At 47.0% G+C, this 71,115-nt stretch overlaps 2 protein-coding genes across 5 annotated transcripts in view; both read right to left on the bottom strand.

Annotated features, from left to right (window-relative positions):
* Nucleotides 1–1,525, bottom strand: part of NKX3-2 (NK3 homeobox 2) — a 4,232-nt gene extending 2,707 nt beyond the window's left edge. The window contains exon 1 of the mRNA XM_037045785.1: nt 473–1,525. Coding sequence (XP_036901680.1) covers nt 473–923 — 451 coding nt within the window. The 5' untranslated portion in view covers nt 924–1,525. The remainder of the gene's footprint in view (nt 1–472) is intronic.
* Nucleotides 1,526–15,750: 14,225 nt separating this feature from the next.
* On the bottom strand, nt 15,751–67,546 carry BOD1L1 (biorientation of chromosomes in cell division 1 like 1). 4 transcript variants are annotated; one of them, XM_037045761.1, is made up of 27 exons: nt 67,173–67,546; nt 61,437–61,561; nt 57,323–57,513; nt 56,225–56,836; nt 55,510–55,659; nt 53,421–53,587; nt 52,275–52,386; nt 51,392–51,530; nt 50,360–50,432; nt 43,886–49,171; nt 43,174–43,450; nt 41,391–41,455; nt 39,893–39,977; nt 36,246–36,289; nt 34,564–34,624; nt 32,972–33,042; nt 32,308–32,380; nt 30,261–30,340; nt 28,504–28,588; nt 28,085–28,158; nt 27,024–27,099; nt 26,907–26,941; nt 25,897–25,942; nt 23,194–23,243; nt 23,013–23,097; nt 22,449–22,602; nt 15,752–17,089 (listed from the first exon to the last, which is right to left on the bottom strand). In XM_037045761.1, exons 1-27 carry the CDS (start codon nt 67,407–67,409, stop codon nt 16,972–16,974), a joined length of 8,571 nt encoding a protein of 2,856 aa, XP_036901656.1. In that variant the 5' UTR covers nt 67,410–67,546; the 3' UTR covers nt 15,752–16,971. The 4 variants fall into 4 exon arrangements, with proteins under 4 accessions (XP_036901646.1, XP_036901656.1, XP_036901666.1 ...); XM_037045771.1 differs by having other exon boundaries at nt 43,174–43,447; XM_037045751.1 differs by having other exon boundaries at nt 15,751–17,089; nt 22,476–22,602; nt 43,174–49,171.
* Nucleotides 67,547–71,115: the final 3,569 nt, after the last annotated feature.

Genomic DNA, 71,115 nt, shown 5'->3' with positions numbered 1-71,115 from the left:
CCCTCCCCCGAAAAATTGGACTCAGCAGATCCTCTGCCTGCGGCCCATTGGAAGGTATCCCTAGCTACCTGTCGTTGAGCTCCGGAGCTCAGCTCTGGGACCTCCGGTTCGGAGCGTCTCTGCTCTTTGGGCGAGGGCCAGGGTGCTAGGTCTCTGGGCCCCTCGCTCTCCCATCTTAACTGATTTGGGGGGGTTGGAGACCGACAAAACTGGCCGCAGGCATTGATGATGGACTCAAATCCAGGGTGCAATGTTTCCTCCCAGCCTGGAGGACGTCTCAGACCTCCTCCCAGGACGCAGGGCTCTGAGGACTCTGCACTTCCCTGGGCCCAGTTACCGGAGGGCTAGAGCAGCCCGCGCCAGAGTGCAGAGCTTTGGGTTTGGGTCAGCCCCTGGGCCCCACCTCATTCGACGAGGTTGACCTTGCGCAGTCCCTCAGCCCGGCCCCTTTCCCCGGGAACTCTCAGCGAACCTGAGATGCTGGCGGACATCTCGCTGTCGCTCCGGCCCGCAGCTTCCTCCTCCAGGTCCTTGGCGGCCGGTCGAACGAGGCTCAGGGTCCCTCCGGCACAGCCGGACCGACTGGACCTCGGCTCGTCCGCGCAGCGCCGCGTGCCGTCGTTCTCCTCGCTCTGCGCCGAGTCCGAGTCCCAGCCGCCCGGGCTCTCGGAGGTCCTCCCCGCAGCCGTTCTGGTCCCGGCAGGCGATGCCAGCAAAGAGTCCTCGGCGCCCCCCAGCGCGCCCGCGTCCGTCTCCCCAAAGAGCCGCCAGCAGCAGACAGCGGGCGCTCCAGCCACTGCTACCGATGTGCCCCCGGATACCGGGCGCCCCTCTAGCACTGGCAGCCCCCCGCGCTCCTCTTTCTTGTTGAGGATCGCCTGGATGGAGAAGGGCGTCAAGGCGTTGGCACCGCGCACAGCCATCTGCGCCGCGGGCCGGAGCGGCCGGCCCGCCGGGCGGCTGGGGCGCGGGGCAGCTCCGAGCTGGACGGAGCGCGCGGGCCGCCGCAGCTCCAGTAAGCCCCGCGTGCGCAAGGCCCCTGCAGCCCACTCCTGCGCAGTCCAGGAGCCCGCGCCCCGCTCTGGCTGGGATCGGCGCCGACCCTCACCCCTACTTCGCAGGCTCACCCGGCCCGGAGACCCCCTCCCAACCAGTCCAGCGCCAGACGCTCTCCTTTCGCAGCTCAGCTGAATTATCTCATCGCCTGGCGCCCCTGAGGGGCGGCCGGGGGCTGGCCCCTCGGAGGATGTAGGGGGAGGATCCGCGGGGGCCCCTGCGCGGCTGCAGTCCCCTCCTAAGCGCCTCCGGAGCGCACGACCAGAATCACTTTTTCGTTGCGCCTCTGACTCTTCCCTGCCTGCAGGATTTCGCTCCCGGCTCGTCCTCTCCCTTCCCTGCTAGGCCCGCTCTTCCGGAGCCCACCCCCGGCGGCGGCGGCCGATGGACTCCGACCGGCGCGGGGCACCTTTTTACCCCCTGCCTCGGTTTTATCTGTTTCTTCTCCCTTTCCTTCCCCAGCGTGCCAGCGTACCCCCCTCCCGCCCGGGTGTCATTCCTCACCGCTGAGTGACAGCCGCAGGCCACGCCCCTCCGCTGGGCGGTCCCTGGGCGCTCCCCGCCGCCCATTGGCTGGCTCCGGACGGGAGACGTTCTCTTTAACAGACAGAACTGGGCACGCCGCGCGGAGACGGTCAGGGTCTGACTTAACCCCTTTCCTCCCGAGTCCGGTCCACCGAGCACCCTCCGGTTACAAGAAGGCCCCAAACACGCCGCCCCCGAAACCGCGGCTCTTGCCTTTGCGGATGCATTCACCTATTCCCGCGCTTTTATGGAACGCTACGTTTAGTTGAGCCAGTTTGGGGGAAAATCCAAGGCAACGCAGGTCCAGAAATCACGCGTGTGTTTGTTGTTCTCTGGAAAGGTTCACAGATACGAAGAACAAAATGCTACTTTCTCCCCCTTAGAGTTTCGCGGCTCTTCATTGCTCATTCTTTTCGCTAAAATAACCAGTGAATTTAAATCACTCTATTATTTTTTCTTTCCTCCTTGCATTTTATTTGATTCGATTTCTGTAGAGGAATTGAAAAGAAAAAAAATGGTACGGTTAGAATTAAAGCGAGTGAGAAATTGGGAGGCACCTTTAGAAGAGTTTCTGGACATTGCCTGATTATTCCCTGGCGACACTGGATGTAATTGGAGTTAGTTCAATTTTACACCAGGAAGAAAAGAAAAACCCTTCCAATCTGTTCCTTAAATATTCTGTTACTTGCGATATGAATAAGATTAGGAGATATGTGTTTGTTTAAAAGAATTTCTATGAATCACCATAGCAATCATTCTGAACGGACATTAAATGCTCTTAAAAAAAGTAAGTAGCACATTGTTTTCTGCCAAAGAAGGAACCAAGCTAGGAAACACAAATACTGTGGGTGTATCAAAACATTTGTTACTTATTTATGTTGTTTATTTTAAAATAAATACATGTACTCCACTACCATACTTTACTGTCTTCCATAAATTTTACCAGAGGTTTCACTTAACACCAAATACACAACTGGAACCATTCAGTCAGTTTAAAGAACTGTGATTTTAATTTAGTAAATCGCGGGGACTGGTGTTTTTGGTGTCGCTAAAACAAACACCCTTTCCCCTGGCTGCTTTCTCTCCGGCGGTTCTTGCTCTGCACCGCAGGTTGGGATACACCCACTGTCCGCAGTTTTCAGGCTCCGCGGGGGCTTTTGCACCATCTCCTCTCTCCAGCATCCCAGCCACTGTGTGCAAGATGATGCTTTTCCTCATGGCGCGCACACGGCACTGCAGATCTTGTCGTGTATTTCGTGGGCGTCGGGGGGCTCGTCCTGGAGGAGGGCATTGCTTTTTGTAACTCTTTACGATGACACCAGTTTTTTTGGAGAAAGGTGTTTAAATCTGGAGTCAGTATCCCGCAAGTGGGAGGCACTGGGCGCTCTTCAGGCCGGGAAGGGAACAGAACTGGTTTCACAAGAAAACGGGTCCTTTTGCTTCCTCCCCCCGGCCTTTTTTTATTCTCTAGACCACCCGCACCTTCCCCTCCTAAGCAATTGGTTCTCATTCTCCGGGGTCAAGTCGAGGAGGAGGTTGACCCAGGTCGCTGGGCAGGTGAGAACCGTGTGTCCCGTTGTGCAGTTAGGAATTGGTGTGGACAAGTAATAGTGTGAGTCTGGAAACACGCGCGGGCAGAGATGTCTGGGGATTGAGTAACTGAATATTGGAATAACTTTGGGGGCTATCCAAAGGCTTACTTAGTTGCCCCCCCCCTTTTTAAAGGAACCCCAAATCAAAGTAAGATATAGCCCTCGACGCAGGCTCGGGCAGAGGCGTTCACAGGGCGGAAAGCTGTGGTTCGGGGATTCGGTGTGCACCTGGTGTATCAGGGTGGCGGCGTTCCGCGGCTTCAGGCGCGCGCGGCCGGGGAGGGGTTGCGTCGTCGCCGGCAACTGCGCGGTCGGCCGATCTCCAGGTCTGGTGAACAGCTGCGGGCAGAGCCGGGAGTTGGGTGTCGGTGGAGTGTAAACACAGGGGTCTGGAGGCTGCTCCTAATAAGGGCTTGGGTGGGGACGAAAAGGCTTTGTGGGACTGTGAGCAAAGGTGGTCGGAGGCACCGAGATTTCTCCCGTACGTGCAGAGTAAAGGCCCGCGAGGGAGTGTGTGTGGTGAGGGCTCTGCAGGCCAGCGCATAATACAGAGCCGCAGATCCACAGTGATAGGGAGGCATCCGTGTACGGGCGCACGCGGCCCGGGCTGCCAGCCCACGGAGGGCGATTTGCTCCAGCGTGGCTGCGAGCTAGTGGAACCCGCGGCTGCAGGCCCGCGGTAGGAGTTAGGTGGGAGCTGCGCTCCGGCCTGGGCTGGCCCCGGGAATCTGCAAAGCCGAGGAGGACCCCGGCCGGCCCGCCCATTTTCGAGGAGACACCCGCTCGCTTCGCGCGGTACCTTCCTCCTCGGCCCCTCGCCTGGCTCTTTCCTGGTCCTCTACCCCTTCAATCTTCTTTCTTTCTTCCCCGCCATCTCCTTTTCTTCCTCCGCAGTTTGGTTCCTGCGCACCCTCTCTGTGCCCCTCAGAACAGCCCGGCTTCGAGGCGCTACTGGGCAGTGAGGCTTGCCCCGGCCGCTGGCGGAGTGTGGGATGGGGGCAGAGAAACCCCGGCTCTCCCGCGCGCGCAGCCTTCAAGCTCCGCGCCCCTGCCGCCCTCCACCTGCAGCCTCCACCGTCCTTGGTCTTCCAGGGAGGAGTTGCCATCTGTGCTCCCGGTGCCCCCAGGACGCGCTCCAGGGGCTGCTCCACAATGGGAGGCCACGCGGGACTGGTCTCAGACGCCGATGACCTCGACTGAAGACACTTGCCTTTTCTGAGCCACAGTTTCCAGTCCTTTAAAACGAGGCCTTCTACTGGGTGCGCTCTGAGGCCGCTGCCGAACTGTGGTGCGAGCTGGCCGGCGAGCAGGAGGCTTCGGTCCGGCGCAGGCTCTCCGGAGCCAGGTCCAGGCAGAGGCCGCACCGGGGACTGACCGACTGTCCCCTTGGGCAGGCTCCCATGGGGGCTCCAAGCACCCCAGGTGCCAAGTGAGGAGTCACTTTCCCACCCCACCCCCCGCCCCCTACGCCAGCTCCTAAGTTCCTAGGTCATCGATTTCCAGACGTCAGGGTTTTGCCGCGCACGTGGCCCAGGCGCACACTCACAGAGAAGCACTGCTGTGGGCCGAGGTGGCTTTGTATTGAAAGAGATGCTGTTCACCAGCAGAGTTCCGGAAGCCGAAGCCTATTGCTTTATTTAATCTACATAACCTTGAGGGTGTGGTGAGTAGAAAACATGATTATCCCCACTTTGCAAATGAGGGAACCGAGAGTCACAGTTTGAATGATTTGGCCATCAGTAAGTGGCTACGTCAGGATTCAAATCTGACTTTGTCTAGTGTCAGTCCTGTCGGGTCTTCTATTCTAACCGTCTTCTTCTCATTGAATATTTTTCATCGTCCTCCCGACCCATTTCAGTGGATTCATTCATCAGGAAAAATAAAATAAAATAAAAAGCCAGGGACTTAAGGAAACCAAAGAAGGAATTAGGCAGGCAAATCTAAAGATTTTTTTGTTTCGTGCATTTAAAAACAAAAGACGGCAAGGCCTAGGGATCTGAGCCTGAGGCTTGTTATGTGGGAAGAAAGAAACACCATCACGATTTCAATCGACACACTAAACCCTGTCTAGAGGGGGACAGCCAGGGGATGGAAGTCTGTTAGGGTCTGAGATGTGGGGCCCTCGGCTTTGCTCGAGGCTCTGCGCCGCAGCGATATGACGTCACGGAGGACACTTTCTCGTCGGATGTCTAGTTTTCTTACCTTCACAAAGCCAGGGCTGGAGATCCCATCTCAGGCTTACAAACGGAGGTCCGGTCTGCAGAACCCGCCGGGGTACAGTGGAGGACGAGCGCCACCTAGCGGGCATGCCTGCAGCCTGTGCGGCGTGGCCGTCGAGTGAAGCAACGAAAAGAAAACGTTGACCTCACCAAAGGGAATGTTTTTGCTGTTGGTTGTCCGTCTCCACAGTCTCATGTTATTAGTGATCAGCACTCCCTTAAAGAAAGACTCATGCAGACCCAGTCTGGATCCCCACTGGAGACTCGCCTCGCTCAAGGGCGGGAGGGGAGTGTTGGGGCTGGACAGGACTAAGGAGGCATCCGTTCTAGGGCCCAGGGGACTGCGGAGCCCCGAGGCCTCCAGGCCGGACACATCCCGGATCCCCCTGCGCCGGCTCCCCGGGCGACCTACCTCCTGCGAGCAGGCGACCCAGGCTTCCGCCGGATGCCGATGCCGAGCCGGGCACTTGTAGTCTGTGTGCTCGATGGAGTCACGGGGAGGATTTTCACCAGCTAATTGGGGTATTTCGCCTTAAACCTCAGAAAGCTCGGGCATCGTCAACAAGCCTGTCTGTAGGTCAGTTTCTTTCTCATTTGGGTTGTCTGTTAAACACTGGGTGGGTGATGGTGCTCTTTTTTTCTATCTTTTTCTCTTTTCTCTTTCTTTCTTCTTCTTCTTCTTTTTTTGGGGGGGCGGAGAAGAGGAGAAGGTTTGGGTGGAAGATAAGTATTATGTGCAGTTGCCTGTGTTGAGTTTTGTATAAAATTCAAAGAAAGTCTTCTGAATTTACCACCTTTCTGAGCCTAAGTAACTGTCCTAGGCGCTCTCAAGGCACTGTGCCACATTCTCCTTGCAAGGTTTGCCAACTAATTTCCCTTTCTCTAGTCTCTTCCTTTCATTCCTTTAATATCCAGCCAGTTTCCCTTCAGGTCCTACCATGTCTCAGGTGTGGCTCTAGGCTCTGGGTTCAAGGCTGCCCAAGGGACTAGCCCCCGTAGCTAACATTCCAGGGGTGGAATACCATGAAGAAACAGGCGCTTAAATGCATCGACGGACGAGAGGTCAGCTGGGGGCAGTGCTGTGAGAAGAATGAAAGCACTGTGGCATGGCAGAGGGGACTGGGGTCTGCGGTAGCTGGATTGCGATTCGGAGCAGAAAGAATATAGAGGAAGAGATTTTTTCAGACAGAGGGGAAAAAACTAGGGCGAAGGGCACATGGTGGGGACAGTCACAGCAAGCTCAGGGACCCAACAGGTTGCTCAGGACACTGGAGCGTGGTGGGTTTGGGGCCGAGTTGCAAGAGTTGAGGTCCAAGAGGCAACCAGAGGCCAGACTGTGCAGGGCTTTATAAGCCCCAGTGAGGAGTCCAGACTTTATTCTAAGTTTGACAAGAAGCCACCAGGATATTTGAAGCGAAGAGTTAACTGCGTATGACTTACATCTGAAAAAAATTATTCTGGGTTGTGGGGATGATGAAAGGAGAAGCGTGGAGACCTGCTGGGAGCTACAAGCCAGAGACAGCAGCCGCTTGTCGTAGGTGGTGTTGGGGATGGAGAGAGTGGGCAGGCGTGGCACTGCTTTTGTCATGTTTACCATTTTTAAAAATTGTGGTAAACTATGCATGACGTGAAATTCACCCCTCGAAGCATTTTGAGGATGCTGTTCAGTGGCGTTCAGCGCATTCACATTGGTGGGCACCATCGCCATCCGTCTCCAGAACTTTCCTTGCAAAACCGAAGCTCACCCAACTACCCATGAAACGACAGCACGTGCTGGCCTAGGAGCACGCATGCTCGGGACAGCAGCTCGAAGGAGGAGTGGTCATGGATTTGGGCGCTGAGTCCAGACTTCGGAGGTGCTCCGTGGGGCTGGGTCGAGGTGCCGGCACTGGAGGTGCTCTTCACCTGGCCACTCTCTCCACTTCCCAGCACAGCCAGGTGAGTCTCTGCGGTTCCTGTGGACGCCTCCCCGCTCCCAAACCCTTGGCTCCTGTTTCTCCACCTACATGCCGCCCGCCCTGTTCCTCCTCGGGCAGATCCCACCCACCCATGCATTCTGGCAAAGGACGCAAACAAGAAAATGTGCCATTTTTAAAAGAGACTGTTCTCCACGGCCAGCCTCGGTTCATGTATTCCTTCAGCTCTTCATCTGCCCGGGACTCACGCACTCCCGTGATGTTTCGCTTCAGGAACCCAGGCAACCCGATGGTTTACCCTCCCACCTGCCCGATTTGACCTCTTTGTCTTTAATTAAACCAACTAATCTGGACAAGTTGCCACCTGGCCATGATAAACAAAGGTGCAGAATTCAAGAGTGTGCCTTTCTGAGAGCAGCATTCCCTTAATTACAGTCACCCTGGACCCCTTCTCAGTTTGCCATCTCTGTGTGTCCACCTAGGTCACTTAATACCCCCACGGAGATGGTTATTGTTGGAACTTAGCCGTATCTTCAAATGAACCTTTGTATAAACTACACAAAAGTAATGCAAGTGTATTCATATAGAAACATATAAAAAATACCACATATCATCTTAGCATATATCATCTTAAAAGTCTTTGTCATGTCGACAAAGCAGTGTTAGTGAACTAGCTAGATACAGCAGGACTCTGAGGGCTGGGGCCTGAAGGTGGCTGTCTGTCGTAAAGACAGATGGGCAAGGGCTAGAGAGGTTTCACAGCAAGTGAGTGCCATGCTGGGGCTTTCTGAAATAATCAGAAAAGCTAGAAAAGAACGGACGCAATAGAAATATGGGCATAAATTCACTGAAAGACACACAGGGTCTGTCTGGAAAAAGTCCAGCCATTGTTAATGTCACGAGAATGATTTGCTGATGTCCATGTAAACAGGCAGACAGGAGTGCGCATATGTGAACAATGATGATGTCACTGTACTAGTCAGTGGGGGTGGTAGACACCATTGAGTGAGCATGTGTACTGTGTGGCTGTTGTATTGAAAATAACTGAGTGAATAGAGCAACAAATCTGCATCAGATTTTACATTAAGCTTGAACTTTCCTCCATGGAAACTATTCAGATGGTTCAGAAGCCTGCAGCTCTGGGCAGCTGGTGATTGGCAGCTTCATCGTGACAGTTCGCCTGCTCATGCATCACGTCTTGTGCAGAGTTTTTTTGTAAAACATCAAATCATCCAAGTGACTCAGCCCCCCCCCCCGACAACCCTTATTTGGAACCCTGAGACATCTGCCTTTCCCCAAATCTAAAATCACCTTTGAAAGGGAAGAGATTTCAGACCATTGATGACATTCAGGAAAACATGATGGGGCAGCTGATGGCAACTGGGAGAACTGTGTGAGGTCCCAAGGTGCCTACTTGGAAGGGGACTGAGATGTCATTGTCCTATGTACAATGTTTCTTGTACCTTGGATCTTCTTCAATGAATGTCTCTGATTCTCATATTACATGGCTGAATAACTTCTGGACAGACCTCATGTGCCAGAATGTGCATAGCTTCATTTTCTACTTTCCAAAACCTGGCGCCTACTCAAATGCTCATTAAGAGTAGAATGGACAGCCTTGGCCAGGTGGCTCAGTTGGTTAGAGTGTTGTCCCACCACACCAAGGTTGTGGGTTCGATCCCAGGTCAGGGCACATACAAAAATCCAACAGGGAAAGTGTCAATGAGTGGAATGGCAATCTGACATTTCTCTCTCTTCCTTCTTTCCTCTCTCTCTAAAATCAATACATGAAAATTTAAAAAATATCTGTTAAAGTAGAATGGGTAAATTGTTTACGATCATTCACAGAAAAGGACACTACTTACCACACAGCAGCAAGCATGAACGATCTATAGCTACATGCAGTCACATGGACAAGTTCCACACATGGTGTTTCAATGCCTCAGCATGTGTCTCCTTGGCCTAGAATGAGCCTGGCACGTGGAATGCTCTCAGCAAATACTTATGGAATGGATGGTCTCACTTTATCCTGCACCGCCCTCTAAGGTCCGTGGGACGGGTCCCGGAATTTCTGCTCATGGACGAGGAGCCTGAGATGTAGAAAGGCCACGTGATTTATCCCAGGTCGTGCAGAATGCGACCGACTGCCACACTAGGACGTCTGTCTCCCACATCGCTCTGGAAACCGCGCAGCGCACCACGGACCTCAGGTACACGGCTGTTCCCTTTGTCTTTTAGTACAAATAACATATTTCAGCTTCTTTTGTTGTTGTTAAATCATTTTCTGAGGCCTAACTCGGAGATGTTTATTTCCATTCGGGGACATTTCAGCCTGGGTTCCGAAAGGGAAAAGGGCCAGCAGGCTGTGCGTTCAGAGAACGGGGCTTGGGGGGGAGGGGCAGTGCCGGGGAGGAGCGTACTGGAGAGATTTATGTCCAGGCATTGCAGCGAACTGTCATTCTGCCTGAGTAAGTGTGGCTAGACACAGGAAGGGGAGAACAGGATATCGCGGCAGCTCTCAGGCTTAATGGAATGTCAGGCGGACAGATGGGACCGGGCTGTCCTGGGAACTGTCAAAAGGAGACACTCGAGGAGGCTTCGGAGAAATCTCTGCACAGATGCCGGTGAACTGGGGCTGGGCACATGCTTCCTATCGATTCAAAAAGGGTCCTTGGTGAAATATGAAGAGGAAAAAAAAGGCTCCTTCTGTCCAAATTGTCTTTCTAGATCAACCTATGTTCAGGGCAGAAGGAAGCAGGGGTCGGGGTGGGGTGGGGTGGAGGGTGGACACACTTGTTAAGACATGGATTTCACTTAGGGTTAGATTTACATTTTAATTTTAAGAATCGAAAGTGACCCGTCACACCCTTTGAAACCCCGAGAATGTTTACCCGGAAAGGATCTTTCTGAAGCCCCAGAGGCCCCAAGATGACGGGGATGAAGTTAACAGCAATGTCTGAGGGTAAACGGAGACACACAAGTCAAAAATAGGAAAAGGTAAGTTCTTGTCAAATAGTTCTTTTTGGTTGAAAAAAACAATGAGTTTGCCAATTTCGAGGAAGAGTCGCTGAGGACTGACAGATTGGTTTCTGCAGGTGAAAGCAACCCTGAGCTGTGATGACAAACTCGTGTTGAGAAGAGGACATGGGAGAAAAAGCACAGGCCAGATCTGCAGGTGGTCGCAGGGAGGTGCGTTTTTTAGAAGCTAACGGGCAGACTGGTCCATCAGGAGCTGTGAACTGAATGAACGGGGACACACGATTTCTGCAGAGGATTTGAAAAGTGTCTGTCTGGTTTTTATGTGAGGAAGCGTGACATTCTGGGCATGTGTGAAGGCCCGGCTCCCACAAAAACACTCAGAAGCCAGAAGAACTACACACTCGAACTGCGTACTCAAAATGCATCGCTGAGCTTACGAGGGAGTAAGGGGCATCCGCAGTCCCAGGTGTTCTTGTGCAGACATCTGCGTGCACAGAAGGGTGGGCTGGAGGGATGTGGGTGGGCGGACCTGTGGGTCGTGCCGATAACTAAGCTGCTGTGTCTTCGCTCCACCCAGCCATCTCTGTCCTGCTTCGTGGTGCTGGCCTGGGACCCTGCCAACCCGTTTCTCTGTGGCTGGTTGGCTCTCCAGCTGTGCTCAAGGAGGGCCACTGAAAAGAGACCAGAAGGCTAAAGCTCGGGGAGGAACTTTCTTCCTCTTCCTGGGTCACCCTTCCCCCCACTAGCATCCCCCAGCCAAGCCGGCTCTTCACCTGGCAGGGACAGCTGCTTGCAGGGGCCGTTGGTTCCAGATTCCCTGGTCTCTGAGAACAAGCCGCAGTTTGCTGTCTGAGAAGCCACCAAATGGGCAGCGCCCTTCTGGGTCCCAGCTCTTCGTGGCCTCCCCTCCCGTGGCCTCCCCACCCCAGCCTTCCATTCTGTTTTCCAAGCCCAGGGGTACTGTGACAGCTGCTTTTTGGTTACTCGACGTCACATCCCATCGCCATGTTACTCTTTTGTCCTTCAATAGTTCTCGAAGCCCATCCCCAGTATTAAAGGGCCTGTTAACATAACTGACGTGGTCTCTATCAGCTGACTGCCCCGTGACTACAAGGCCTAGGGTGATTTTCTCTGATGCAGTCGGAGGAAGATGCTGCATCTGGCCTTCAGTCCAACAGTGAGGGACACCCCGGGTACCGCAAGCAACTGACCTGGAGGCCAAAATCCCTGTTCACTCCGGTGTTGGGCCTTCAGAAAAAACAGCTGGATGGGGAGTTGGTAGTTAGTATTTGGGGCGGGGCTTTTGTGGGGGATACCTGGTCTCTCCAGGGTTGCCTGTGGCAACAACACAACACAACACACACACACACACACACCCCTTGGAATCCACTGATTTGGGGGTCGTGGCTCCCTGGGAAGCATCACACAAGCTCTGCAACCACCTGAGATTATCTCTGTAGTGGCTTTTGTCTGTGCGGAGCTGAAGGTCTCCTTTGGAGACTCCATGTGCCAGTCGGGGCCTGTGTGTCCCGATGAGAAAGCCCCAGGCATGCAGGTCGGCTGTCTGGGACTCTGTGTTGCACTTGTGCCTGGCAACTACTTACAACCTTGGATTGATTAGTAAAGCTTGGGGCTGGGTGTGGTCTCTCATTTGCCCGATTCTTAGTCTTAGCCCCGAATGCTACTGGGGCTTCACTGAACTGTAGGAGTGAACAAGCAAGAGGAAGGTGTGGGATGCAGGCCTTAAGGGATCCCAACAGTAAGAGAAGTGAAGGGCACCCCCAGGACAACGGCCAGAGGACGCCGGTCTGACTGGAGAATCAGTTTCAGCAACAGGCGTTCTTGCCTGGGATGGTCTCTTACGGTCCAGTCTTGCCCCGGCCGGGGCTGGCCTAGACTGTTGTGGGCACTTGGCTTCCTGTGGTCACATGCTGATACAGCTCTCGTTGTCTGCTCTGTGCCACAAACACGGGAGGCAAAACGTCAAAGCCTTTAGGAGAATATGTGATCTTAAGCCAAAGCACAAGAACTAACTACAAAATGAAATTTATACTTAACTCCATTAAAATTAAAAACTGTTCACCAAAACGTACCATAAAGAAAGCAAAAAGGTGAAGTCCCCATTGTCCGTATGTGTGTGCAAGTGTGTGTTGGGGGGTATTCACAACACACACACACAAAGGCTTATTATGCTCGAATGCATCGAGGCACATTCCTACCTTAATACACGAACAACTCCTGCAAGTCAGCAAGGAGAACACAAAATGGGCAGAGGACATGGGCAGGCGTGTCGCCCAAGAGGAGAACCAGGATGGGAACGCACACGTGAGAACGTGCTGAGTCATTTCCCTCCACCAGACAGGCAGAACTTCAGGAGTCCTGTCCCACAAAACGTGGAGGAAGAGAGAAGTTCGCTGTCACTTGCGGGAGTCCCCTGCGGTGACAGCATGCGGGAAACCATCTGGCGCTGTCTGGCAAACCTGAAACCACGTCTCCCGTAGGAATGAGCCCTTGCACCCTGGAGCGGAAAGCTGGAGGTTGTGGGGTGGGGGTGGGGCTGAACCAAAGCTGGAGCCTTCACGTGGCCGTGGTCTTGTCCTCTGGTTCGCTGGCTTGTGTCTCCCACGTACCTCAGTGGACGGAGAAATATCGTTTTCTCTACGTACAACAATATCGATAAGTCTGGAAGGGCCTGCCCACAAAATATTTATAGAATAGTCATGGAAGTATTGTTTAACCTGGAAACACCCCCAAGACCAGTAACAGGCAACTAATAGCAGAGTGTATTGTGATATAGCCTTCAAATGGAACACTTATACAGAAGTGAAAATAAACTTGAACTGCTGAACACTAACCATAGATGACTTTCAGAACACAGGTACAAGGAAAAAGCAATTCGATGGTCCCTAAAATAGGACTCTATTTGCATCAAGTGCAGAAACATTCAAAACTGAAAAGTATTTGTTTAGAAATGTATTATTTACATATGCAGTAAAAATGATAAACCTGTAATTAGAAAGGTGGTAACCCTGGGGGCATGCTGGAAGCTTCCAAGGCATTGTGGGTAAACTGGATTTTTAAAAAATCACATATCATAATTATGTATGTACATTAGCTATGTGTACATCAAACAGGTATATATATAATACCTCTGCAGTTTTATTGTAAGAAGTATTCCATAGATAGATAATCTTTTTTCAAAAGGCATGAAAAGGTAGATGTGAAACTTCAGTTTTGCAAAACATCTACTTATTTCATGAGTCCGAAGGCACACTTTCCCCTACACATGTGGTAAGATCTCTGGAATTAGGAAGCATCTGAAGATCGTTACTGAGCCTGTGGCAGGTGCGCTATAGTCGTCAAGGTCATTGACGTGCATGAACTTGTTCATAACCAGTCATATCACACGCGAACCATGTGCACCATCGGCTCCATGCACTTTGATTTCAAACATTATTTAAAATCTCTTTAACAAGATGGCATTATGACTTGATGTCACTGTGTCCTCGTAAAGTCACAAAACCCCACAGCTTAGAAACACATTTTGTATTGGTGAGGCCGAGGCAAATATTCAGTGTTGGAGAAAACCGTGTGATTTTACTGTTTCTTGCAAAGCAATGACTAAGCACCGAGACCGGAGAAAGGAAAATATCCACAAGTTGGTGATCTTCTGTTTTGCTCTGGAGACACAAAGGACTGTCTAATCCATGCCCAGCCACCCAGCTAGAGGTGGAAGAAACCGAGGAACATTTCAAAGCAAGTAGGTATGACAGATTAATTCATTTCTGTGTCATTTTATTTTTCTTAGAGGGGGGAAAAAAGAAAGGATGAGTTGTTATGACCTGTAGCACCTTAGATTTGCTGTAGTTTTTCCATATATGTAAATAAAATAAAGTCCAAAGGAATTATACATCAGAATATAGCTGACTCGTGGGATTTCAAGTGATCAATCCTCTCCACCTTTGATTTTTCTAAAAAGATTTTGTCTGTCTTTAGAGGGGAAGGGAAGGAGAGAGGAAGAGAGAAATATCAATGTATGGTTGCCTCTCGTGTGTCCCCCGCCAGGAACTGGCCTGCAACCCAGGCATGTGTCCTGACTGGGAATCGAACCTCGATCCTTTGGTTTGCAGGCCCGTGCTCAATACACTGAGCTATGCCAGCCAGGGCTTCCACCTTCGATTTAAAAAATATATATATTTATTTTTAGAGAGAGAGAAGTGGAAGGAAAGAGTGGGAGAGAAACATCAATGTGTGGTTGCCTCTCATGTGTCTCCTTCTGGGGACCTGGCCTGCAAACCAGGCATCTGCCCTGACTGGGAACTGAACGGGCAACCCTTTGCTTCACAGGCCTGTGCTCAATCCATTGAGCCACACCAGCCAGGGCTCCACCTTCGATTTTTCAAAAAAGGTTTTTAGAGAAAAGGGCAGGAGGGAGAGAAACATCAGTGTGTGGTTGCCTCTTGTGCACCCCCTATTGGGGACCTGGCCCGCAACCCAGGCTTGTGCCTGACTGGGAATAGAACTGGCGACCCTTTGGTTCACAGGCCAGCACTCAATCCACTAAGCCACACTAGCCAGGGCTGAATTATTGAGTTTTGTCTCTCCAAGCTCCATTGACCCTTCTAAAGGTTTTCTTGTTTCCTTATATCCTGGTTCTTCCACTTACTTATCGAAGTACCAGTTTTTCAGAACAGACGGTAGAATTCCTTTTGCAGCATCTGCAGCAATCGGACACGTTAGGGATCTGGTGGGAGGGCTGTAACCTCAGATTTTGAGTACATTCATCTTTGCATCCCTGGTGCTGGGCACGAAGTCAGGGCCCAACATTTGTGCACTTCCCAGAACGGCAGTTCAGGGGCAAATGCTGGCTATACCGTGTTCTCCTCCCCTGAGAAAATCATCTGTGTCAGTGTATCGTGAAAAACTTCTTGCTCTTGACTTAATCACAAAGATAGCTAAGCAGCAATTTTAGGAAATGTAAGATACTCTTGCATATAGATGAACAATAAACAAACAAAAATCAAAGTGAAGCAGGAAAATAAGGACGCAGCCTTTTTTCAGCATTTGTGTGAGTTCTAATTGCCCCCACTGTGACCAAAGTGGTTCGGTTTTATCAGCTGCCTAGATGTCTGGGTCAAAGTACCCCATTGCTGCCTGTGAGCCTGCCTCCCGGGTGAAGATGGCGCCTCCCTCCCCTGCGGCTACCCAGCAAGAACCCTGGCCTGGGGTTTGCAGACAGTTCAGTCTCAGCCTCGCGGGTTCGAGGTGCGATCTGGTCGGAAGAGCAGTGCCCCCTGATGGCATGCCATTGGATTCTCCCGGGACATGCTATCGATGGCTCGTGTTTAAACGTGAAGCTGGAACAATACGGCCAAGACACATCAGTTAAAGAAGCGGTTTTCACAGGGAGTAGGTCTGAAGTTCAGAAAAGAAGAAATCTTACTGCTGAAGTTTTGGGAAACATTTTATAATTTATATATAAAATCTCAGTAAGAAACCATGTAAAATGACAGAAATATCCACTTTACATTGCGTCAAAAAAATTCACACACTGAATGTAGATTTTAATTACAAAACAAGAATATGAATAAAACATTTTAAAATAATCTCAATTATTTGGCAACTCATCACATCATTGCTACAGACAAATTTGATCTTAAGAAAAGTTTAATCTTATGAAAAACATAAGTTGGACAGTTTGCTCATATGGGAGATTAAGGATGTTTAAAAAAGGACCCGGCAATAAAGCCAGTTTCTAGTCGGTAATAATTATGTAGGAAACAACATAAAATCCTGGAGCATGACAGGAGTGGCCTAATCCTCAAAGCGTTTCTCTTCTCTGAATTGATGGTGTGGAAAGAACGTGGGCGAAGCCTCGGAACAGCGGAGGGGAGCGAACACGGACTGCGGGCCGGGGAGGGCGTTTCTGCCGCAGGTGGCAAACGGGATGGAACTGTGGCTGAGCCAGTACCTCTTTCACCAGTGGGGCTGGCAGTGCAGTCACAGATGAGAGTATGATCTGAAAACGAGTGACATCCTTAAAAAAGTCGCAACTGTGAACAGAAAGGCCACGGGGCCCCTTGAGCTAAACTACTTTACTTGAGCACATGCGAGAAGGCTCTGCATTTCCTGCCTGATCATGTTCATAGTTACAGGCAGGCAGTCCTAAACACTGCTACTAGGGACTGCATAGCATTTAAAATCCTTTTAATTAAAAAAATAATAAAATAAAATAAACAGATATATAGTAAAGTTCACAGATAAGTTTTCTCTGTAAAATAAATAAAGTGTTCATTGATTAGCATCATACACAGAGTAAAATACAACCTATTTTTACATGTTTATAGACTGTACACAGACGACCAGCAGGCAGCCTGGTGTCGGAAGGGCGGAAGGGTTTGCACTCCAGATGTGCCCCGTCGGGAATCCCAATTTCCAATGTTAAAATATACAACTACTTTGCTTTGAGTTGATACAAAGTAAACTTATTTTCCTTTATCTGAAATAAATGTACATAATATCTATCTTCTATGAACAACAGTTTATAAAGCCATTTAAAACATAACAAGAAAAAGCTTGCACCTAGGAACTTAGAGCACATGCAGGTACTTTCCTTGGTTAAAAAAAAAAAGCCTGCGCCCAAGGCTGGAGCTTTCTCCATCTCCTCCACGTGTCCGCTCAGGATTACCGCTTCGACTTCTTCACCGGGGCCTCCTCCGCCCGCTGCTGGCCTCGCGTGCGGGCCCCCGGGGGGCTGGCCTCCCTCTTGCGTTTGGTGGGAGGGGACTGCTGCGCCTTTGACCTGCGGCAGACATGAGTCAGGCAGTGGTGAGAGTGAGAAGGAGCTGCTTCAAGTGATTTGGGAGTTAAAAAAAAAAAAGATTTTTGAACTTGGGAGCCAAGAAAAGAAAACCTGGGTAAGGTTCACACGCAGGAAAAGGAGACAGAGTCTAGGAGAGCCTGTGCTGAGTGGTCACCTGCAGAGCCCCCACAACACCCCCAGAGCAGTCAGAACCGTGCTCTGGTTCCAGCGGGGCCATGCTCTGGGTGTTGACTTGGTCAACCTGACCTTCCTCTTTGGGCTCAGCTGTTCTACCTATGAAACAATCAACAGCCCCCGCCCCCCCCCACGGCCCCAAGTGGAAACAACCGGCAAGAACACGACAGGCTCGCGCCTACTCTGTCCCAGGAGGTGCAGTCTCAGCGTGGCTCACAGCTGACAGCTGGTGACACTCTACACTCTCCCTGCCTGCAGCCCAGGCCTGTCTCCACGCTGCTACCAGAATTATCTGTGGGCAACGCCAATTAATCACGTCTCTATCTCTGGCTCCGTGACGCTTTCAGGATAAAGTCATCCACAGCAGAACCCACCAAGTCCTTAATTGTATACGCCTGACTTTGCACCATCTGGCCCACAGTCCTGCCGAACACACAATGTTCTTCTACATTTCATACTTGGGCATGTGACATTCTGTGGAGAGAAGGGGCACTCCACACCTCCCATCTGGCAAAGCTCATTTTAAGCCCCAGTGAAAAGCAGCTCCTTGGGGAAGCTGCTCTTGGNACGACAGGCTCGTGCCTACTCTGTCCCAGGAGGTGCAGTCTCAGCGTGGCTCACAGCAGACAGCTGGTGACACTCTACACTCTCCCTGCCTGCAGCCCAGGCCTGTCTCCACGCTGCTACCAGAATTATCTGTGGGCAACGCCAGTTAATCACGTCTCTATCTCTGGCTCCGTGATGCTTTCAGGATAAAGTCATCCACAGCAGAACCCACCAAGTCCTTAATCGTATACGCCTGACTTTGCACCATCTGGCCCACAGTCCTGCCGAACACACAATGTTCTTCTACATTTCATACTTGGGCATGTGACATTCTGTGGAGAGAAGGGGCACTCCACACCTCCCATCTGGCAAAGCTCATTTTAAGCCCCAGTGAAAAGCAGCTCCTTGGGGAAGCTGCTCTTGGGAAGTCCTGCAGCACCGACCATTGTCATTCATCCACTGCGCTTTTCCCAACAGAGGGTAACAGGCCTTACTTTAAAACCAAGGATGAATAGAACACATAGAAAACACCCTTGGTGGCACTTCAAGCCTGGCTCATGGAACTCTGGTTTCACTTACAGGAGCAGTATTGCAACATGCATCCCTGCTGTGTGCGGCTGTCGAAAAGGTCTGGAAGTCCCACACGTCTCCCCGACGAGACAGGATGTGTCTCCAGAGTAGCTGCTGGGTTGCAGCCAGTTCCCAGCTCCAGTGCTTGGTACTAAGTCAGCACCTGGAAAGCTGAGCCCGCAGGGGTGGGGCTTCACCCATAGGAAGGCATGTTTGCTTACTGACCCTTTGACAGCCAAAGTAAATAAACTGAGTCAAATATGGGTGCATACGATGAAGTTTCAGCACCTTTCGCCTACTCTGAGTTGACTGCAGCCCATCACGAACCGTGTCTAGGGCAGCCACCAGTCAGGCATTGAGCCCTGTGCACTGGACAGGTGGGGCATCTGGTGCTGTGCCAGGTGCGATGCAGCAGAGAAAGCAGTGTAGGGTCAGTGCGCTTCTCCTCGTGACACGAGCTGAGGCTGGGGGGAGGGGTCAGCAGGCCCTCCCTCTCCACCCAGAGTGTGGTCTGACTAGCAGACTGGCAGCACCCGGAGCTTGTTACAAATGCAGATGCTCAAGCCCCGCCCAGCCCCCTCACCCCGCCAGAATCAGAACCTGGGTCTTCAAAAGAGCCTCCCTGACAGGTCTGCACATTTTAGGAAATGATGAACATGTCTTTTGGAGATTCTTCTCACCTAAAAAATAAGGAAAACACTACGTTTTACTTGATGAGGGTTCATGGAAGAATCTGTGTGCACGAAGCCTGGCACTGAGTTGGATGCCCTTTCTGTGCACGGGGACGACGATGCATCTGGGCGTCACAAGCACGCTGTGCAGATCGATGTGGTGGGAGAGGTCAGAACGGGTTCCGTGCACCGTGCGGGTCTGGCACTTCCTGCTGCTACAACGCGCAGAGAGTAAGACAGTCCCTGACCTCAAGGAACAAGCTTGTAGCCCAGAGGGGAGAACACAGCTAATAAAGTGACAGCACATGCCGCCTCACCTGCACAGCCTGACCCGAAGGGCGGTGGGACGGGGAGCTGGGGACGGCGGTGTCGGGGTGGAGGGCACTCAAGCGAGAGCAGCACCAGCCGCCTCACCTGCACAGCCTGACCCGAAGGGCGGTGGGACGGGGAGCTGGGGACGGCGGTGTCGGGGTGGAGGGCACTCAAGCAAGAGCAGCACCAGCCGCGGAGCAGGACCCAGCTCAGCCTATGGGGGCAGCCAAGGCCTGGGCCGCGGCAGGCGCCTCATGGTCACGCCCTGGCCTCTCCAGCTCCCGCCGAAGTGGAAATGGCTGTGGGCCAGCACTGGCTCCACCGTGCTGCGCTGACTTAACCAAACACCCAGATCTGTGACCACTCAGGAAAAGCACGCCTCACCCTCCATCCTGGCGCATCTGAGGCTCACGGGTGTTGAGGCCAGGCCTATACAGGGGGCCCTGAGGGGAGGCCGACTGGTGAGGCCACCCAGACTCCCTTTGCACCCTTGCCATTGCATTGGGATAGGTTCCCACCTGGGAAGCCAGTGATCCCCAGAGCTACCTGGTAAGATGAAGGTCAATGAGCTCTGGGAGAAAGTGCCGCTGTGTCAGAAGTTGTCTCAGGTGGTTAAAAATGACCTGGAGTGTGAGCAGGGACTTCCCTCACAAGTGGGGCAGACCGACTAACTTTTACACTGGTGGGTAAGTCCTCTCTGGCTGGTTTTGGAGATTTCTAGGAGATCCTGCAGGTGGCTCACCGGGTGCTTTCCGAACTAGATTACAGAAGCTCTGGGTGGTGGCCGCCCTGAGCACCAGGCCCTCAGGAGCTTCAGAGGACTAGGCTCCTCGGGGTGAGTCACAGAATAGGGACTCAAAGCAGGAAAATAGTTGGTCCTCTGGGACACAGTTAATAAGCAGACCTCACGTCATCTGAGGCTGCTTTGCTCTGACGGTGAGAGTATGTAGTGACGCAGAGGAATAAGAATCTGTGACAGTCAGAAGACACACAGGCGACAAGATAAAGGTCTCAGAGGTGCTTGTGAGACAAGAAAAGAGGCTGAGGTCATGAAGCACAAATTCACAAGGTGGGTCCACGTGGTCAACAGCATGAGAGTCACGTTGACAGCAGACCTGAGTCGCCAGCAAAAACGCTAAGAAAAAGGACTTGCTGAGCGAGCACGAAGGTCAAGGTGAGGGAACTCAGGACCAACTGCACACTGAAGCGCAGTGCCCAGGGCGTGAGGCGGGACAGTGCTCCTTTGTGTGCGTCAGCCGGTACTGGGTGTGGAGCATCTGCTTCTTAAAGAGGAGCCAAACTGAGAACAGGGGCGGGGCGGGGCTCGACCAAGAAGAGGAGCCCCAGCAGCTACCTTCAGGCCTTTGAGGGGAAGCTGGGCAAAGGCCCCAAGGATAGAAGCTGCAGGGGGCTGGCTCCTACTGAACCAGGACACAGGGCCAGGAGGTGGCTTTCCTGGCCACCGTGGTATATGCTGGCATACTGACTGAGGCACTGATCGCTTCCCTGTACTGACCCGCTGACCCCTAGCCCACCCGACCTTGGGAATCCTGGACCAATCAACTAATCAGCTCCAAGAAATCTGAACCAAAGAGGAAAGAATCCATTTGTAAATCAAGTACATCAAGGAAGAACATCGATAAATCCAGGTGATTATAAAACCGTACTGTACTCAGGTAACATTTATTTTTGAGGAATGAATTTTAAAGGGCAAATACGACAGCTCCTTTTAGACACTCACTTGAAGATGCCTAGAAGGCCTATGGGACTTTCTTTGAGACGGGCTGTACTGCACCAGGTGACCTTCCCACGATTTTTAAGAGGGAGGTGGCGGTGCTGCTGGGGTGTCCTGTGCCTGCATGCAGGGGTGTGGGGCTCCAGCACCTCAACCCTCTCCTATCAACAGGAATCTCGATTCTGACTCCTGTTTACCTTCTATCTATCTGAACTGCCCCACCTGGCACAGGAATATGAAATCTCCACCTCCCTTCTAGCCAGGGGAGCACCTGCAGACTTCCAGCTCCAAACCTGACCTCTGAGGAAGTGCGCCAGGACACAAAGGGCTGATAAAGTCCAAGGTTGGAGGAATTAGAAATCGGGAGACTTTAAGTCTTTATGTAAACATAGGACACCAGCATGACAGGTGTTAGTAAGTGATACTCTGGAAATAAATTTTCGTGAACTTTCTAATTAATCTTGGATAAGGAAGTTACAGATGATACCTTAACAAGCGGTGAATCACACTAAAAGCAGGAAATACTCTCACTTTAGAGAAAGTCATGAAAACTGCAGACTGACTCAGCATCTCTCACAATGTGCTGCGGGCAAAGGAACAGTGAAGGATGCTCAGGGTATAATGACACAGGCTGAGGGGCAGAGTGTCCTTGTGTCCTGGGCAAATGGTCTGCTCAGACCAAGCGGACAGGTTCCTTCCCTGCAAGGCTGTGCTGAGACCTGACTATTCCCACGCACACTGTGATGTAAGGCGAGAGGTCATTGGCATTGCGCAAACTCATCTGACCATGACACTCTTTTCCAGAGGCTTCTGGCTATGCTAGGGTTTGGCAAACATGAAATAACCAGTCATTTAAGTTAAAAATGGTCACATGTGGGCAATTTCACGTGACCAGCCTCTCCATGGCACTGGTTAGAGGTGTCTCCCACAGACAGGGCGCTCTCTCCCTCCCTGGATGGAGCCTGCCGCTCGAAAGGACTGCTGGACCCATCTGCGTTTCCACCCACGGCGAGCCGCACTTCAGAGACGGGTGCTCATGTGCGATAACCACTGTGAAGGAACTGGACGGGTCCCACCACACAGGCACCTAACACTGGCAAAGATTCTGAAGCAACGCTCCATCACGGTTTAAGACAGAAACCAGGTTCTTCAAGGAGAACCGACATGCCAGAGGGCCGAGAGCACGTGCTGTCTGCTGGAGACACAAGGAAGAGAACAGCTTGCACTGCGGCACGAGCGCGCCACTGAAAGCAGCAGCCCCACGAAACTTGAGCTGTTTCCCGTATGGAGGTGGGGAAGGGTCTCTGGAAGCTCTGCTTTGCCCTGTTACCTCTGAGCCTCTGATCTGGTGGCAGACCTGGTGGTGGCTCCCGAGGGCTCGTCGTCTTCCTCCTCTTCCTCCTCCTCCTCAGACTCCTGGTCTTTCTTGTCCTCGGGTGCCTCAGAGACGGATTTCTGGCGTTTTCTTTCTGGTTCTGAGGATTCTGTTCAAACAGAAGGGGAACACCTGGATTGTACAATTCCCAAAGACTTCAAAAGGCCAGAGCCACGGGGTTCAGGGCGCAGGGTATTAGGGACTTAGGGGCAGAAGTGGTTTTCCACTTCCTTTCTGCTTCAGCACTTGCAGCCCACCACTGTTTAACTTAGTCTCAAACACATTTGGGAGAGTTTACTTAGGCAGTTCACAGCCAGCACTCACGCAGGCTTCGCAGGCTCTCAGAAACACATCTGGGATGTGCCATTTCTGACACGGGATTAGAGCCATTTCACACGTATTTACGTAATACTAATATTAGCTGTACCCCGCTGACTTTTTCCTCATCTAAAGGAAAACTCCGAAAAAGGTGATTTTGAAATACTAAGAGCCCATAATCAGGATCTGCTAGGAACATACCAGCATCGTCAGATAAAGTCAGCGAGCGCTTGGGCTTTCTTCCTCTCCGGCGCACGCTTGCTACTGTTTTCTCTTCACTGTCATCCTGGAAGAGTTACATTCGAGTTGACAGAGCAGTCCATTGCACATGTACTGAGTGTGTTTCTCAAAGACATATCTTGATAAGAAAACCAACACTTACATTGCTTATACTTCTTTCCTGCAGGGCCCCTGTTTCTTTATTGGACTCATCTTTAAGAAAAAGGGAATCTCTGCATTAATACTTGATTAGTGCAAGACTAAATGTCAACAGTCCAGCTGTGGTCTATGAATATGCCAGTGCTAATTAATGCATTTTTATACAATTCATCATTGTTTTGTATTAGCCATGTAAAGCCTGAGTCAGAATAACCAGCACGTTGGAATGTCGGTCAAGACACTGAAGATGTGTCATTAATAAGCTCTTGAGAAAGGGAGGAGGAAGGGGACACTGAGAGATCCCCCAAAAGGTACCGGGAACTGCAGGTCAGGACTGCAGATATCACCAAAATCTCAATGTTGCTCTGTAAGTACTATCATCCCATTTCACAGTTAGGAAAAAAGAGGCTCCAGGAACTCAAGCAGTATGCTCAGAGTCACATAACTGAGGAGCTGGGTGACAGCTGGAGTTCTTTGACTAATACTTACGTTATGGTAACTAAATACTTACGTATTGGTACCTAAAAAGTATGTATATGAGACTGTGCTAGCTTGTATTTGTCTGTTCTTTATGTACTTTGCTTTCTCTAGGTGCTACAATTTTCTGAGACTGGATTGGTAAGAAAAATAAAGTTTAGTTCAATATACCATCTTCAAATAGCTAGAATTATGGGATGCTCATGAGACACTCCACAACATAGATACTTCTCATTAGTGATGGGGCCGCGGCAGCTGCCCTTTTCTTGAGTTCAATATATTCAACACTAACACATACGGAAGAGTTGAACCAAGAAAATGCCAACAGAGAAGAATCCTGTCTTACACTGGTCATCATTACCCAGGTTCAGAGAATTACTGCCAAACAACCACCAAACACACCTGCATGGCTTCACTCTGAGTCTTTTAAAGGACATTCAAGTTATGTAACTTCTTCTTATATGGATTTAAAATATTATAATATTGTGACTCAAACTCGTTAAAAGCCAAACATAAGCAGAATCTCCTTTTTAAAACTAAGAAACTAACCAACTGAAGCCTGATGTTAGGTTGCAATGTGCTGATGTGTGAAAAACAAAACATAACAAAAAAAAGAAACTAACCAAGCAAGCAACAAACCTTCTTTTCCAAGAGATGAGCGAGCTGGAGTGTGGCCCCCAGGTCACACAGTTAGCTGTGGAGACGCTGTTAAAACAGTCTGCACCTGCGTGCCCGTGGTGACCGGAGCACGCTGCTGCTTTGGTCCGGGGTAGCTTCTCACTCACCCTTCTGCCTACGTCAACCCCTTAAAACCCATTAGTGGATCTTTTTGCTTTTATGTTGTTGCAGACCGCTCTGCCTGGTTCTAGGAATTGTATCTCGACCCCTTGTGGCTAAGGGCGAGGGACGACCTTTGGAATTCGAGCCACAGGAGACAAGGCTTGTCTCTGGTAGCAAAGGCTGCCTCAGTTTCCTCTCCCTACCCCCAAAGCTTGGTTGGAAGTCAATGACTGGTAAGACCCCTCACGGGGGGCTGGGGGGGGCAACCTAAGCCAGACTCAATCACTTAGGAGGCCTTCATGGAAGGACTGGGCGGGGGGGCTGCAATAAAAAGCAATGGACTCTTGCCTGCCCCTGCCAGCTTTGTCAAAGCCAGAGTCCCCATGTTCTCTGGGAGAAGCGCTTCCTGGCTCTAATCCCCTTAAACCTGAATACCTATTGGGGAGGGGTGCAGCTCCTTGCCTTGCTAGAGCATGTCCTGGGGAAAATCTGGCATCACAAAGACCTGCAGATAAACCTGTGAAATCTGCTTTGCTAAGAGTGCATTCATATGTTAAGGGTTCGAGCAGGAAATCCTAAAACTCTGTTTCTGACAGACTGACTCACAGTAAGCCCTCAGATTTCTTTGAAATGTTATCTACTGTTTGATCCTTGCCGCCATGTATTCCTGTGTATTACAACCCAATAAAAAGCCCTGGAAGAGGGGGCTGGAGGCCTTTTCCTCCTAGGAGAAACTGGCCACTGCCCACAGCCTTTTCCCTCTGGGAAAATGGCCACTTCTCCTCCCTAAACAGATCACATTATATCTTGGTCATGATTACTCTCCATTTGTGGCACCCAGGGGGACTTGCGAGGGAAGTTGCCCCCACATTATGTAAGTTATCAAACGATGAAATAAATATACACACACATTGTGAAACATTCTGGAAAATGTAGGCAACATTAACAAATAACATTGAATGTTCTCAGCATCCCATCATCCAGAGTGAATTATTATCAACATTTGTTTGGAACAAGGACAAAACCATTTGAAACAATTTTATCTCCTGCATCCTGGCTTTGTAAGCTGCAAAGGCTGCTTTCAGAATTCTTCTGAGAACAATAGGCTCTTGTGCTGAACTAGTATCTTTGTGATAAGTGTGGCCTGTCCCCAGCCTAGCCTACTTCTCCCTTACACAGGTCCAGGAAATTACCATTTGCACATGGCAAAGTGCCTTGCCTAGTCTTATTCTTGCCTTTGTCCTCCTCTCTGAAAGCTTCCCAGACTTCTAAAATCGAGAAAGGCTCAGATCACAGGAAAAGCCAATATGCACATTCTCTCATGGCTATACAGACAACTGTTTTTTACCAAAAACACTTCGGCAAGAAGCAACGAAACTGTGAAAGCCACCTCAACAGTCTCCCGTGCCCTCCCTCACATCACACGCAGAGCAACACAGCGGGCACAGACCTGTTTGCATTACTTTCAGTTTGCTGCCAGGTGGAGATTGTTCTACCTGCATTTAAAGAAACAAACAGGGCACTGAAGTCAGCAATTTGTCATCATCCCCTGGAAGGAAGGATCGGGACTGCTACTTATTATGCAGGCAGAACATCCAGTCCTCTTTTCTGCAGTGAGGAAGTGTACCGAGTCAACATGGCGGCTCTGCTTCTATCGGGGCTGCCTCGGCCCCCTCCCCGGCCACTCCAGTCCCCGGCACTGGAGGACATGTAGCACAGCCCAATGTTAACGGTCCCAACCCCAGCGAACCAGCTCATACACTGGGAAATGCACTTACACGTGCCCCTTTGGTTTTGCTGTCTTACAGTAATCCTGTGGTCTCTAAGGAAATGGAGCCCCCAAAAGGTCGTGGTGCCACAGGGCTGGGAGTCAATGTGGGGCTGAGGCCTGAATCCTGCATGCTTTTGTCAGGTCAGCGAACATGGGTCTGTCCTTCTAATAATGTCACTGACACTCATGCAATGAGATCCTGATACAATGATTTGGTTGGCCATATACTTCAGGGTCAAAGATAAAGAACGTTTAAAAAGAGCACGTGCCACTGAGGGATTTTCTGCACTGAAATCGGGGTACGATTTACTACAAAAGGAATGTGGCAGAAAGTAGCAACACAGTGAGGCACCAGCAATTTCCCTAAAGAAGCCACTACCTAACACTGCGTAATGCAGCAAATTTCTATATTTTAATGATGGGAGACCACAACAGGTAAGTCCCTAGTAGATTTTTATGTAATCGAACTCACAAGTGAGGAAGGAATCAGACTGTAGAATAATGCGTATGTAAAAATATTAGTAATCTGATATTATTTGAATGGTAATCAATGTTTTATTTAAGAAAAGTCATTTAGAGCTTTTCAAATACTTTTAAAAAATAAAGTTGTTGAAAATATTAGATACTCTATACCCTTTCTAGGTCAAGAGCAAACATTCAAAGAGTTCTCATCTTTTGCAATTACTTACAGTGACAACGCCAGTATCTGCTTTGCAGTCTTCTTCTAAAAAATGCAAAAACAAATCTCACTTAGAAACTCAGCTGGAAAATTGCTTGTGTGAACTAAAAACACGCCAAATACCTACTTGTTTTCAAGGCTGTTTCCACAGGGTGTTTACGAGGTCTTCCTCTTTTCCTTTTAACAATTACTGGCTGATCTTCCTACAAGGAAAAGGAAAACAGATGACTTTTATCCTCTCCGACACAAATGCATCTCCCTTTCTCAAAATGAGATTCAGACCTCCTTCTGTGCCGGCTCCGTCACTTAGAAAACGCAGGCCCTGGGGCTCAGGGCCTCCTTTCTCAGGGCCGTCCCCTTGCCTCCGGCACTGGCAGCTGCATGTGAACCCCCAGTCCTGAGGACTCTGAGGTAACACAATGCACGTAAGCAGTCTGTGTCGGCCCTCCCTTCCGGAATAAATACGCATATCCATTTAAATTGGGGGTTAGTTCAGTCACTTGTGACCAAACATCGTTCCTGATGAAGAACAAAGGAGGCCACTGATTGTCTCATACAGAAGTATGAGAAAACAGAAGGGATTATTTAAAAGACGGCAAACCTGGCAATGGTTGGTTACCTAGAAGATCTGGCTGGGGGACAGGCTGTTTCCCTGGGTTTCGGGCCTGTCCCAGGCCAGTGCAGTTCTGTGCCCCACTGGGCTCTGCAAATCTGAACGGGTCAGGAGTGAGCAGCCTCTGCGGAGGCCGTGTGAACTGGGTCCCGGGTGGGGCTGCTTGCTGGGCCTTCTGCACACCCGGCTGCCGCTCCCATTCTGTCCCGCCCAGACTCCTGGCACAGCAGCACCCTGCTCTCTGGCCCGACGCGGGGGGTGGCTCGGCTGTGCTAAGCAAGCTGCCAGGGTGGGAACCTGACGTGGCCAGAGAGGCACAGCTCTGGTCGGATCCTGTGATAGTGGCTTAACAGAAGTAGGTCTCATACAAATGACCGGATGAAATGAAGACGGAAAGAACAAAATGAATCAAAATGACACTGATAAAATACACTGTAGGAAATGGTGTCCCACTGTACTTAAAAAATAGCTTCTTCGACTCCTTCAAAATAAAGAAAATTTAGGTAACAGCATTTACTGCATTTGCTTTTAGTCCTTGAGTTAATCGCAGAAATAAATATGAAAACCTTCCTTACCTCCTGAGATTTGACGTTGTCATCATCATTTTGCTCTGCCTTTTCGCCAGCAGCTTCACCGCTGCTGTATTCGTCTGCAGAAACAGTGGAGCTCAGTCACAGCTGGGGACATGGCCAGTCTCATGGCTGTGACACCACCCAGGTGACTGGCACAATCCCTGTCACACGTGCACATGCGCTCCACTCTCAGGCCTGTGCCACCAAAGTTAGTAAGCCAGAGTCTGGTTAACTGGTAAGCAGCACACTTTGGGTGGAACTGGATCCAAATGAGAAATGACACCCAAGCCCTACAGATGCCAAGCAAGTGGGTGACTGGAAGGTCACAGGGAAGCGAAGGAGGGAAGGCTGTTTCAGCGGGTGAATGCTGGCTGCCTGCAGGGTTAGTCTCTCACAACTCGTCTCGCGGATGCAGAACTCACCTCTTTCTTCCATGGCCCTTGAAGCAGCACCGCTTGTGTTGGGACTTGTTTTAGATGATTCTTCCAAGTCCCCAGAGCTCTCGTCCTGTGGAGCAGTTAAACAAGAGGCCTCTTTTCAAACTGCTTCCAGTCATCCTCCCAAAGTGTTCCTTTCTATTTCAAAAACAAATTTCCCAGTGGCCTTTCAAAATAGTTTGTTGCAAACTGCTTCAAAAAAGTAACTATTGTTGCTGCCAGTGAAACTATAAAAAAGATACAAATTCTGAAGGCAGAAGAACATGAGATAAGATTCAACCATAAAGCACCAAGGCTAGTTTTTGGTTCGCCCCTGCAAAATGGAAATCACTCTTCTCTTCCCCCTGGACTTTGTGTTTTTTGAGGGAAAGTATGCAGGAAGATAGAAACTTGTACAGATTTTTTTCTTCCCCTGGGAGGGAGGGCTAAACTGGAAGGGTCTTCAGTGGGGCTGACTGACAGCAATGATCTCTTCTTCCAGTTAAATTAATCACTTTGGTAGCAAAAACATTTTGAGTATGAAACACCAGAATGCTTACATTATAATACTAATATATGAACAAAAAATATAAATAAGGCTTAATCTCAGAGTGCTGTTTCATAATACCGAAAACACTACACACATGACTTTTCACTGAAAACGACAGGAAAACGAAGAGGTGCCCTCCGATCGGCCTCTCTGCAAACTGGGGAGTGGCGTCTCAGGACGGCCGCTCTGGGGGCCCAGGCAGTGACGGCCCTCACGGCCCCGTCCTGCCTTGGCTACAACCAGTTGAAATTCATAATATGTGACTTTCTTTAGTTGTTGAAATTCTCTCACTACAGTTTATTTAGTTCATCGGCTATTAAGGGAAAAAGGGACTCTGAACTGGTTTCAGTGCCTGGAAGTCAGCTGCGTATATTTTTACAGGTTGATTTAACTCCTTTTGGAACAAGGTGGAAAAAATAAATTATGGAAAGAGAGAGAACAAGGAGATGGAGCAAGTTTGGAACAGACACTGAAGAGTACTGAGTCTCAGAAATGGAAGAGTAGCCCGGAGGTGGTACCAGCCAGCGGATGGAGAAAGCTGGGCCTAGAATCAGAGGAGGCGGGACAGAAACAAGAAACGGAAGCCCCAAGATGGAAACAGACCATGGGAAAAAAGGTAGTGGGTAATGCCTGTTCTTGCACAGCATATGTTTTAGGGGAGGGAGTAAGGTAGAGAGAAGGCAGAACACTAAAATTTAAATTACCATGCGCTCCTGCATCTCACTGATTTGGTGTGTGTGTATCGTAACAAAGCACATCACACTTGGGAGGAAAGCACCTAAAAACCTAATGAGGTCAACAACACGGACAAACTCGAAGCCCGGACTATATCTAAAACTGTGGTAGGAAATAATCATATAGTATAAAGTTATATAGAAATCTATACTTAAAACCTATATAATATTATTAACCAATGCCACAATAAATTTTAAAAAGATAAAAAGAAAAAAAGAAAAAATTGTCCCTGGATTTCTATTAGTTTCTATCTTACAACAAATATGTTAAATGTAATTTCTTCTGTAAAAAAATCAAAATAAAATGAAGCGCAATGTGTTATTATTGAGCCAAAAATACACCTTTTACAATCAATACAGAGATTAACATTTGACATATATAAAGTAAAAGCGATAAAAGAATGAAAAAATATGTAAGTATTCACAGTGACAGAATCAGGTTACTCCAAAAATTTAAAATGAATTATGTGGAAAAATACCTTTGTGTCTTGTGGCTCAGTTTCAGAACGTTGCTTCTGTGCTGGTTCTACTTTGGAATCCAGGACATCTGAATTATCATCTATAAATCAGTTTGGACAGAAGCACAGAGGAATACAAAGCTAAATGGAAACGGAATGCGTAGTTCTATTTTAGGACAGCCTGAGACTTCTTTCTTAAGCTCCTGGTGCAGTGAAGCTGCTGATTCTAAATGTACTTTTAACACCACGTGGTTTGAGGACTGAACACAGAGAGGCCTCGGCTTTGGCCAAGCCAAAAGTTAATAAATAATAATATAAAAACCCACAAATGCTTGTGACACCAGAACACAGCCATTCTATGGAAAAGGCTGAGGGTGGGCAGAGTGCCCACGGATATCTGAACTTCCTACACAGGTACCTAAGACACAGATCAAGGCCCATGGGCCGAATCCGTCCCTCCACCGGGTTTTATCCGGCCCAGCACCGTGTTTCCACCCGGCAGCAGCGCCGAGCTCTCAAGTAACTGTTAAGGAGCAGTTACATTTATGCAGTCCTATAAATTACATCCAGCCCCTTGAAGGCGACTGTGAGGCTGATGTGGACCCCGGTGCAAATGAATTTGACACCCCTGAAGAGGTACAAATTGATGATGAAGATCATGGGCTTGGCTGCGAATCTCTCCAAATTTTATTTTCTTTTTTTTTAAGTGGTAATAATACCTAACACATAGTTACTATCAACATGTATATAGTACCATGGATAATAGCCATAGTATGAATTCAGTAACTATGAAATAGTTATGTTCCTCATCATGTAAGTACTTACCCATTCTTTCTCACATGTTATTTAACAAGTGCTGAGTTTGTACAGGTGTCAGATATTAAAGCACAAAAGTCTCTGCACTGTCCATTACCGCAGCCACTAGCTGCGTGGGCCTACTGAAATTTACGTTAATTGAAATGGAACAGAGTTAAAGATTCAGCCTTTCATGTGTACTGACCCCACTCAAATGCTCAACAGTCTCACGTGGCTGTTATCCTGGACAAAACAAATACAGACTGGAACACCCTCCATCACTGCAGTGAGTTCTACTGAATGGGACTGTTACAGACCAGGAGAAAGTCAGACAGTACGAGGCCCAGAAGGGCCACTATGCACCTTCGCCATAGTGCTTCCCGAGCTCTGCAGGGCATCTGTTTATGATTCCAGGCCCGGTTAACAGAGGGAGCCCGGGTCTTGTGTGTTCCAGGAAACAACATAGTTTCTAGATCAAGTCCAGAAACAACCCTGCGGGCCTCAAGGGAGGCTGGAAACAAACAAACTCGAGAGCTGGGAAGTAAACAATTGCAGTTCACCCTTGAACAACGCAGGCCTGACTTTTAAAGTCTGCAATCTACATGGAGCCATGCAGTTCAAACCCACATGCCTCAAGGGTCAGCTGTATTTTCTACCCTCAGCTGGGAAGCCGTGCATGTGGAGAGCTCACTTATGTTACACTCAGATTTTCAACTTTGCAGGTGGCCAGGGCCCCAACCCTCTTGCTGATCAAGGGTCCATTGCACTACCCTCTAGAGCAGGGGTGTCAAACTCATTTTTACTGGGGGCCATATCAGCCTCACGGTTGTTAAGGAGTTGTAATTTCAACTCCTTAACAGTTAGAGTAGTTACATTTATACAGTCCTAAAATCACACTCGGCCCTTTGAAGGCAACCACAAGGCTGACGTGGCCCCCCGTGAAGATGAGTTCGACACCGGCTCTACATTTTCTGTTGTCAGCCCACTATTCCGCAGGTGAAAACAGTCCGATTTTCAAAGCTGTCGAAACAGGAAGGTATATACTCTAAATACCCAGTTCATCTTCTGAAGAGGGGTAATGCTTCTTTNTACATTTATACAGTCCTAAAATCACACTCGGCCCTTTGAAGGCAACCACAAGGCTGATGTGGCCCCCCCGTGAAGATGAGTTCGACACCGGCTCTACATTTTCTGTTGTCAGCCCACTATTCCGCAGGTGAAAACAGTCCGATTTTCAAAGCTGTCGAAACAGGAAGGTATATACTCTAAATACCCAGTTCATCTTCTGAAGAGGGGTAATGCTTCTTTCTTTTTCTTTTAGGTGTGTGCCGTTCTTTTTCTTCCACCTGGAATTAAGAATGACTCTGTTAGAGGGACTTCAATTTGCATCCCGTCCACTGAAATGGACACATTAGCTTCTCGCCTTTGGAATATGTTTTTATATACTTTTTAAAAGTCTAAAATAACACTTTTGGCATCTAGATTTGAATTAGACTAAGCTTGAGTCTTTTTTTAATTCTAACATAAATCCATACAAAATAGTCAAATCTGTTTCTGGTTATATACTGTATTTCAACAGTAATAAATTACATTGAAAAAAGTAGTTCTTATTTTACCATCTCTGAAGTCAGGCTATGCCTTATAACCGACAGCATGTCCTGAGCTACCTGGTAGTGTTTCTCTCTGAGTGCCCACGAAAGGGCCGATGGAAATGCAAATGCAAAGCACGCCTGAGGGCACCACGTGGACACGTCCAGTGACCCTGGGAGCTGTCAGTCACCTGGATGTTACAGAGCACACACGGATAGAAGTGACAGGGAGAACCCTGACCACTTCACTGTGTTTTTCACATACACCAAGAAGTTGCCCCTTTATGCACAGGTGAAATCACTGTGCATGAAACATGAAATCTGTAATTCTAAATTATGAAAACCCACCTCTTTAGAATTTGTTTCAACGCTGTGACCTCTTATGTCTTCTGTGTCATCTTTGCTACCACTGGACATGCCTGAGTAATAAACATGAAAAAGAAAACCCACCTTAACCATTCATTAATTCCAACACTTATTTTAGGGGTGTGTGGCAGGGGGAAGGGAAGAAGGGTAGAACACTGCACAGATGACGGTGATGGCTCCTCACGACAACTATGACAGGAAAACCCCACGGTTTCCATTTCCAGAGGTGAGTGAGCAGGGCTCAGGGAGGGAGCAGGATCCCTGGGCTCGACACCTGGCCCGTGCAGCAGCATAGCGTGCAGGAGTGTCCAAAGAAACCAGGAGGTATCACGTCATACTCATCAGGTTAGCGAACACCCCGAACCACCTGACAATGCCAGCTGCAGGAGAGGTGTGGAGTGACCACTGGGAAACCACCTGGCGACAATCTAGCACATTCAGTCAAGCGGGAGAGGTGCCTACTGACCCAGCACTGGCGCACCTGGAATGACAGGTGCACTCACTACACAGGCCCTGGGAAACAGGGGCAGGATCCCACGCAGGAACACTCTACATAATTGGGAGAAGTGCCAAAAAACCTAAAGAAGCAGACAATAGTAACTGCTCTATTCACATGTGGACTACTAAAGAGTGAAAGAAAAAAGTAACTAGACAGCCACCAACGTGACAATCTTTCAGGACATAATGCTGAATGAGCAAATGCGGAGGAGACAGATTCCACAGCACGGCACCCTCTTCCTAGAACGGGCACCAGAGGCTGGACGTTGTGCGTGGGCACAAACAGCGAGTGCAGAGTGCTGGCTCCCCGTGGGGCAGACAGAAGGAGACGGGGATCGGGATGGTCTAGTTCGGATCGACTGTATCTGTAACGTTTCTAAACAGGGTTTGAAGCCAATGTACTAGTTTCAGGATACGACAAAACTAGGGGATGAGTACAAGGATTTACAATTATTGCCGCTTTACTGTGGTTTGAAATATAGTATAATACATAAAAATAACTGCATAGGGGATTGCCACCTCTTTCCCCATCCTTGGGATAGAGAATTAACAAAATCAGTAGGAAGAAGAACACCCTATGGTCTGTCTGAGAAGAGAATCATCCCTCTCACGGGATAATCCCTCTCAGCTGGCAGTCCTCACGGGTGTTGGGGGGTGAGACCTAAGCCTGGGACGTGGCACTCCTGCGCTGGGCCCACCTGAGACCGCCCGTCAGAGGGTAATGGCGTCCGGTACTCAGCACAGAACTTCTCTGACAGTACAAACCTCAGGGACTATACCCTCTGCACTTGCAATGGACTGAGTCCACTGTGAGGTGACTGGCAAAATTCTAGTGTTTAAGGCAAGGCACCACGTATAAGCTGCATGGCCTTGACTAGCCACTGGGCCTCTCACACCTCACTGTCCTCAACTACTGACGCGATGCTCTTTGCACTCACCTTACTAGATCGCATTAATAAATGAGAGAAAATCTGAGAAGTACGGTAATCAGCACGGGGCCAGGCACACAGGAGGCACTTAACAAAAGGCAATTATAATTACTATGAAAATCACTACTCTGAAACCCATTAACTTACCTTCTTTGTTATGACATTTGCTGTGGATTTCTTCATTTGTTCTTGAGCCTGAGTTTTTGACCTAAACATAAGCAAAAGATGTTGTTAATGGATAATCTGAGAAGTCTTGAGAGCAGAAAGGAGAAAACAAAGGTAATTAACGTGACTGGCTGTTTGTGGGATGATGAAAGGGGCTGGAATGCATGTTCTTTTTAATTTCACCACGAAGTTCAAGAGCAGAGAGCCATCTTCCTTTCGAAGAAGTTTCCATTTAATAAATTATCATCTACTATGTTTACTCTCCTTTAAAATGGTATGGCAAAAGAATAATACAAGAAAATACTTCTGAATTCTATGCATTCTTTTCCCATCCAATGATCCCCCACGATCTTCTTTTTCCTTTATTTAAAAGTGCTAAAGGATTCTGTCATTCTGCCCTAAGATTTCCCTTTGGTAAATCTTGTCAACTGTACTTCTTGTTTTATTTATTTATTTTATTTATTTATAGACAGAGAGATGGACTGATTTGTTGTTCCCCTTATTTATGCATTTATTGCTTCATTCTTGTATGTGCCCTGACTGAGGATTGAACCTGAAACCTTGGTGTATCAGGATGATGCTCTAATCAACTGAGCTACTCAGCGAGATGTTTTTGTTTCTTTTTTTTTTTTACAAAAAAGGGGAGGTCTCAGGATATCCTACAATGTTTGAAATCCTAGCTACAGAATTCCATGCCTATTTAGAAAAGATGGCAACGCTAAGTGGGGACTTGGATTCAGGGAAGCTCTGAGGTAGGACGGGGCATACTCTCGGGGCCCACAATCGCCTCGATGGCTCTACAGGGTAAACCTGAACCAGACAAGCGGCTTTCCTTCCTTCCTACTCAGCAGACTGTGAGTGAGCTCCCAGCTACAAAACAGACTGTTTCAACAGGGTGAGGAGGGCCCCTGATGCCAGCTGTCTGGTACTAAGTCCTCTAGGAGCTCAGGACAGGATGTGCCTGTCTGCAGTTTGCAAGCGTTTTCAAACTGTTCGCTCCTGGTATGGGATCAGGCCTCCCAAAATGCCTTCAGAAACACAACAAGGAAAAAACAAGTTTTAAGTACAAAAGGGACTGTGAGAGCCACAGGTGAAAAAGATATGTATACATGGCCATTACAGTTTGGTATCTTCAGAAAAGCCTTCCAAAAACATAAATTTAATGTCAGTTCTCAAAACAAAGCCTGTTTTGCCTGCAGTACAGTGATCAATTCATGTTACAAGCTGACCTGCAGTGCCCTTATAGTCATCCGAGCAGGAAGTTCAGTTCTCTGAAGGGTTTCATTAGTACTCACACCTGGGGAGAGCCTTCTAGTCTGAGCCCCGTGGGCCTTCTCCTATGTCCTTGGTGTCATTTCATGACGCTGGCCTAGATTCCATGCTGCTGAATGCGGAGTGACTTTTCTGGGGGTGGGTGGTGGGGAAACAACTATACATATTTCATGACATCAGTGGTATGTTACAGCTGACTGTAGAAAAGGACAAGTCAAGACCCTGGTCAGTGTGCTGAACTCATGTGTACGGCCTGTCATCTAGGGCCACCTGTCTCCTTCAGAAACACGCAGACAAGCCCCCTCAGGACGTCCCCTCTATGGCCACTCTCAACCCACTAAACCAAGACAACCCAAGGATGACAAGGAAACCCTGCCATTGCAGCGACTTACCCTCAGTGATTCGTTCAACACCAAAGGCTCTCTCTGCAGTTCAGCTGTTCAAAACAAAAAGGAGAAATGAGGAAACTGAGCTGCAGGGAAACAGATTTGGAGATGTTTGGGGCACCGAGGTGGGACTATACTGCTAAGGGAATTATAAAACTCTGACGAATCGTCTTCTACAATCCACATCTGTCACCCTGAGAGAAGAACCACAGAAATGTCCGCAGCTCGCCCCTCTACTGTAATGGCAGTGGTCCCTTGGTCACTCCAGTGCCTGCCATGCTCATGACCGGAAGCTCAGAGGAAAGGTGGAAGACCTTCACTCAGTGTTAAGCCACAGGGTAACACTGGTCCATTTATAATAATGCCATGAAATGAAAAGTCAGCTCCCAGCCCCTCAAACAGCAAAGATCTATTTATACTCTACGGAAACCTGAAGTACAAACTCTACTGTTTCTACTCAGCAGCGACAGAATGCACATTTTTCTTCTAAACAACTTCCTTTTACATAAGTAGATCTCCTGCTGAACAGTACAACACAGTAATCTGAACTATAACTGTGGGAACACCGGACTTCAGAACCTCCACGATGGTACCTTTGGGACCATAACAAGTGGAATGTGAATTGTGTGTTCCGTAATTCACACATACAAATTCTAACTAACGCCCCTCTCTGTGTTTTGGATTCCTCTGTCAGGGTCAGGGTTTCCACAGTCGGCCTGAGGGGCTCACCAGCCTGGGGGTGGTCTTCTAGGCTTGCCTGACGACATGCCTGCAAGCTTCTCCAGGTCACATACTGTGAAGCTGCCTGGGAAGGTCCCTGCCCTGACCGCCCCAGGCAGGCCTCGGGAAGGATTCACACACAGTACACCTTAGGAGCTGCCTTTCTCTTGGCCTTTTCCACCTACAGCACACCAACTCACACTTCAGTATTTGGCTCCAAAAAGGGGGAAGAGATAAGTGTTTATCAAAATTCAAAACTTATATATTCTTTGACCTCCCAGTTCACTTTTATGAAAATACTTGGGGGAAACACATACTTACATGAGTGTGGAAGTTCACTGCAGCTTTATTGACAATAGTAAAAACTATAAAAATTGGAGATTGCTAAGATCTACAAATAGGAAAATGCGTTACAGATTACTATTCAGATGAAGTCAATCTGTATATACTGACAATGAAAGAAGCCCACAATATAAGGCTGAGTAAAAACAAAGAAAAAAATTACAGCACAGACACTGTATTATGATTTCATGTCCTAACCAGTGTGGCTCAGGTGGTCCTCCCATAAAGCAAAGGACAGCTGGTTCGATTCCCAGTCGGGGCACATGCCTGGGTTGTGGCCCGGTCCCTAGTTGGGGCATGTGAGAGGGGTCTGATCAACAGATGTTTTTCTCCCTCTCTTCCCCCCAGCCTTCCCCTCTCTCTAACTACAGATGATGTTACAGCTTCTTTCCTAGCACTTCCCCAGCCCCGGTTGTGGTCTAGGGCACACTGTGGTTTCAGAGACGGCAACAGCACTTCGTTTAGGGTGCACATAGCTACCTAAGCTGAATTGGAGTAAATCTTAGGATTTTGGCCACGAATGGTAGGACAAGGATATTTTTCCAGAGAGCATAAATGAGAAAGCAGCTACTCCTGCTGGGGGCCAAAGGAGAAGAGATTGGGCCTTCTTAATGTGTCTGTGGGGAGACCATCATGCTCTTAAATCGTGCTTTGCCTTTACTTTCAGGTTTGTGGATGCTACGGACTGGACGCGTGTGTGCCTGAAATGTACGTGTAAGACCTAGTCCCCAGTGTGACACTATTCGGAGCTGAGTGCTGAGAGGTGATCAGATTTAGATGAGGTCCTAAGGGCACGCAGGGTTCCTGTGATAGGATTAGGGTCCTCATAAAAAAAGGAGATACGCTGGCTGGTGTAGCTCAGTGGACTGAGAGCGGGCCTGAGAACCAAGGAATCACGGTTCGATTCCCAGTCAGGGCACATGCCTGGGTTGCAGGTCAGTTCCCAGCAGGGAATGCTCGAGAGGCAACCATACACTGATGTTTCTCTCCTCTCTCCTTCCCTTCCCCCTCTAAAAAAAGATGAATTAAAAAATCTTTTAAAAAAAAAGAGGAGATACGAGATACTCTTTTGTGTGAGTTCCTGACCCCCACACCAAGGAAGGTCAGATGAGGACATAACCAGGAAGAGAGTCTTCACTCGGAACCTGACTAGGCTGACCCCATAAATTCAGACTTCCCAGCTCTACCACTGTGAGAAGTAAATATTTATTGTTTAAGCCATTCAATCTATGGAATTTCCCCAATCTGAACTAAGATAACGAACTAACAAATTTAAGCAAACATTTATAGAGTTTTAGTACTTGCAACCAAATCACCCTGACTCTTCCATCTGACTTGCACAGGCATTTCAATGTTGTAAAAGACAAAAAACAATTAGCTTATATTTGATCACACACACTACAGTTCCTATCACTTTTTTCCTGGTCAATCTGCAAAGCAGAAGGAAATGTACGGTAATGACTAGAGTACAACCCTGGAAAACTTCTCTAATGTCACGATTCTTCGCATTTCCATTTCCCTAGCCCTGTGGTTCTCAAAGTGTGGTCTAGGCCCTCTCGGGAGTTCCTAAGACCTCCCATTACGGGTATGCAAGGGCCAAAGCACAGTCACAGCACTAAGATGCTGTTCGCCTTTTAAACTCATGAGCACACAGTGAAGTTCCTGGGGCCATACGACGTCCCCACAATTATCTGAAAAGACTGTTATAAAAATCCAACTATACATGTGTGATGCTGGATTTTCTTCATATACTTCAGCCAAGACAACGGACTAGCAATGGACTGACTACAGAAACATATTAAGAGAAGCCAGCTATTTTCTCTTAACCTAGACTTAGAGATTTGCAAAAATGTAAAACGTTACCTGTCTTACTAGATTTTGTTTTGGAACATCTAGCTATTTTTCATGAAAAACAATGTTATTTATGTTAATTTGTCATAGTGAGTTAATTATATTCAATGCATATTTTATAACTTTCTCAGTTTTAATTTCTCATTTGGTAAATGTTAACAGGTATAATCCATACAAGAAAAGTTCTCTGTGGTCCTTGCTGAATTTTAAGTGTCAAGTGGTCCTGGACTAGGGAGTTGGAGTCGCTGCCCTAACCTTTCCTGACACTGGGCACGTGCCTAAAAAGTCTGCAGTGGACGGTGACCCCTGAGGCCCGAGGAGACCGGCAGGGACTGCAAGCTGGGAGTAGCTCTGGCACAGTCTAAGGACCGAGAGCAGGGCTGCAAAGAGGTGGGCGCGCCAGCTGCTGACCTGCCTATTGCAAATGAGCTGTGAGAATAGCACCTAGAAGGGAAGGAAAGTGCAAAGACGCATTTGGGGATGGGGCAGGAGCGTGCTCAAAGCAACTTTCTGTTTGCCACAATGATTTGGAGCTAACGAATTTAGAGAATCACCTCATATAAAACTGATTGACACTTCATAACATAAGGTGTATGTTAAAAATGAAATCGTAGAGTTTCTCGCTAACCTATTTTAAAAAGTGAGAAGCAAACTCCTACAGCCTGTCAGCATATTGTTATGAACCAGCTACTGATTTTAAGCTGCAACGAAAGGTAAACAACCTGCTAAAAGGAGCTTACCTGTCCCAGTCAGCTTTCTCCCACGTGGACGTTCTGATGGTGCTGGAATTTCATGACTGTTCTCTTCTTCCGCTAATGGAAATGTCTAAGAAGTCCAAAGGACCATAAAAAAAGAATTAACTACGGTTTTTATAACAAGAAGGCAAGACAAACCTCAAATGAATGGGAAACCGCCCTCAAAAGAAAACACCCCAGCATCTTGTAGCAATATACAAGCCTACTTTCAAGTCTGTGCACAATTTCAAAATGAATATATGTCAACCTTTAAAAACAAACCACAATAATAAATCTGATCCATTTAATGGAAGCCATCCATCAGTGACTGCTCTCCTACTGCTTTAAAATTAAAACTCCAATCCAGTGCAACATACAAGGCCCTTCCGGCTCAGCACCACTCCCTGGCCAGGCTTGCGCCGCACCACCGCTGACCTAAAACCACCGCAGTGCCCGGGACGCACCGCTGGCCCTTCCCTCTGTCTAGAACACGCTGCTCTGACTGTAAGGCTTTCTTTCGCCACTAGTACACTTGTGCTCTAATTGCAAAATTCAAACACTAACTCAAATGTCCTCGTTGCCAGCCCTCCTGTCTGCCTGTCCTCTGCTCCAGCTCGGTGAGGAGAGGCCCCTCTGCACCATTTGCCCACGCTGGCCGCTGTGCTGCTGTGCAGGCCTGCAGGGTGCCACGGGATCAGGTGGGAAGGGGGCAGGGGGACTAAGTTAGGTAGGTATACCAACAAGCCAGGATAAACTAGCTTTTATTCTAAGTATGATGGAAAGCCACTGGAAAACTTAAGCAGCATAATGACATGACCTAATTTATGGTTTTCAAGATGGCTCTCAAAGCTATACTGATAATCCCAGACTGGAGGGGGCTGGAGAGGGAGGAAGTTCGACAGGGACACTATTCAAGCCCTGGCTTAGACTAGCGTAGTAACTGCAGAAGCAGAAACAGACAGACTCAAGTTATACTCTGGAAATGGAAACTGTAAGAATTGACAATGGAGCCCTGCCCAGTGTGGCTCACTTGGTTGGTCATCATCCTGCAGAGTGAAAGGTCAGCAGTTCGATTCCCAGCCAGGGCACATGCCTAAAATGTGGGCTCAGTCACTGGTCGGGCTGCAAACGGGCAGCAACCGATTGATATTTCTCTCTCACATCAATGTTTTTTTCTCTTTCCCCTTCCCTTCCCCACTCTCTAAAATACACACACACACACACACAATGAACTGGCAATGGAGTAAATGTGGAGTGACAAGGAGAAACAGAGAGTGACTCTTGGGTTTCTGGTTTGAATACATGGAACGGATGATGGCATTACTTACAGAGATCACGGAGGCATTGCGCTCCCCCCACCCCAATGTAACAATAACAATACTTAAGTGCCTGAAGTACAGGGAAAACAAGAGGTATACACTGCTTAAATGCATACGCATGCACACAGGGTGAAATGGCACCGGACACCATTTACAACTCAGCATAACTGCATTATCAGTCGTACCTCGGTTTTCAAGTTGGCTTTCAAGTCCAATCCTCCCAAAACATTCAATGGAGAGCCTTCGTGGCCTAATGAAATTTAAAACCATTAAACCAATGTAAGAATCTGCTTGCAAAATACCATCTGTACCAAAAGGCAACAAAATGTTCTTATCTAGCATGCCATGCCCACTTGGCTGTTTTATTTTATAGTCAGTAGAAAATAACAGAAACTCATCAGGAAATTCCCGCAGGGACGGTTCACGTTTTGTGGGGAGGGCGCACTGTTTCCTGCTGTTAGGTGGCTGCCCAGGAAGTGTTATCATGGATACATCTCATTTCCAAGTGCGCAGGGAAATCTTCTGGGCCTCTGGGGAATATTCTTGATAAAAAGGGTGACTTACGAAGACTCATTTCACTCACTTTATGCTGACACGGCAAAATCAAACATAAAGTTAAAAAATCTGTGAAGCAGATGAAAGAAAATCAAGTTTTTCTCTGGTGGAGACTCAAGTCTATCCCTGTCTTGGACCTTTCTTTCCTTCTCTCCCCTGTGCTTCTGTGACTCGTGGCTCATATAAGCCTCTGAAAAAAAATCCTTCCTTTCTCCAAGAGACCGCAGGCTTTTCCTTGCTAAAGCATTTCTATTTTTTGCTCCTTCAAGAAAAAAAAAAGGCAGTGTAGGAGTGGGGAGGAAGGAGTAATAGACTATAGGGGTGATTAAGTCATAAAACTTGCAGAGCATTCGATTTACCTCAGGCTAAATTCAATGCAAAATTTTCAAGTTACTTATTTCAACGCTGCAAACATTTCTTAATGGCTCCTACTTAAGTGCCTGTAGTGACCAGGACGGAACACGGGCCTCTGCTTCCTGAGGCTGCATTAGAGGGCATGGGAGCCTGTTCCAGCTGGGAAGTCCAGGAGGCTGCAATTCACACAGCCAGAGTGGGGGAGGAGCCACCCCCCGACCCTCTCAAGTGCAGCCCAGGTCCCTCTGGGTCCTCACAGCATCCTGTACTTTACCCAGTTTGAAGCACGTGCCCCATGACAGTGTCACTGCCTACTTCCAACACACAGCTGAACTCACAGCTTCACCCCGCGTGGACTATTTCCCTGGGCACCTCCAGGGCCCAGCACAGTCGGACTTAGTGCAGTGTCCCCAGTTGGACCGTATACTGAATGACTGCATTCAAAGATTATACAATGAAAGTTATCAACCATTTCTAGTAAGACCAACATTCCCTGAAACCTGTTAGAACACATCTTCTCTCAAACAAAATCTAAGCCAGAGCTGCCCATTTTATCTGAATAAACTCAGCTGTTTTAAGTGCTCCCTTGATTAACTAGCAGTTGGATTAAATTGACACATACTGCAAATCTGTGTCAGATGAGAGTAGAAATGATGCTTATTTTTGTGTCATTATACTCATTTTTTAGAACAGAGCCATGTTTTCTAAAAGGCACTCGAGTACCATGCCAGATACTTCCACTCTGTGAACCTACTTGCTCGGTTTAAAATAGGGGTGATAAAAAATTACTAATTCCACAGGGCTGTTGAGATACCTGAAGGTCAGGGAGGTTTAGGAACTTGCAGTATCTCCTGCCTCTTCCCTCCCTGTCCATGAGGAGTGGGCCTGAGGCCTCAAGCTTTGAACAGAATATCTTTTGAAGAAGCCTGACCTTCAAGTTTGACAAGTTATTTTGTGACATTTTGGAACCAAAACCATGTTTTGGAAGGCTGTTGTAAATTTACTCTATACACAGTCATCTCTGTAAAGTGCTAAAGTTTCAACTAGAGAGATTCTCACCTATGTCACCCAAATTTTCTTCAGAAGAAACCACGACCTCGAGGTCTCCTTCCTTCCGAAAGGATTTCACCATGCCATCTCCTGTTTTCTCAGCCGACGCCTGGATGGTCCGTCGTGATCCACTGTGATCACTCTTCACGGTCAAGTCCTGCTTACACTCTGTTGCTGACAGAGCCACGCAGCAGGCAGCTGGGAGGACTGCACGGGAAGGAGCAATTTCTGATTCTTGGCCATGAATACACTCGGTGGTGGTTTTCAAGTCACCCTCAGGCCCCTGCTGGGTAGGAGGAAGAGAGGGCTGCTCTGTGTCAGTGTCTCTGACGTGTGGCATGTCACCAGCTAGTTTAGCACTAGTATTTGCTGCTGTCAAAGAGTGAATACTGATGGAGTCCTCAGCCGTGGACGTTTGCTCTGGTCTTCTCAGGCTGACAGGCGAGCCAGCCCTCCTCTCCAAGTCCCTCCCTGCCAAACAAGGTGCCTTGCTGCTGTCCCCAGCCATCCCTGGCTCAGAGCTTTTATCCAGGCTCTGAGCTGAGCTCAAAGACACACTCTTCTCTTCCAGTGGCGGGCCTCCCTCTGCAGAGAGCACGCTGACTGGCACCCTGATGCGCTCTTTCTGGGTGCTCACTTTTTTTCCTTCTGTGAGTGGCCTGGGACACTGAGAGTTGTTCTCGGCAATCAGGCTGGGCATGGGGACCTCGCACTTGCTCACCTTTGCAGCTGATGGGTCGTCTCCTCCTTCTGGGTTGCTAGCAGTCAGCAGGTTCTCCTCGTGCCTGTCCAGGCCAGTGACAGCCAGCACACACTCGGTCGTGCTGGTGGAGATGATGGCAGCGTCACTCAAATCCTCTATCTGTGCGACTGTGGGCCGCTCTTCATCCTGGGGAATGGCACCCCTCATGGCCGCTTCCCGTCCTTCAGAGGTGCTCGTGGAAATCATGGTGGTGTCACTGATCTCTTCTGCAGGGGTGGCGGCAGGATGGACTTCCTCCCGAGGGGCAGCACTGGACACAGGGCCCTCACAGTCCTCCACTGAGCTTGTGGAGATGACGGCACTCCCGTCTTTTTCCTCCACGGCTGTGCCAGACTGCTTGTGTCCACCTTCCCCAGCTCCTTCAGAAATGGAGGCCTCACACCCCTCCGCTATGCTGGTGGAAATGAGAGCACATTCATCCTTCTCCTCCTTGCTGGTTGAGGCCAGAGGACTTTCCACTTCTGTGGGTGCACTGGGCATAGGCACCTCGAAGTCGTCAGTGCTGACCAAGACGGGGCCCTCGGCTCTTCCTTCAGCTGTTGCCACTGGCTGCTGGCCGCCAGCACACAGGGTGGTCGTGGCGCTGGAGACAGGCACTTCGCACTCCTCCCCTATGCTTGTGGAGATCATGGCACACTCGTCTTTCTCTTCATTTCTCACCACGGTGAGCTGGCTCTCCTCTCCTGAAAATGCACTGGGCATGGGGGCCTCAAATTCTTCCGTGTTCACTCTGGGGCCTTCCACATTTTCTTCAGTTCTCAGAGCACCAGAATGACCTCCTACGTCCCTAGTGGTGCTTAACTGTGAAGTGTAATCATGTGTGGTACTGGTGGAAATCACCAAGCCTGTGCCTTGATTTTGGCCCCCAGTGATACAAGTCTGGTGGGTAACACTGTCACTGGCTGTGGTGGCCATGAGGCCATCGCACTCCTCATTTTCCACAGAGGTGATGACCCCCTCATCTTCTTTTTCACTCGGTGATGTGCGAGGGACTTCATATTCTGGCACAGCACCAGTTACCAGTTCCTCGCAACTGCCCCCCACCAGACCAGTGGAAATAGCGGTGTCACCTTTGCCTTTGCTGGGGAGCTGACTGTCGCGCTGACATGACGCTGCACTGGTCATGGGCCCCACGCCACCCTCACCCACTGGTGCTGCTGCTCCATCGTCCCTCGAAGCTGCACTGGTCACACTGCTTTCTACGATCCCTTTGGCAATGGAGCAGATCTCCACATCTTTCATTTCCTTTTTGGCACCACTCACACTGTGGACGTTGCTTTCCTGTGCATTTCCGGCAGCAGCTCCAGCCGCAGCGGGTGTGTGCCTGGCTGCAGTCCCAATGCGACTGTCTCCTCCTTCTGCACTCTCACAGATGGGCGCCTCCTCGCTTTCTTCTTCTATCCCTCTGCAGGCTGAAGTGTGCCCAATTTCATTTCCTCTTCCAGTACTAGTCACAACACCCTCACCTTCATCCTCTTCCTCTTTGGCGCCTGTGCTGGTGACAATGTCTTCATCATCGCAGGGACCAGCAGCAACCAATGGTACGTTAGCAACTTCTTTGGCTACTGTGCTGTCCATAGCACTCTGTCCAGTTTCTTCGGACTCAGAACTTATCGCAAAGCCTTCGCCGCTCTCTTCCAAACCTGTGCAACTTGCCGGCCCCTCTGCATCGTCTTCCGTTATCCCAGTGCTGGTGACAGCACTCTCCCCCTCTGTACCGTCATTCCCAGAACCATCTCCTTCCGGGGTGCCATTCGTTCCTGGTGGCATGTCATTCTCCACCAGGACAACAGCTGCACCTGTAACCATACGCTCCTCCTGCAGCCCTGCACCAGTGACTGGGCACATCACAAAGCTTCCGCTTCCCCTTTCTGCTCCTGTACATGTCACAGTCCCCTCGGTTTCTTTTTGGGGGCCCATCCTCGTCACATTTCTCTGGAACCTGTCTACCCCTTCACTGCTTAATGACTCCTCTTGCATTTCTGTCCCAGCACTTGTTACAGCTCCGTCACTCTCACCTTCACCGGTGAAAGTAACAGCCCCCCCGAGTCTTTCTGAGTCTCTGCTGGAAGAACCATCACATTTTCCTTCAGAGCCAGCACTGGTCACAGCATCATCTTTCTCCTCGGTTACAGCACTATTGACACTATCTTCAACTGTGACCGCCTGAGCAGTCACTGGGTCTGTTGCTCGCTCTTCGCATCCAGCCAGGGTACATTCCTCACTTTCTCCCTCCTTGGTGCTGGTAAGGAAGGTTTCACTTTCTGCCAGGCCCTCCGTGACCCCACCCCCACCTTCCTCAGCTGCGGCAAACACGGTGCACTGCCCAGCTTCTGCCCCCGTGTGGAGAGCATTATTTCTGGAGCCCCCCGTGAGGCCTTCATCTGCTTCAATGCTTGTGCAAGGCGCCACCACCTCCTCCTCTCCTCTTTCTGAAGATGTGGTTGTGGCATCCCCGGCTTTTACTGAGTTCAAGGGAAGGCCTTTGTCCTCCCGTTCTGTACTAGTGGCCAAAGAAGTCTTCTCTGCTCTGCCAGTTATCACATTCTCAGTTTTTCTGTTCCTTTGGCGTGAAACAGAGGAGGCAGGGTTCCCTCCAGCACTGGTGTCTACCTCACTGTCTTCCTTTCTTCTTTCAGCATCAATTGACAAGTGTACTACCTCACCTGAGCCTCTACTGTGCTCAAGTTCAATAGTTTTAGCATCTTTCTTGGTGCTCATGCCTACAATGCAGCCAACAGCGATGCCATCCTTTTGGCCATTTGCTATTGCAGTTCTAACTGTCTGTTTTGAAGTGAGTTCTCTACTTAAGTCTCTTTCTTTCCTGGCCACGTCCACTGCGCCACCTTCTTTGCTAACGTTCTCATTTCCCATAATTGTGTCTGTTAACTTGCTACCAAGAGGCATGCTTCCTTTCCCTTGTTTACTAGGCAGTATGGTGGCCTGGGAACCTTCTGGAATGTTTTTTTTGCTAGCTAGGCTTGTTTTTGCTGGCCTATCTGCTGTGGAAATCCCACCACCTTCTTTACTGTGACTTGTTTTAGGGACTTCGGATTCCTTAACAGTCACACTTTGGTTAGGGAGGTCAGAGTGGTCCCCCAGGCAGGTGCTGCCTGTGCCACCTTCTAAAACATTTCTCCTGTTAACTACAGGAATCACATCTGCATCATGAGATTGTTTCTGAGGCACAACAGTCACCGAACTTAATGATGGCGAGGGGTCTAAATTTGCGGAATGTTCAACAGTGTTTCCTTGAACAACATGCTCTTCATCAGGTCTTGTGTGTTTCAAGTTCTTTTGTGCCTTCTCATTTTCTAATGGAGCACAAGTCAACATTTTATGACTAGTTTCAGAGTCTGCATTCGATTCCTGAGCTCCTTGTTGAGTTGGTGTTTTCTCCCTGGGGTTTGGTTTGGATGCAGTACTTTGGATATGCACTTTCTTGGTCACGGTGCTTTTATGGTCAGTGTGCTTTTCAGAACTACCAGCAACCCCTGTTCCACGCCCTGATTTACAGGCTGGAGCGGCTGTTTTTGCATCTACGGTGGAAGTTCTTCCTTCATCCTTTAGAACCATGCCTGCCGTTTTCTGCTTCACCACATTTTCAGAGTCAGTGTCTGGCTGAGAACTATTACTGCTGCTCTCATGGATTTTCGAAACTTCCAGTACATTTTCCACAGCAGGTTCAGAATCGGTTTCCATTGGCTCTTGTTCAGGGGTCAACGTGGTATCACCACCTCTTTTTGGTCTCTGAAGGGAGGAACCACTGAGAGAGCTTGAAGTGTTTGCTGCTAATTTCTCTTCTCCTTTGGTCATTTCGTGGGATGCGCTTCCTTTCCGATTTTCACATGACCTTCTGCTTAATTTCTTTTCAGTCACTGAACCATTTCCTCTGGCCTTTTCATGATTGCTGTCAACTTCTTTACCATCCTTATCCTCTGATTTGTTATCTTCCTTCTTTTTCACATCCTTATTACTATGCTTTGAGCTTCTGCTTTTGTGCCCATCTGATAATTTCCTCTCCAGTCTAGAGGAGCTTGACTCCTTCTCACTCTTACATCTGTCCTTTGCTAACAGTAGCTTGGCTCTGTGACCAGAGTCCTTTTGGGCACTGTGGGCAGAAGGGGCTACACTCTCTAATGCAGGTTCAATACTAGCTTCCTCAGATTTGTCCTCAGTTTTAGACTTTCGTTGTCTATCTGGGTCATTTTCTTCTGAGTTCTTCTCCTTATCTGGTTTCGAAGTGGTTGTCTGTTTTGCAACACCCTCTTGTAATTCTGTTTCAGTGACTTTTGACTGCTTGCCTTGACTTTTTGACTTAGACCTGGACACAAGTTTCTCTTCTAACAAGCTCTTTGTTCTCCGCTTCTCCTTGTGGCAAACCTCTTCTGGTTTTGAATTAGTGTCTAAATTAGTAGAATCTGTATCACACTTATCCTCTGAATAACTTTCACTTCTTCTCTGTAATGCGGTTCCATGTTGCTTGGAACTCAGGGAATCTTTCTGAATTTTAGAATCACTTGATCTTCGTGATTTGTGCTCTGCCTTCATTTTGTCGGTTGAGAGGTGTCTCTCTTTTTTGTTTTCTTTACGAATATTCTCATCAGTTTTTATAATATATTCAGAAACTGGCTTTCCATCTCTGCCTAAAATCGATAACTTCCTTTCATTCCTATGTTTACTTTTTCGTTCAGCTTTATCATCCAAAGAAAGCTTAGTTTGTTGACTTGGCTTTTGAACACTTTCATCTACTTTTAACCCTTTCTCAGAAGAATGAAGCTCAGCCTCATCACCTGTTTTATGCACACTGTCCCCTTTATGTTTATGTTTTGTAGACAACTTGTCTTCTGACACACTTTTTTCTTTTTCAGCCTTTTCCTTGGAAGATTTCATCTCTTTCTTAGGGAGGTTTTTCACATGCGCGGTTTCAGAATCATCTTTCTTTAGATGCTTTTCATTTTTAAGAGTGCTCTTCTGTTTCTGGGGTTCTTTTTCTTCTGTGCCCATGTCTGAGCGTTCCATCTGCTTTTTTCCATCTCGTGCGTCAGTCTCTTCCTGTGCTCCTTCCACCACAACAGGGGTAGATGTTCGCCTTTTATGTTCTCTTTCTAGTTTGGATTCATTTTTGTTTTCATCAGCTGAATGCAAACACTCTGAGAGTCTCCGGGTAGGTTTACTTGCTTCACTCTTTGTATGAACATGTTTCAAATCCTTTGAAGAAGACACTTTTTCCTTTTCACCATGCTGTAAGAAAACAAAGGTTAAAATATGAGACATACTGAAGACAATTTTTATATTCAAGTTTAACATCTGGGTTCATTTAGTATGTTGAGTGCTGTCACATATTTTATATCTCACTTACTCTTTGAAAGCACAGTCTGTGGTTGGCATTGCTGACTTCATACTGGGCACCAGGAAACTGAAGCTCAGCATGACCCAAAACTTGACACCCCGGAGACAAGTTTAGAGGATCTCGGTCTAAGTCTAGTACTATTCCTACCACATCACAGGCATCTTCAGAGACTAGTTCCTTAACTCTCAGTTGTTAAAGCCCACAAATGCCCAGTAGTCATGCATACATATAAAATGAAGAATGATAATCCCATGTTCCTTTCAGTCCAAAAGTATGATGAAGACAATTGGAAAATTATATTTAAATAAAGGTTTCTGATACTTTAGACACCAAAACTTTTGTTAGGAAAACCTCATGAATTTAGGATGCTTATTGGATGACATACTTAGTATGCTTCAAATGCACACAATAACTCATAGTAATCACATCACATAAAATTGATGTGTACACTTAGACAACACAGGGGAGATACTCAGAGATCACAGGATCTCAACTTTTCCCCCTACCCAATAGTATGGCATAGAATATAGATTATTAATGTTAATAAGTAGATGCTGACAAAACATACTTTCATAGAGATGCACTGACTACTAGCTATAATTATTCTTATGCAAATAATGGGCAGAAGTTTTCAGAAAGATCTATATGCCTCTGGGTCAGCTTACCATGGCACCTCCTTACGATTTAACACAGAGACTAATATACTTCTACTAATATAAGGACCAGGACAGAGCAAAATCTTTAAAAAAATACTTTAAAATTAAATTCCTCAAAGAAATAAACTAAAAGGGATTTTATTAACTTAATATGGACAATTTGGTTATTGCCAAATAGGAAACAGGATGAGTGAGGGAACGGGAAGGAGAAAAGTAGTTACTATCTAGATAAATGGTCACATGAATCAACCTGCCAAAATGAGGAATTCAGACCATAGTAGCCCGGGGGTCAATAATGAGTGTGAGGGATATTTACTGAACTTAGAAAGGACCCAACTGCATTTCTTAGTGTTACTCCAAAGGACTGAATAGCCTGCATCTAACAAAAGACCGTTTAGAATGGGCTTATTAATTAGGACACACCTCATTGGTTTTGAGGGTTTCTTTGGAATCTTCTTCAGCTTGCTGCTTCTTTTTAGAACTCTCTTCAACATTCCTACATGGGGGAAAATGTCAAACATGAACTTTGAATAAAATGTAAGAAATTTTAAGGAAGGTTAAAAAAAAGGTTAGCTTCCTTTTTCTATAAACACTTGACCCATAAATGAAGACCTGTCATATTTCAATTGAAATCCTATTCTTGGTCAATAGGGAACACAATCCCAAATGTGACATGGACTATTCTTGGAGCAATAAGACAGTATAATTGAAACAAAAGTTTCTGAACTGTTGCTTGAAATTGAATACTTTATAAAATATAATTACATTTTGAAAATCTTACTATCTTTTGAGTAAACAGGGTAAGCCTTATCTACCCAGATCAATAGGAATGAGGCATGAAAAAATTGAGAGCTGACTCATCTCAGTTTTGCAAAATGTTGATTTGGGTGTCTTGGAAGTTGTAATAAATTTGCGTGACCACATCTTCATGGCACAGCAAATTGTAGCCCATGGCTCACTCGGCTTCACAGTCACTCTGTCTCTTTAGCTAATTTTTATATGATGAACTATAATGCAGTATTAAAAAAGAATTTGGGTTAGATATCTGTTTTATGCGGGGAAGCATAGGATACTGGTGGAGAGAATTGCCGGGAACGACCGGAAAGTGAACACCTAAGTGGTTACTGCATGTTCAGAATGGAGATTCTTCCTGAGTCCTTTAAGAGGGCTCACAAGCCTGTTGACAAACTCCAGGGACAACTGTTTACGCAAGTGTATTTCTTTGGGGAAAAAATTCAAAGCTTCCATCACATTATCAAAAAGGATTAATACATGAAACATTATAAATATTAGCACAATGAGTTATGATATAAAAACTGAAACTACAAGGTCTTTAACAAGCATGCAACAACACACACGTTCAAGGCCAGGCTCTTACTGGAACTTTCAGTGCCTCTCTTCTGAAAGCAACTGGGAGAATGTTACAATGGGAATGTTGCCAGGTAAAATACATACCTTGAATCTTTTTTTCTTTTTTTGCTTAGGGCTACTTTTTTTTCTAAAACTTTCCGTTCTTTAAGGACTTCTTTAATTCTGGGGGCTTTAGGTTCCAAACTCTTTGTTGATGGTTCTTCTATGTCCATACTATTTTTGCCTAGGAAATAAAAAAATCAATAAACTATTTCACAACAGTTCTAAACAGTGTAATATTGATTTTTCATTAAGATGTTCTAATTACTATAAAAATGCAAAATGGCTTTAATATCAGATTGTGCTGGAATAAGAATAATATTGGAGATGAAGGAGATTTGTCCTTTTATTTAAATGCTTGTAGTGTTTCATAGTAACAACAATAATAAACACTGTGATAATTAGTAAATAAGTAATTTGACAATAATGAACTGTTTCGTGTACAACTGTTTAATTTAGACACAGCAATATAATTTTTAAAAAGTGACTCCACACATCAGATTAAAAAGTAAGAAAATCTTCCACACCTGAAAATAGATAATTTTTGAAAAATATAACAGCTTTGCCCTGGCCGGGTGGCTCAGTTGGTTGGAGCGTCGTCCTGTACACCAAGAGGTTGCTGGTTCGATTCCCGGCCAGGGCACATACCTAGGTTGCGGGTTCACTCCCTGGTTGGGGAGCCTATGATAGGCAACTGATCAATGTTTTTCTCTCACATCGATGTTTCTCTCTCTCTCTCTTCCTCTTTCTCTAAAAATCAATAAACATATCCTCAGGTGAGGATTAAAAAATATACATATAATAGCTTTATTAGAATATAATTTAGATTGTTTTATTTTATAATCAAATGTCATAAGTAATATACATTTCTGGAAACTAATGGATTATATAAGATTGTATAAAATATTAAAGTTAACATCTTCTATACCTTGGCTCTTAACTTTCGATGACTTTGTCTTTTCTGCTTTCTGTTTTCGTTTTTCTTCAAGTTTTTCTCTATTAATTTGCCTTCTTAAAAGCCTCTCTTCTTTTTCTTTAGCCTAAAACCACAAAATACTCATAATTATTATGATTATCAGGCAAAAGCAGAAACATTCTGGGGGAAAAATAGTTTCCCCTTCCAATGTTCTTACAAAATAATAGGCTCTGCCAAAGTGCACACACACTACATAATTTGGAAATAACCAGAACAAACGAGACAGATGCAAAAATGTTCCTTTACCCTTTCCGAAGGCCAGCAGTGCTCAGAGCGGGGAAGGCACCGCTCTGAAAAATGGTGGTTGGTTTATGAAACTGGGCACCTCATGCAGGACAGCTGTGAAAATGTCTATGAGCACCAGGGGGACACAGCAGATTTCCATAATTTTTGTATTATTCTTAAATGAAAAAGTTAAAATGCAGATTCATTTTGGCTGAATTTTAAAGCCAGAGAGCATCCAGTCAAGGTGTTACTCCCACTGCCCCTCTCCGGCCAGAACTCACTGTCCCTAAGTGCCCCAGCCATACCCCCCCCCCCACCAACAAGCAAAATTTTCAAGAGTTAAGCCACTAGTAGCATTGAGTGTATGTCTTTCAAATCATTTTTCTATGTAGTATTTTCTTGTTCTGAAATGCACAACTTTTCATGTTACTGTTTCTGAAATTTTAAGTCATCTTAAATCTGATACGCACATATAATAAGGAAGCAGTGTTTTTCCTCTACAAAGCTGTTGTTAATCCAGTGACATGTTATAATTAGAAGTATTTTCAAATCCAGTAAGTATGTGGATTGTACTTCCTTCTCAATATTAAGTTCATAGCTTTATACCATAAACTCAATTTATATTTGATTAAAACTTTTCCACGCCTTGAAACATGCAGGTTGTTACCAGTTTTTCACTATTATTCACTACGACATGAAGGCCTCTGCCACACGTTTATGTCTACTCTGCTCGGTTAAACGGCAAGGTTCCCAAAGGCAGAAGCCACGTGTCGCTGTTTCGTATGCTCACCAGCAGTACCCTGCCCTTGGGCCAGACAAGTTTGGCAGCCTGATCTACTGTGTGAAGATAACAACAGATCAAGTGTGACTTACAATCGACTGTCGCCGTTGTTCTACAGTGAGCTCGTCATCAGAATCACTGTAATACTTTGAGTAAAGGTATGGTTTGTGAACGTAAGCTTGCCGTCCACTTTTTGCTTTTCCTTCACTGGGATCACAGGTTTGAGTTTTTGTTTTATTTTGTTTGTTCTTTTCTTCATCTGGAAGAAAGTCAAAAGAAAGAGGAATGTGAATTAGCAATAAAATCGACATTATGCTTGATCACCATCAAGCACCAAGAGCAGTGTCAGTGTAGCTCAAGTGTGTTCACATGGTGAAATGTCACAATGTGAAAATTCAGAAATTTAGACATTTTTAAAAGGTCAGAATCCATATCTTAATTTACTTCTTAACAATCAGCTTCTTATACATACAGGAAGACAGTAAAGAAATATCAAACCTTGTAGTTATTTGTTTTCTTGACAAAATGAACTCTTGACAAAGAGTCAGTTCTCATCTGTATGTCAGTGGACTGGACATGACTGCTTTACCCGTCCAACTGAACCAACGCACTCGACGGCATACCTTAGAGTAAACTGGAGATCTTTGCAACCACCCGTGACTCTATTTATGGCAGAGGCAACAATTAATAACTGGACCTACACCACGTAAATGTCAAAACCTCTCCACCTTGGGGAGGCAGATTGCCTTCCCTATGACACAACAAGAAAACTGAAATGAGGTGTTCATTTCCTACCAGTTGGTACTCTCCAAACAGCTATCTTCTTACCTTTTGGATTCTATACCTATAAAATCTAGCCCTGCCCAGGGAAACCTGAAAAGACCCACAAAAGCATCTAGAATTAGATTTTCAGTTAGGCTAGAAGTAGAACTGTAGTACTAAAAGCTTCTATTTTTTTCTCTCTAGGTATTTTATCTAAAAGCCAGTATCAAATTTATGAGATGCTATCTATAGGCAACAGCAAATAATACACAATCTTATTGATTTTTTAAAGTCATAAAGAATTAAATCACGTGGGAAAGAGCAGCATATGGTGTTGGTTAGAAGTCCAGACTCGAGTTTGAAATCGCTACTGGTGCTCACTAGCTACATGAGTCTAGACAAGAAGACCTCTCCCCTTGATGACTTTCCTTCTTCACCTGGACCTATTTCTCCAGGTTGTGGGAATTATAGGAATTGGTACACAGAAAAGAGTGAAAACTTAGCGTGGCCTGAGATAGAGTACTCAATAAGGATTAACTGAAAAACAAAATGTATAGTAAAGAGACGTCCAGTTTTTGCCCTTGCTTCTGGGAGGTCACCGCCAAGCCTCTGGAATCCCAGGCCTGACCACAGAGTGCTTTTGTTCACTCAGAGGTCTTGTGTTAAGCCAAATTATCTAAGAGTGTAATTCAGGGTGTGAGCTTTGGGTCATGGAGTATCAGCTTGACCTCTAGAGGGGCTGGAGACTGAGACCAGTTGCCCGGGCAGTCAACTGCGACCCCATGATGGAGCCCAAAGAGAAACTCTGGAAACGAAGAGTTAGGAGAGCTTCCCTGGGTGGCGGTGACCGTGCGCACTGTCAAACGGCCATGCTGGGAAGGAAACGCTCCCCACACCTGCACAGGGACGGCTGTGAGCTTCCCGTATGGAGCCTTCTTGGACTCTGGCCAAGGCGCTTCTCCCCCTGGTTGATTTTAATCAGTCCCCCTTAGTTGTAATGAGCTGTTAACGGAGCGTTTAGCATTTCAGTGAGCGCTGGGAGTATTTTTAACAAATTATCAAACCTCAGGGTAGTCTTGGGAACCCCAATCTCGCAACTGATGTCAGAAGTGAGGGGAGTTTGTGCACAGGACTCACCCTCACTCACACACCATCAGATGCATGATCTCATCTATATGGAATGATAATCCTAGGGACGGAGATAAGAGACGTAGAACTGAGACTGGCTGGGGTTTAGTAACTTACCAAGCTTGCTCAGACAGAAAACCTTGGAGCTAGGACTCAGAAACAAACTTCCAACTACACAGTCCCATGCTTTTGCCACTATATACCACACTGTCTTTCACGACAGCCATCTGAATATGCAAATAATGCTGGATGGGAAGCTTTACATAGGCAGTATTAATTAAAATGCTTTACCATCTGATGTAATCTCTCCTTCTTCCATGCTATCAGACATTACAACCTCCTCCTCAGTGTCTTCTTCAAAGGATGAGAGGTCACTGGTGTGGACAGAGCTAACTGTAATGTCTGTGAGTCCATCCACATCAGAATCTATCACAGAGCAATCTTCAAGAAAATGATACAGAAGATAAATCATCTTGCCACAAGAACATACTCAGCACCCAATTCCCAAATTACATTTGAAATTCTCTGCTTTAAATACATTTCAAAGAACTTCAATTTTAGCAATAAAAATCTCTCATGAGCAATGAATATCAAATAAGGTAGCTATTTCCAGAAAATACAAACTATTATCCAGTAAAAATGAAAGTATTAATTTGTGATGTAAATAACAGAAACAAAAGCAAACTTTTAAGTAATATATTTACTTGTAATATTTAAAAGATAAGGATCTACAGCTATGAATGAAGTTGCTTGAAATAATGTATGGCAATACATTATATGAATTAAATTATAAGGTCCAGAGCTTCTCTGTTCATTTACTTTGTGAATTTGAGTACAGAAAACAAATACACAAATGTCTACTGCCTTTTTTTTTAGCAAAGTAGATATAAGTTCTCAGGCTTCTGAAATGTAAGAATCAAATTTACTAAAATTGAAGGCAAATTTGATACATCCCAATGGACACACTTTGTTCTTTAAACAGTTGTAGACTTTTGCAAGATTTTACCTTCTTTTGTCCCTTCACTGGTTTTAGCTTTATTACCGTTCTTTTCTGAAGGCGCTTTTGTACACTCTGCTTCTTTGTCCTTCGCTTGTTTTTCATCTTTGACTTTTTGTGTATCTTCATTCCTTTTTGAGTGATCAAATTTCTTGTCACTCTTTTCCTTTTTTTCTTTCTTCCTTTCTCCTTTTTCACTGCTGTCTGGTTTCTTTTCACCTTTGTCTGGTTTACTTTTTTGGTCACTGTTTTCCTGTTGAACATCTTTACTCAGCAGAACGGAACTGTTACTCTCTTTTGTGTGATTTTTAATTTCTTCTGCTGGACAAGGGAGCTCGCTAACTTCCTCAGACTTCGGGGCTGTTTCCTGCACTTCCCCCGCGGAGTCGGGTGCAGACTTGTCTTTATCAGCCACGTCCTCTGAAGCTTTCTCTTTCTCAGTACTGGTGTCGGTGCTCGGCTGAGACGAGAGTTTTTTGGACGTTCTTTCACTGGCCTTAGCGTTTGATGCTTCTGTCGAAGCCCTGGCAGCAGTAGCCTCTTGGTTAAGAGAGGTTATGGTCTCTAAGATTGACATGGCGTCATTGGCTACATTAGCACTAGGCCCAGGAGCAGGGACACCTTTAAGAGAGAGACAAGTGTCAGAGTACACAGATGCAGAAGGCTAACCTGGCTGAGACAATGTGACACGCCACTGTCATCTTTATGATGCACACATGGAGCAGACCATTCACACGCCTTCAGACTTTCGTGTACCAGTGCTGGTGGTGCTCAGCACACTAATTCTCTATTCTCTAATACAGTCATCTTAGAGAAGCACCATGGAAACCTGCGAAGAGTCTAGTTTCCAGGAAAATAATAGCTTCTCTAATTATTCTCACCGTCGAAACATACATACATTCATTCCCAATAATGTATCTTTAAAATACATCCTATTTTCTATTAGGGAAAATAAAGGTTATGCCAGTTGAGGAGTTTGCGTGCTACATAATAGAATTTCACTATTGTGGCTGAGTAGAGAAACATTCTAAAACCCAAATTTCCTCAACTTGATACTCAGTTCAAAAAGAAAAGCACTGGAACTGACCAAGAGCAAAAGCAAAGCACCTTGTGTAACGATGGAGGAGTCTGGCTTCTCCTCCTCGGGGGCCGAGCTGCCACTGGCTTCCTCTTTGTGACTCAGCGTGGCCAGAAACTCATGCACGGCTTTCTCCACCTGAGGTCTGAAGGTGTGGTTGATCTTTGGATCTACAACCTGAGAGATAATTCGGTCGATACCAGACTCCAACATTCCTGATCTGAAATACAGGATAATTTACAGAAAGGTTAAAATGTACACATATAATTTCATACTATTTGCATCATTTTTAGGTATAACTGTATCTCTCCAACCTCTAATTTTCCCAATCCATTCAGCTAGGCAGGGAAAGAACAGGCAATGGACAGTAAGTTTCACATTACAGATGCATTTCAATACACCATACCGCAAACAGTCTCTAGACTTTTTACCACTGTGTCATCAGAACTACTAAAGCAGACTAAACAAAACCGAAACCAAATGAAACGAAACAAAGCAAAACAAAACACCCTTAGGCCCTGACTGGTGTGGTTCAGTTGGTTGGGTGTCATCCTGCGAACGAAAAGGTAGTGAGTGCTAGGGCACATGCCTAAGTGGCAGGTTTGGTCCCCAGCTGGCATGCATGCGAGAGGCAACTGATCGATGTTTCTCTCCCAACCTTCCCTTCTCTGGAAAAAGAAATTAGTAAAATCTTAAAAACCAAACAAACAAGCCACCCTGAGAACTGAACAAGACCATTACTTACAGCCCAGGCTTACGGACGATGCTGTCTTACCACGATCCTGCTCGTGGCACAGAAAAATAAATAATCATTAAAGCTGAGTTCTGGTTACAAAATAAATCAATGGACTTTGCACCTTCACTTTGAAACAGAAAAATGTAAGCCTTTCATAAGTATTAAAGCATCTCCAGGAAAAATGAAGAATATAATTTTATCGAACTTAAAAAAAAAAGAGGAAAACTTTAGAATAAAAATAAAACAAGATTTCTGACTTTCTTTTTTATTCTTGCCATTAAAACCACTAGAGGATGTATTCATTCGACCATTATGTCACGATGTGTTGTAATTAGCAGGAACGTGCTGGCCACCAGGCTGCTGTTCATCAGGCCTGGTCCCGCTCTAGGGAGGAGACCGGCACCAACACCGGAAATAGAAGGTGACAGGCAGGAGGACAGCCCTATACTGGTGGACTGAGGAATTATGAGATCCTCTGAGACAATGCGGAACGCTTCACAAAGGAGAAAACATCTGAGCCGAGTCTTGGTTTCCAAAGAAAAGAAGAGAAGAAAGAGCTTAAAGAAATATCACAAACAAGAGACGGAGCAGCAGCTGGGGGACTACATCCCAAATGCGCAGAAAATCACAAGGGTGTGCGAGCAAAATGGGAAGATTTATTTTAAGAAACACATGCAAACCTTGTTTCTTCCTAAAAAAGAGCTTGAGAAGTTCCCTGGGTCGTGTTAGAAGAACAGGCGCTGGTCCTTCCCAGCCTCTAGGGCTCAGGCTATGGGCAAAATGGATGCAGAGTCTCTTCTCACAACGTGAATGCTATTTTTGAGTGCCGCTCTGGCTGAAGTGGGGGATGAATTTGACTTTCACTTCCTGAGGCACCTCGCAGCCTTGTTATGCTAGAACGCTACTTATGTGGGCCATAGAGAAAAATGAGTCAATTCTTTACAAAGTAGGTAACCTGATTTTTAAAGTTCTAAGATTAAGAAAAAAACCAACAACTGCTAATCCTGCAGACATTGCCACATCTTAGAGGTGTATTTAAAATGTAGCGGGTGGGCAAGAAACAAGGACAAGCAACCTGAAAAATGTTTTAAGGCACAAGTATAAAGGCATAAAATACAAAATAAAACCCACCCATCCAGAATTGCCGCTTCAGTCCTTTCTCGCAGTGGCCGGCTCTGATGGTACCAGGACGAGGGGCCAGCACAGGTGGCCCCACTGCTCTCAGCAGGCTCACTGCAGATGGCTGCCTACTAGAGAGGAGCCGCACTCTCGGTTCAAGGTCAAAGCCAAAATGCTAGCGGCCAGCACTGTTCTGGTTAAAGTTATTTCCTTGTCTTCCTTTTAAATCTTGTTCAGTTTAGACAATTATTTCTGAGCTATTTAGCATTTTTAGATTTTGTTGTACAAAATGAATACATAAATTAGATTTTTCCTGTATTGAGCCTGCAGATTAGCTATTAGGTTGAACCACCCAGAATCGCTGATATTAGACTGTTTTTGTCCTATAAGAAAGGCAACTGTAGAAGGTTCAACATAATAGATTCAACTGAGTGTTTCTCAAAGTACTGCATGAAAAACTGCTTGAAATTGTATTTATCAAGGCCAGTACATCCCTATACCCCTAGTCTGACACAACTAAATTGTCTCTTTAAGGGAGCTTTAAAATGTTATTATCAGTAACAGGAAACTTTAGTAATGGAATTTAAGTAAGAGAATAGTTCATTAAAAATAAGTAACACAGCTAGAAGAAAATGTACATGCGTCCCCAAAAGGGAACTGACGGACTCATCCCACCCACCCGCCTGCCGTCGCCCACAGGCAGGGCACTCCAGGGCTACTCTCGGACAGGCACGAGGACAGGACCCCGTGCCGAGTGGCCCTTGGCCCCTCACCAGGCTTGCTTTTACACAGGCAAGGCTGAGTTTTTATAAAAGCACAGAATGAACGGCTGCTTCCCTACTTTACAGTTTTGTGTGCTGAGGAGGAAACGCAATGATAGGAAACCGGCGTTCCACTTAGCCTTTCCACCGGAAGAAAGAGGATGCCAACACGCTTTTAAGGCAATGTCATCACCTGTCAGAGGGAGGCAGCCATGTGAGTTGCTCGGTGAGAGCACTCAGTGATTAGCAAGGCACAAGTGTGCAGGTGGGTTTGCCCCTTCCCCATTTTGGTTATTGGTCCCCTAAATGCCTGGAAGTGAGTAAATTTCCAAGCCTGTAAACCCCACGGACCCCTTCAGCCTCTTTTTCAGGCAAGGCCTTGACTTCTCCCCACAGGTGCTATCATGCAGCCCTCTGAAGGCATCTTCTGATCACATCTAACACTATACAGGTTCCGCTGACATCCTTTAAAGTGCAGACAACAAAGTTATTGTTAAGTGTCCCTCTTCTCCTCTTCACAAGGAGACAGTCGGAGCCCCTAGCCTCCCGGTTTCTAGTATTACCTGTGGCTAAATGGGTCTCTGAGTTGGAGTGGAAGCTGTGTTTGTGCGGCTTCCTGGGGGCCAGGAAGCTCACCGGGGAAGCCCACTAGGCGGGCCTGCGAGGTTCCCATGGGGCACGAGGGAGTTAAGAGGTGGCAGGTGGACCACAGATCTGCAGAACTGTTTTACAGCAAGACCGCTCTAAAAGACACGCCCGAACGTACACATCTGTCAAGGCAGGAGGGGCAGCCTCTTCCCAGAGAACTTCGTCATCTTCTTTGGGGGCTGCAGCAGGGACAGAAGGTTTGAGTCTTCTTGTCTTGGCAAATATTTATAGTTAAGGACAAGATAATATTGTAAATGTCTTGGGAATAAGTATGATTTTTTTGATTCCTGTAAGTATTTCAGCTCTTCTCATTCTCTTTATCTTACGTTCATCAAAAAACAAACAAACAAACAAACAAACAAGTCCAAATGCACTTTCCTGCCCAATATCATCATTCAAAAGCAGAGTTAAACTCACAATAAAGTGCAAGAGACAAAATTGTGGGGGGCAGGCTGCACTCAAAAATAGAAGACACAGCCTCAAAGATTAGGAAAGATATTTTTATTTCAGTGATCTTTAATGTTTTTTATTTGCAAACTAATTATAAAGCCTACTGTTTTAGGACCCCAAAATGGTTGTGAATGTAAACTGTAGGGAATATTCTGGCAGTTACCATCTATTAGTAAAAAAACATTGTCCTTCCCTTCCTTCAATATTTCCAAAGGGCTACAGAAAAATCAGACTGCTAAAATTTATTGGAGAAATGTGAAGTGATTAAAGCCTTTATAAAAAAATCACACTGCATCATAATACGAAGGAGCCAAACTTCACAAAATTAGCTCAAGGTGAGCAAACTTCTGCACACTGTCTGTGCTTTTAGGCAAAACAGGCTGTGACATTTTCAGGCCTGCCTAGGAACTCTGTAATTCTGAGACTTACTTGAGTACTTGTTGTCTAATATTGTTTCTTAGTTGGTTCTTATTGAGGTGGGGACTCCACGTATGAGTTGCTAAGTGGTTCGCAACGAAGTTGTCAACGCGTTGTCTCAGATTCTGATAAGCAGGCTAGAAAGAAAAAAAGGACACAGATGCTGAAAATCTCTAATATTATACAAACAATACTGACAGTTTCAGGACTTGAGTTTAACAGTATCGACATTTCTTAGATTCGAGTGTCAACATGGCAACAAAGTTTTACATTTTATGTTTGAAGATAGGAGGAGTACAAAGAAGAAAGACATACCTGTCATTTGTAGACAAGGAAGGGAGAAGAAAATAAGGCCCCAATAAATGTTACTGCAATAATTTGGAGCAAAGCAAGGGGGAGGAGAAGAGAAGCAAGCCTTCATTGAGAATGTGGCATATGAGCTGAACCTTCAGGGTTTCACAAAGCAGCTGGGGATTCGAAGACCACCTGGCAGGCACAGCCAACTATATAAGCAAACAGCAAGTGGACGAGAAAACATGGGGTTGGGAGCAATTGAGCCTCCCCTCACCCCCTGGGAAATTGTTAAATCCAATTTGGTTGGAGAAGAGAATACCAAAAAAGCAGAGAAGTGAGACTGGAGACACATCATGGGGCCGGGGCCGGGGCCTGGACTTGGGTACCTGTACAGGAAGTTTGGAATTGTGGGATAGAGAATGGTAAGTCACTGCACATATGAGCAGAGTGATATGCGTGATGGCTGGGCTTTCTGATGATTAATCTTCTTACAGTGAAAGAGTAAAGAGACACAAAATATACCTCACACAGTGTGCAACAGAGTGATAAAGGTCCATACTGGGGTGGCGGAAATGGGCTGAAAGGCACAGATCCTAGAGAAGTTACGGAGGGACAGCCACTGGAACTAGGCATTACATTGATGCCAGGCAGTGGCTGTCAACTTGAGTGACTACCCCCTACTCTCACCCCCGGGGACATGGCAATGTCTAAACACAAATGAGGGGGGCTGCTACTGGCATCTAGTGGGTAGAAGGTAGGGATACTGCTGAACATTCTATAATGCAGGGGAACCTCCCCACAACAAAAACCACCCAGATCAAAAGGTCAACAATGCTGAGGCTGACCATCCCTGATGTAAAGGAAGCAGGGCAGAGGACACACATTATGTCATCTTCTTAAAAGGCCACTGCCTGGAAGGAATGTCTGGCGCTCAAGCAGGACTGTACGCTCTGTTCCTATCTCCCACCACTCACATTCTTCATATCTTTAAGTGGCTTTAGTGCAGATGGATTTGAGTGTCTCCAAATGATTTTACACACAACTATACAGCCTTGTCCTCTGCCATTTGCTCCCTTACCCTCCAGCAATAAGTTCTCATGCCTTTGACCTTCTGCAACTACCATTCCCTCTCCTTGTCCATCTGGCAAACTTCTCACCTGCAGAGCTCACCCTAATCCATGGTCTTCGTTTTCTATATGTACTGTCACCTCAGTAGTTCTTGCACTGCACTGTATTTTGGGAAGGCAGATATTTACCTCCCCCTGAAGTGTAAGCCCGCTCCTTCCACTCTCTTGATCTTTGTTTTTAGGAAGCTTATCACACTGCGTGGCAGACAAGCAATTAAAGCACAGGTGTTGGATGAGATGATTGGGAAACCATCTCTGGAAGGGATGATGGTTTTGTCCCTTGGGGATGTTCTTGTATCCCTTCCAGTTTCCGAACTTTTGACAACTCCCATTCTCAATCCTACAAGCAACAGTCTCATGATCATTTGTCATGTTCCTCTCCATTTATCCCAAATCGATATGAACTCAAAAACTAATCCTTTCTCTTGCTGACTTTCAGCAAACTGTAAAACATAATTCTTCTTGCCAGTATTTCCAAATCTCAGAAATATTAAGCTAAAAACATCACAATGCATTAGCATTCTAGTCATCCAATGACAAGCTCAAATTTGAACAACAACAGGTAATTTTCCTTGTTTTCAGTTTTCCTTTCGGTAAGAAGCCTGGTGACTCCAGACAGAAGGATTCCATTATTCTTCTGAGAATTTTTCTCTATCTTTTCCTCCTTTTCCAGTGCTCAGGTCAAAAGCCCTGGAGTCATTCTTGACTCCTCCCTTCCCTTCCACCCAAATTCAAGCCATTAGCCAATTCTGCCAGCACTAACAGTGCAAGGCGTCCGCAATCCGACCACTTCCCATCACCAGTTCGGTCCAGTGCATTCCCTTCTCCTGCCTAGATCACAGCACCTCATCTTCCTGTGTCTACCTTTGCCCACCTGGAGTTTATTTTCTATATAGCAGCTACTGAAAATCTTTTAAAACTAGGGCAACCACATAATCTATTGTCCAAACCAGATTACAACTGAGCGTGAGGGGACACGCGGCCAACACACCTAACATGGAAGACAGAGCATGTCCTTGTTAGGCACAACACTTGCCAAAGGCTTCTCAGATTAGGCTAAAGGCAAACTCTTACAGAGGCCTCTAAAGCCAGCTAGGGCTGTGAAGGGAGGGAGGGGCGCTCCTATCCACTCCCCCCACCCCCCCACCCCCGTCACTTTCTCCTCAGCAGTTTCTGCCTAAGGCTTTCCATACTGGCAGTGACCTCTACCTGGGATACTCAATCCCAGAGAGCTGCAGGGCCCGGCCCTCAACTCCTTCAGTGATGGGTCAAATGGCATCTTACTAGAAAGCCTCCCTGAATTTACTCAAAACAAACAGTCCTTTGCAGACCCATCCGCTTCATTTCTTCCATAGGCCCTATCACACATTATTCATGGTCCGTTTTTCTCTGCTGGGACTAAGTTCCAAAACAGCAGGGACTTTTTGTTCACTACTGTATCCCTGATGTCTAAAAACTGTGTCTGGTACATCGTATTTGTTGGGTAAATAAATGCATACGGTTTTGTCTTTGTTCTAAGACAAAATCTAATTTCCTTTCAAATCTAAGGGGGAAAAAAAGCAGACAATAATAATCAGTGACCAGGAGTCATTTACACCTGAGAATGTATCCAAAAACTGGCCTTTGTTACCTGGGGGAGAGGGACCACGTTTATTTGTTTGGTAAGCTCCCTGCCTGGGGAAGAAGGATGGACCACTCAACATTCCCTCCGCACACTCTCCAGTTGCCAATCAGTGCACAGGGGTCAGAACGGTTTTGTAGCCTCTTAGTTTACTCCACAGATCTGGGAACTGGGGGTCTGGAGCAGCGGAGCCTCAGCATTAGTTGGATCCTGGGGCTGCCCCAGGTTCCAGTTCTTTGGGTGGGAGGGCTGGTTCAGTCTACTACCCTCAGATCTCTTTTCGTTGGACCAGCAATGACCCCAGGGCAGTCTGAGGGGTTCTGTGGTCTTCTGGAGTGGCAGCGGGCTTTGGAACGTCTCATCTTGCTTTCGATACACAGGGATGGATGACAGTGTTGCTCTTGGAGAGCATCTGGCAGGTATCAAATGTCTTGATTCTTAACTGTGCATGTGACTGACAATGCGGCTACTGCCACAACCCTCTGTACTGTACACTACAGGTCACAGTCTGGCGAAGCTGGTCTTCAGGGTTCAGTGATCAAAAGCCCTACAACACGAATGGTCTAAAGTCTAAGGTGTTCTTAACAGATGAGACCCAAGGATTCCATTAAAGCGATGCTCCTTGCGTGAATAGAGAATCTTATATCTACTTTGGCCCACTAGCCACACTGATAGGAATGTCAAAGTTTTCTTTTCTCATATAAAAGAAAAAACTCGGCTGGGAATGGGTCTGATTTCAGTTCTACTCTTTTCTAGCACTGAACATTAAAACAGGGGACCTTATTCTGTGGTCCCTGAACGCTCTCTGAAACTACGTATTAGGCTGAGCCACAGACACTACCAAATAGCCAATCATTTCTAGACTGTAAAAAGAGCATTCTAATACGTATGTGTGCATTTTGTCTAAGAGATTGTGCTCTTCTCCTCCCCAAGAAAGGTTATAGTGCCTCACTTCCAGAGGATCTGGCAGAAACATCAGACACAGAGCAGTGACATTTAGTAGGGACAGAGTGAAGAAAAACCTGAGCTTAATATATGGTACCCCCATCAGTATATTTAAATTTTCAATTTGATTACACAAGAACAGGATCTGTAGGTTTCCTAGAAAAGCAAAGTGAAATCTCTACTTGCAGGGTACAAACAACCAGCTTTATCTGTGTAATGTTTATCTGGTCATATCTATCTAACTTTCTCCCATTTAAAAAAAAAAAGAAGGCAATAGGCATTATTTTTTTAAAACGTGGCTGTGCATATTCCCTAAAACAAAGTGAGAAACCCTTTTTACTTCCTGCAGAGATAAACATTTCTAAACTGAATTCTCCGTGGTGCAAAAACTCCAATGCCCTGAAAAGGCACACTGTGCTCTGGTCTACACGGTGGGCCAGGGTTCTCATAAGGAAAAGTGTTCCTAGATTTTCACCAAGGTTTCCCCAGAGGAGACAGCAGGACTGTGTGCAGTTCACCCCCAAGGCCAGTGAACACAAAATCGCAGGGAAGACCTGGTGGACGTTGCAAACACTCCTTTCCCAAAGAAATGAGGCTCCTCAGAAACAACGAACCTGTTATGAGAGAACTCTCACCCCATCAGAACTATCCAATGGACCCAACCAGATCTTGGACAAAACCAACCAACCAAGCAACCTCCTCCGGCCCCACTGCCTCAAACCAACCAAATCAAAGAACAACAACAAACAAACAAACAAACAAACAATCAAAAGGACCAACCCCCCAAAAGCCCCCATTTTACAATTGTTCCCAACTCTGGCTTCCTGCTTCACTTGCTTCCAGAATTCCAGACTCTATGGGTTTCCCATCCATCTCACCAAGATTGCTCCTTCTTGGTGCCCTCTGCTCATTCTTTGCCTAACCAGGTAAGATTACCTGGTTCCTTCACTTTGACACTTGGTTTGAGTGTCAAACGCCCTCCCCCTTCGCAGACCTTTCCCCCCTCCTCCTTACTCTCTCAAACTGAACTCTTGTCTCCTGACCCTCTTTCACTTTATTATCTGCTATTACTTGCTCTCCATCCTTCCTCCACTTAATAAAGGATGACTCGGTTTTCCCCCACCCCCTCCCCTCCCCCCGAACTCCATTCTCTTTAGAGAAGTGACTTGGCCTAAGTTACCTAAATCAGACGGTCCCTGGTAGACGCTGAAGTCCCGATCCCCTTAACATACCTTTTCGCTGTCCAGCTCTACCTTCTTACCTTTGTACCCCCCGACCCTCATCCAGTAATGCGTAGGACAAACAACTCGGTTCGATGATCACTCAACTTCTCCAGAGGACAAGGATATGACACTTCCCGCCCAGAAATCTTTAAGAGAGGTGCATGGATACAAAGTAAACCGCGAAAAAAATTAACCAGAGATGAAAGCACTGGTTAGTGTTTCCAAACGCATCTGCACAAGAACAATAGCGAAGTCTCGCTCACGGGTAAACTCCGAGCGCCGAAGCAGCATAGTAGGTGCTCAGCACCCACCAGGAGGCACCGGCAGGCGAATGAATGAACGAACCGCGCCGTGCACGGTGCCTGGCAAAGAGAGGCAGCTCGAGGAGGACGCGGCTGCACAGGAACTAGCAGAGCGGCGCTCAAAGGGGCCCCAGCTGGGGAAGCAGAGGCACAGCCCTTCCACGAACGCGGGAGAACGCGCGAGAAGGCAGCCCTGGGGGTCCTCCCCTGGCCCCGCACGCCAGCGCGCCCCGAACCTTAGTGTCCACGTCGGCCAGGCAGTCCCTGCGGAACTGGTCGAAGAGCCCCTGGCTCTTGAGGTGGTTCACGATCATAGCCACAAGTTGCGGGTCCCCCGCGCCGGCCCCCGCGCCGCCCGTCCCGCCCGCTCCGGGGCCAGCCCCAGGGCCGGGCGGCGGCGGCGGGGGCTGAGGCTGAGGCGGGGGAGGCGGCGGCGCGGGAGGCGGAGGCTGCGGCTGCGGGTTGGTGGCCATGACGGCCGGGGCCGGCGAGGGCGCGATCCCAGGCGAGCGGGCGCTCCTGGGAGGCGGCGGCTGCACCAGTCCCGCCACCTGAAGGAGGCCAACGGGATGTTGTTACGGAACCAGCGGATCCCGAGCAACCCCGGAAGTGAAAGGGAACCAGGGGAAAAGGAGGAAAAGGCGGTGACAATAGCAGAGACGGACCAACGACGGAATCCGCCAGGGGCCAGTTCCGGCCGCCCTCCGCGCACGCGCGCTTGGGAGGCTGGCCGGCGTCCGAGGAGGCGGCGGGAGCGCGCAGCGAAACCGACCCGGCCGGGCGCGGGGTGGGACTCGCTGTGGGCCCGCGTTCGACCCGCGCGACTCCCCGGGGGCCGAGCGTCCCCTGGGATCCTGCTTAGAGCCGGCCTGCGCGGGGATGCGAGATGCTGGCCCGGTTCCGTCGTTGGCGTTTAGGCCTGACGTTCTCGCTCCTGTTTCACGAATCAGTCGAGATCCACCGCTTATTCTAAACTCTAACCAAACCTTCGTTCTCTTGATCCAGCCCAGTTTTCGTGCTAGGAGGTAGTTCCAGGGGCCTCCTTGTCCCCACCCCATCCCTTTTTCCTTGGTCCCACCCCTGTGCCAGCCGGCTAGGACCGGTCCCTCCAGCGCCGTTTTCCTGCTCATGAAGACGAATACACGGGCTGTTAATTTTAAGGGTTTTGCTTTTGAGTCTTATAATCATAGCAGGTTACGTTTGCATAGCATTCACTGTGTGCCAGGCTTGGCGTCAGGAGCGTCCATTGCATTAACTCGTTCAGTCTTTGCAACAACACTACTCTGGGTCCTACCACAACCTTCAATTCTCAAAGTGGGAAACAGGCCCAGAGCAATGAGCTAAATTGCTGAAGGTTACAGATTCGCTTTCTCGCAAATCGTCTGATTTCAGACTGTTATCTTTAAAATATTAGTACACGATGAAAGCAAAATAAATATTACCGATTTTCGTAAGTATTAATTAGAATATAAAAGTTATTGGAAAATGTAGCTCGATGAAAGAAATGGCTATCATTGCTTTTTAAAATTCATACGTCTGCGGATGAATATGTCATTGCTATAGAACCGGAAGGGGTGCACATCAGTTTGTTTCTCTCTCTAGTTTTTATAGCTGTGCGCTCTCAGAAGCTCTGTTCATATTAAACAAGTACTGTACCTGGGCATGGCATTTTATCGTTGCGATGCCACTCAGTTCGTCATCTCAAAAAATAAGATTTGATGGTCTGTGAGGCGACTATTCAATTAGGCCCTCCAATTTTATTGAAAGTAAAGAATTGAAAACCCCCTGAGTTGCCGAAGGATTTGTTTACCTAGTCGTTATTCCTTTGGGGATCTTTGTGGTTTTTTCCAGTTTCTAGGAAATATACCAAGTAGGTTTTACCAAGACATCAAATGACTTTGAAGTAGACCTATTCTCTCCTCAATGAGTTGCACCATGTTTAACTTGATACACTCAAATTTGGGGGGAAAATTTTAACCATTTTTCATTCTCATGAAGTTTTGGATAAAATGCTTTTTATTGTTGCTAGGTGGTTCGATTTTGTTTTTCCCAAAACTTTGCAGCTTATGATGCGGCTCGTTCAAGGTGAAACTGTCAAGTATGAAAAATGTTTATCATATAACCTAATTCACAGAGCCTGTTTTCATCCTCAAACTAGCCAAATTGGATTTACTTTCCCTCAGAAACAGTTTGACTTAATTGCTTCAATTCCAATAAAGTGTCATGCATTTTGAGGAGTATAATGAAGACTGCAGTGAGGCAGTCATGAAATGAATCTTAAAAGATTTATTATTGTACTAAAAGCAATCAAGATGAAAATGGTGTAAGGTATAATTATTTTATTCATTTTCAAAATTAGTTATGAAAACAAGATGAAAATATGACACGTTGCCCCCTTTACCTAATTACCAACAATGCAATCTATATTGCTAAATTATGTTGTAATAAGTATGTAGTATGGTAAAAGATATGGTGTTTTTTTTCCATGTATATAGATATACCAGATTTATTTGGACTTGGGGGTGTAACTAAGTAAGAATCATCCATAAAAATTCAGTGAAATTCCACAGATTTAATTAATCATAATGATCAAACTTAAAAAAATGAAAAATAAGGTATTTGCTCCTAAAAATGTATTGTTGGTTCAGTGACTAGAAAATATTTTTATGTTCATGAACAGCATATAGAAGAATCTTAAGTATTTCCAAAATGTAATGTGAGAACTGATTATAATTTAATAAATCCCAATTGATTTTATAAAATGTATGTTAACAGCGTTATTGAAGAACACATAATGAATACATAAAGAAATACTGTAATATTTTTGTCTGTGAGTTCAAGGTACACATACTAGATATAGTACAGTTTGAACAATTTTCTAGCCTTAGAAAACATTCTAGTTACCTGGAGAGGAACTGGGCACCAGATGCCTTGTCTTGTCCACAGCCCAGCCAGCTGCCCGTAGCCCCCACCCCTGACCAGTCCAAACCCTGCTTCCTGGGGGTGATCCAGTGGAAGTCACATGGTGGTTCACAAGGCAGTCATCTCCTAAGCCCAGGGAGCCCGCCTGCTTATTAGGCTGTCGTTTCCTTTCCCTCACTTCCCCAGGGCATCCTCACTCCAAATCGTGCCCTAGGCCCACCCTTTGGTCATCAAAGGCTGATGAGTATCATTTCCTAAATGACTTCATTAACGCAAAGCCTAGCTGAAACTCTGGAAGTTCACTTTTTCCATAAGAGAACACATGCTTAGGTGGGGTTCCGACCCGTCACAGTTTCTGTCAGAGGAGGGTGGAGAGGAGATGTATTATTTGCCTGCCTTTGCAAAACAAACTCCATCGTCTCAGCCATTTCACTACTTCTATTGCAGAATAAAAGCTGAAGAAGTTGCAGGTGGTGGTTGGGCAGAGCATTGTACAGTTGTAAATAGATGCAAGGGGATTGCTTTTTCCCCTGAAATAACTGGAAAACATTGTCACTCTCCTGGGGTAAGGATCTGGAGGAGACGGTGGCATCCGGAAATGGCAAGGTGGGGAGGAGAAGGGGTGGGTCTGTAACATTTGGCAGCGACTGGAAACCTCCTCATCCCCTGTCAGTCGGAGTGCCCCAGAGTTGGGGTGCTTCGAAAATGGTAGCTGTGTGAGCCTGTGTTGCCTGGAGAGGCTGCAGAGTTGAAGGGGTGGATGAGTGCTGGCTGGAGGGAGATGGAAGGTGGGTTTAGGACAAGAGAGCAGTGATGGCAACAGAGAACTAGCCTTGGGTTTCCTAAGCCCGTGGGACATTGGAGCAGGAACTCCAGAGGAGGAGAAAAATCCTGTTGTGGTGTGGGGGAGAGAGGCTTTCTGGTGATGTAGGGCTTATCAGTCACCTCTTTATGGGAAAGAATCCCATGTGGGTCATCAGGTGGTTGTGAGCAAGGGAGCCTACCTGAAAGGAGTCACTCACACGGTTGTCTTTCCACAATGCCAGGTTTCTTAGGGGCGACTCTCCAGTAAAGCCATTAGAGTCACACGCAGCTTGCACACAGAGCGGGGAGCTTAGGAGACGGAAGCTGGCAGAGCCCGTGGCTGGCGTGGGGTCCTGCTCCCACAGCCACGCCCATTGGTTTAGTTTCAGCCTGTGGCTGCTTTTGCTGCAAGGCCAGAGTTGAGATGGACTGTGTGGCTTGCAGAGCTGAAAG

The sequence above is a fragment of the Sturnira hondurensis genome, unplaced genomic scaffold (genome assembly GCF_014824575.4).
Source record: "Sturnira hondurensis isolate 20B ecotype Veracruz unplaced genomic scaffold, ASM1482457v3 Scaffold0000780, whole genome shotgun sequence".
NCBI classification, from domain to species: domain Eukaryota; kingdom Metazoa; phylum Chordata; class Mammalia; order Chiroptera; family Phyllostomidae; genus Sturnira; species Sturnira hondurensis.
This window is presented reverse-complemented; position numbering and strand designations above follow the sequence as displayed.

What these genes read in the sequence shown, in the direction of transcription:
- BOD1L1 (XM_037045740.1), bottom strand. Translation starts at nt 67,409, where the DNA reads ATGGCCACCAACCCGCAGCCGCAGCCTCCGCCTCCCGCGCCGCCGCCT. An exon ending in CAGTGAAGGGACAAAAGAAG is followed by an intron (nt 55,660 to 56,224) that starts GTAAAATCTTGC and finishes ATTTTCTTGAAG; the next exon opens with ATTGCTCTGTGATAGATTCT. An exon ending in GGAAACAGCCTTGAAAACAA is followed by an intron (nt 26,942 to 27,023) that starts GTAGGTATTTGG and finishes TGCATTTTTTAG; the next exon opens with AAGAAGACTGCAAAGCAGAT.